General features: G+C 36.1%; 1 protein-coding gene across 2 annotated transcripts; it reads right to left on the bottom strand.

Annotated features, from left to right (window-relative positions):
• Positions 1-5,738: 5,738 nt before the first annotated feature.
• LOC145677073 (uncharacterized) lies at positions 5,739-28,591 on the bottom strand. 2 transcript variants are annotated; one of them, XM_081747752.1, is made up of 3 exons: positions 27,698-27,753; positions 9,376-19,095; positions 5,739-7,780 (listed from the first exon to the last, which is right to left on the bottom strand). In XM_081747752.1, the coding sequence occupies exons 1-2, from the start codon at positions 27,748-27,750 to the stop codon at positions 17,406-17,408; spliced, it is 1,743 nt and encodes a 580-aa protein (XP_081603878.1). In that variant the 5' UTR covers positions 27,751-27,753; the 3' UTR covers positions 5,739-7,780; positions 9,376-17,405. The 2 variants fall into 2 exon arrangements, with proteins under 2 accessions (XP_081603878.1, XP_081603876.1); XM_081747750.1 differs by lacking the exon at positions 27,698-27,753 and adding an exon at positions 27,803-28,591 and having other exon boundaries at positions 5,746-7,780.
• Between the last annotated feature and the right edge of the window lie 37,253 nt (positions 28,592-65,844).

Below are 65,844 nucleotides of genomic sequence, written 5' to 3'. Positions count from 1 at the left end.
GTCTCACTTTACCTGCTTTTAGTTTTGAATTATTAATCAAAGGACAAACGTATGCAAAATGTCCTTGCACCTTGCACTTGAAACAAGCTTTGTTTTCAGCCGGACACGTTGCGTTCCCATGACTCAATAAGCAAGAGGAACAGCGATTTGAACTGATGTACGACTTTTTAGAACAACGATAACATTCGTAAATTCGTGGTTTCAGCTGCAGAACAATTTCTTTCAGATAAGCAACATCTTTGACCAAGTATTGAATTAGCATATCTCTTTTAGCCAGTTCCGTCCTAAACCAAGCCTCAGCAGGGGTAACATGTGTTTTGTTAGTGCTTGGACTACTTTGAACTTCTGATTCTTTCTGACCGTTACAGTTCATCTTCAATCTGTTGGATTCATAAAAACTTGTTGTCATTGTTAGAACGTAAATTGGTTCACCACGACTGCGCCAATGTAAAATCTATCAAAAATACACAAAACTAAAATCTTCTCTTATCCTTTATTCTTAATCTGAACCTGGTCTATCTTATGCATCTCGTAAATCAGTATCTTTCATAAACTTCCGAACTTCACATATCTCATAATCTTAATCGTATTTCTTACATTTGTAATCTTCATCGTAATCATAAATCAAAATATCAGTCTATCTTCCACTGTATCTTCATAATATCTTCCCTTATATTCTATCCTTCTAAAAATCTCTCCTAATCATCATCTATATTTGCACAGAATATCTCTCAATACAACGCAACAGTTTGTGTCTTATTTGTGATTACTTTTTGCCCTTTTTATATCCTAACAATCATAATGCACATTTATACCAAATTCAGTGTTTCTGCCTTCATCCATTTATTGGGTTGTGCATATACTTTCGTTATTTATTCAGGGCGCCATACTGATCCACGATGGGAACTTTTCTACATTTGGTATTCTTCCCTTTACCTGCCCATTCTCATGAACATTTCTACCAAATTTAGTACCTTCGATTTTTATTATAGGAGGCCATTTTGGATTCAAGACAACGACTTTTTCACACTTTATTTATCATTTCGTGATCACATCTTGATAATCAATATGTGTATTTCATTTGGTATTTCTATCCCCAGCGATTGTGAAATACATTCTCATCCACCATATTGGATTCAAGATGGCGACTTCATGAACTTTTTAAAGAAAGTATTTTCGTAATACGCGTTTGGTGAAAGGTTTTTATATCAAATTTCGTATTTCTAATTTTCATTCTCATTCCCATTCATCATAATCAACATTTGTCTTTGATGTTTCTAGCTTTAGCCATTTGACCTAGAAATATAGATGAAGGTTCTGAAGTCCAGGGACTTTACCGTCCTTTAAAAATAGGACAAATTGCAAGAAAGGGTATTCGTCCTTTAAAAATAGGACAAATTGCAAGAAAGGGTATTTTTTGCGGGGATATGAAGATTCGGTGTAAGGAAGTTCGGTGCAGGCCCTGGACATAAGGTGGACGCTTCCAGACCCTGGACCTGTTGTATCAGCAATCCATCATTCCTAGCAATTCTTGTGCAGTTTAGAACATTTTAAAATGATATAATGCATTGAGGAAAAATAGTTTTTAAATATATATATATATATATATATATATATATATATATATATATATATATATATATATATATAATTTCATCATCATCATCATCATTTTCAACCTATGTCTATCCACTGCTGGATGAAGGTCTCTCCAACTCTTCTCCATAACCATCTTTCTTCTGCTGTTCTTTTCCATGCTATTTTACAGTGCTTTTTCATTTCGTCACTCCATCTTGTATTACGACGCTTTCCTGGGCGTTTCCTGTCTCTAGGTATCCAGTCGAGAACTGCCTTTGTCCATCTGCCATCAGTTCTTCTTACGATATGTCCCGCCCACTGCCACTTCAGTCCCTTTATTTTCGCAATAATATCCGTCACTCCTGTCATCTTCCTGATCCACATATTTCTTTTCCTATCTCTTCGGGTTATTCCGAGCATACATCTCTCCATGCTCCTTTGTGTAGTCTGCAGACTATGAATGTCTGATTTTGTTAGTGTCCATGTCTCAGCCCCGTATGTCAAAACAGGAAGAATACATTCATTGAAAACTTTTCGTTTCAGACACATCGGCAGTTTACTTTTTAATATGAGTATATATATATATATATATATATATATATATATATATATATATATATATATATATATATATATATGTATCACTGGCGTGACAGACCTTGCGGCCCTGAGCCTGCCCCAATATCATGTGCAATTATTTCCACCTGAGTGATGGCCGTGGGGTCAGCACTGCGCAAATTTGAACCAAATTATTTTAATACTAGTTGGCCAATGAAAATAAAGTTTTGGTCTAAAATGACAGTCTTTATTGAGGCAATGAAACTGTTGCAAATATTAAATTAAAATACTCTTCCTTAGTTATATATTTTTAATTTTTTAAATGTTGTTTTTTTCTATTCAACAGGTGGGGTGAATAGGAACACGCATTAATTTTTTGGTGTTACTTTCCTATTGCATTGCAACTGACATGAATTATCATCATTCCCTTACAGTAAGGCTTTGGCTGCGAGAGTTTCCTTTTTACCTGCCCAAAATGGAAATCGAACACATCTGGAACGTCGGGATAGCCACACACGAAATCGATATCTGAGATTTTTCGGAATGAAACGTTGAAGAAAACTTACGAGCAAATTATTTTTGAACTTTGGAAATGTTTTCCCTTATTTGTTAAGATATCTTTTGATCATCAGTGTTATGTCATACTCTTGTACGGAATAACCCTACTCTACACACTCCACAATTTTATCAATAATCATTTCTTCTGTATTTTTTTTTTTTTTTACAGTATTCGATCTTGAGACTTCACGTTATATTGGTTTACATGTCTCTGTAAAACTGTTTTGGGTATGTCATATTTTTTACTAACACATCTTTTACGTTAGTTTGTTAACCATAATGCCCTTTTAGCTTTTTCAATTAGGTCATTTGGGTATTTGCGATATTTTTTGGCACGGGGTTATGGTTTATTTAAAGATATTACGTACCTGTTCACCTGCCACTCTCAAAAATGCTGTTGTTAATTTATAAAAATGTCTTTAAATCAAATTATGAAATTTCAAAACTAGTTTTGCACATGAAACATCGAAGTGCAGTCAAAAACAAATTCTTTGAAGTTCCACAAGTCAAATTGCTTGGAGCGCCACCTTTGGAGTGAACAAAGTTAAACTAAGTTAATTAGTATTAAGATTCTTTGAACAGTAGACCTCGCGATAAATTTCTGAAAGTTTTACTTAGGTTCGTCAGTTCTCATTTTTGGATAATTCATTTTCATTTTCTGGCTACATCCTTATCTGATTTCACCACCCCTTCCACCTTCCTCCGAAACAAAATTAATTCTCCAAGCATATTTGTTCATTTCCTGTCAAAGTATCGTTTCGATTCATCAGTTTCCATTTTTGATCACCCCTGTTTCATTTTCTGGCTAGACCCTTAGCTATTTTACCCCCACCCCCTCCGTAATCCGCGAAGTACGTTTGCTCGTTTTCTGTGAAACCCACACAGCACATAATGTATAATATACGCATATTAAACGTCTAATACACGTTAGAATGTTTATTATACGTTTAATATACGTATATTATACATTGTGTGTTGCGTGGAAAGTTTTGTTTCGATTCGTCAGTTTTCATTTTTAGATCACCCCCTTTTCATTTTCTGGCTACACCGTATCCGATTTCATGCATCTCCGGAAACAAAGGTCGTGATATATGTTTGCTCATTTGCTGTGAAAGTTTCGTTTTGATTCGTCAGTTTTCAATTTTAGATCACCCCCGTTTTTGTATTCTTGCGATTTTATTCCTTATCCGATTTTACCCCGCTCCCTCCGAAACAATATGCCGTAATCCCCAAATATATTTGCTCATTTGCTGTGAAAGGTTTGTTTTGATTCGTCAGTTTTATTTTATTTTTTTTTGAGATCTTTCTTTTCCGTTTTCTGGCTACACCCTTATCCGACCCCCCCACACCTGCGAAGTAACAGGTAATGGCCGAAATATGTTTGGTCATTTCCTGTGGAAATTTCGTTTTGATTCGTCCGTTTTCATTTTTAAATAACCCTCTTTTCTACTTTCTGGCTACACCCTTATCCGATTTTTACCCCCTCCCCTTCCTCCGAATCAATAGCTCATAATTGCTTATTTATTAAGCTCTTATAACAGAGAGTAGTTCATCAAATTCGTTTTTAATTGTGGTTTTCTTCGTTTTTCTATATTTTCGCACTATTAAGAGGGAATTTCACCCCCTTCCCCTGGTCCGATTTTGTTTCCCAACGAACTCGACCTGTCATTTGAACCAATAAACACTCTGTGAAACGAACAATAGACCTCGTGATAAACCTGCGAAAATTTCATTCGTATTTGTCAATTTTCACTTTTAGATAACCCCCTTTTGTAATTTTCTAGCTACACCCTTGTCCGATTTACCCCCCACCTTTCCGAAGAAATACCTCCAGATCCTCGAAGTATATTTGCTGATTTATAAAGCTCTTGCAACAGAAAATAGACCATTAAATTCGTTTTTTTATTTTCTGTGTTTTTCTACATTTTTGCACTTTTAATGGGGTTCCACTCCCTCCCCTTGGTTCGATTTTGTTCTCCAACGAATGATCTGTAACTTGAACAAATAAACAATCTGTGAAAGTTTCTTTTGAATCGGTTCACGCGTTCGACTTTTATCGTGCGACATACACACAGACAGACAGACAGACAACACAATTGCCAAACTTTCGACTAGAAGACTTCGCAAGCTCGGTCAAAAATTGTCAACAGTAATGTAGCTAAAAATAGTTGCAGAGAAAAAATGTTAAAGCAAGTCGCCAATCCTATTATTGCATGCATAGCAAGATTAGAGTATGAAGAGTACCTCAAATAATTAATATAGGGTTTCTCTTGCATTTATAAAACCTAAGAGTGAACAAATTAAAAAAATGAAAGTTTTGTTTGTATTCACCCCACTTGAAGGTATAAAGCATTACCATAAGATCTGCAGGGCAGGGATTTTTCTATATTCCTCAAAACTCCCCCTAACATCCTTTCAAAATTATTGAGAAACTCATCCTTCTCACTTATAGCTAGGAAGTTTCGGCGCAGGAACCTTCAAGGCAAGAAATTATTATAATAATTGTATTTCCACAAAAAACTATGAGACATGCATGGTATAAATTATTTAAGTCCTGCAGTAGGCCTACTTTTTTTTTAAAAAAAAGGCATGTTTTGATATGTAATGACATATATTATCTCTTGCAGGTCCTATTTTACCCTATCATTAGTCTAGACATTATTATGAAGGTAGGATTCAAATGAATACATTTGCTTCTAAATCCATGAAGTATCTGGGTTGTATAAAATATTTTATGGATACAAAAAATAAAAAAAATATATATGGATGATGTAATGGAAAATAATATTATGGAAGCAACACATATAGACAGGGTTGGAAATGGAAATTTACAAGTTATGGAACGCTGTAGTCCGCTCCGGTCCGAGTCGAGCCCTGATTATAGGACAACCTACTTTCGTGCATGGCAAAGTATTTACATTTTAACCAATAAATATCAACATTTTTGATCTTCTTATTGGATCACACAAACTGTTGTAGATGATGAATCTAAATTTAGTATGAATATACACAGTGGCGGCGATTGGACGTTAAAAGTGGGGGGGGGGTCAAGATATGATCTGAATATGTGTATATCAATGTTAGTGTTTCTGGTTGTTTCTAACACTTTGAAGAAAGGTTGTATAACTAATAGGATACTATCTTTTTCAGTTAAAATGCCGTATATCGTGTTTCATATTTAATTAAATAAATTCACAAGAGCAACGCACACTGGTACTAACCCTTGATTCCTTACTCATGAACATCTTAAAATTCTGTCTGGAAAATTGTGTGATCAGATTATTTAACAACATATTTGTAAAACAAATAAATAGAAAGGATATTATTAATCAAACTAATGAATAATGAGGCTTGTTTTGTAGAAGTTATATTGAAACTGGGGATTAATGAACAACTTATATTTTTAATTCCACACTTGCCATTAAATGTATGTTATTACTCTTAGAAAATGAAAGACAGTAAATACAAGGATATGCTACGACACAATTATAATATTAATTCCTTTGAATTGCAATTAAAACGCAATTCCTGTAGCTGTCTTATATGGTACCATTTTTTTCTATGAACCAGTAATATATGCAAAAACTTTATATTTCCAAATGAAACTATATACCGTACATTAACCATTTTAAATTATGGCTTTTTAAAGGTAAATTATTGAATTTCAGTCAATCAGCTACAGCATCATCCCTATTTATCGTAGGATCATGTTTTGTACCTCATTCTCTTCAGAATAGAACAATCTTTCAAACTGTTTCATTTACGTTTTCCTATTATGTCCTCGTTGAACTTCTTCCCCCTCCCCCATTTTCAAATGATTTCGCACCCTGTTGAAGGGCATGTATGTATGAACTGGAAACGCCTTAACTGGTAGAGTTTGTTGGAACAGACATTTCAAATTGGGTCGTTGACGACAAGCCTGGACACATTCCTGGGGTGTCCAGGTTTGTCGCGGTCGATCCCGACAAGCCTGGACACATCTCATTTTGGGTCGTTGACGACAAGGTTGGACGACGAAGAGCCTGGACACATTCCTGGGGTGTCCAAGCTTGTCGTGGTCGATCCCGACAAGCCTGGACACATCTCATTTTGGATCGCTGACGACAAGGTTGGCCAACGACAAGCCTGGACACATTCCTGAAGGTGTCCAGGTTTGTCGGGATCGTCCCAGAGATGCTTTGGCATATCTTATTTTGGGTCGCTGACGACAAGGTTGGACAACGACAAGCCTGGACACAAAAAGTGTCCAGGCTTGTCGTCGTCCAACCTTGTCGTCGTCCAACCTTGGCGCGGTCCCGTCTGACTTAGGTAATTTAAACCCTATACAAAATTCCTCACAAAAAAGCCTTCGGAATCTGTCAGAACTAATGGACGTTGTCTGCTGAGATGCACACCACGGAATATACTTTGTCTCATATAGAGAATTTATCGTGAGATCGCAGTCCAGGTACTGCTTGTTCGCGTTTTGGCTCCGGCTGTAGTGACTGGCATATTTCGGTATGGATGTTATAAACTTCCTTGCAGATTCCAAACTGGCTTCTGTAAAAGCATTTGGCCGGTTGTGATGCCTACCCCTTCCATCACTTTTGGCTGTGATGTTTCCACCCTTGATTTGTTCCTGAAGTAGCTGTATTCGTTTTCTGCTGCGGTGAAGTCCATGAACTGCAAGAAAGGCCTTCTTGCACACACTAACATCTACACCATTAATTTTCAAATTATAAGAAAACGTGAATGATCTCCTCGAAGATTGTCCTTTTGTGTAGGAACGTTTCGTATTCTGAATTCTCATATTTTGCATGAGGTAGGTGTTTTGTGTTGCATAATCAGCCAAGTCCCAGAATGAATGAAAAATAAACTCTATGTCCCCTTTAATTTTTTTCCAGCAATTTTTTGGACATTTACATGGTTCACCCACTTTCCTGGCTGAAACAACATCCTTCGAATGACTGGAGGTATATTGCTCCCCTTTATTTCTTCTTCTCTTACGCTTCACTCTCTCCCAGTTATCCCTCTCACATCGTCTCTATCTGGCTGGAGGACGTTTGATTGGAGATCCCTCTGTCGTCCTTGTGATGTGAAGGTCATTCTGAAAAGGATAAGAGTACGATTTTAATAAATACACACTAGGTTCTTTACAACAGGAAATTAGAAATACCTAATGAAAATATTCTGGCCATAGTGCTATTGAATCTACTGTATTTCTAAACCGATATGACGTCTCAACCCCACTGCTATTCTGCGTGCGCGAAATTTAGCAAAAATCCTAGTCAGTAACAAAAATTATTTCCATTTGATGAAAATTGTTTCGTAAATAACTTCAGAATGTAAGGGAAATTTGAATACATTTTTAGCAAATTGAAAAGACTGTAATTTTCTGTACATTCCAGCCACACTAGCATTATTCCCAAAATAATTTTACGAAATGGAAAGAACTTTTGTCACTGACTGTACAATCCACTCGAAAATCATAAATATTCGAAACAAATTCATTATTGAAAATGACAAAACAATTCTGATCATTTATCGTGACACAGTGTTGTCACACTTGGTGCAATTGTACCAAATTCAGCACTTTGTCATTCAACGGCCCATTTTCATCCCCTTTTGTGAAAAAGTTGGTACAATTGTACCCAATTGTACCCAATGTAACAAATACTTCTCACATTTTCAAAAATGTCAATAAAATTTTTCCTACATTTTACAGTACTCATACTGTGTGTTGGACTCTTAAAAATGCTGTTGGACATTCATTCTTTGACGTTGCATCGCTTAACGCTAGAAACTATACCAGGAAATAAATGACGATACATTGGCGCATCCGAGCCCCGTATGAACTAGACGAGAAAGTAACAGTGTTGTGGAAATATATTCTTAAAATAATAATAATAATAATAATAATAATAATAATAACACACAAATACGTTGAACCAAGTGTTGAATATTCTGAAGAAAACCAGCCTATGCTCAAATAAGTCTATAATTTATGCGTCGTTGCAAAGATTTTACACCAAACGAAAATAGCACGAAAAATATATTGACATAATTCCTGCCTTACCGCGGTAAGTTGTTTCTAATTACGCCATATTGACGTATATAAAGATACCCGAACATTTCTCCGTTTTATAGATCTGTATCGACGCGTTGATTTGGACCCTTGAAAGAGGGGGGGGGGGAGGTCTAGAAATTTACTTATTTTAGTTTCGTGTTACAGAGTCATGTATTACACTGGAATAAATTCAACCCTTTTTGTTTCAATTTGGTACTATTTTTCAGCTCCCTTCAGACCTAGGACTGTGGCAACACTGTCCTGACATGATTGCTTTATTACCTTTCTCATTTCATAGCATTTACAGCACCGTTCTTGACGCTACATTGTCAGAATTTGTCATAATCAGAGAAAAATGTACATGTGTAATGTCGCTTTCTTTGTGGTTAATTATTTCAGCAATATGGCGCTAACCAACATTCATTATATTAGCAGCTGTTGTCATCAGAAAAAAGTTCAAGATTTTTCTGTACCAACTCGCTAGAGTCCTGACGAATGCATAGGGAATTGATTTGCGTATTAAGATGCACGTAAAAACTCACACTTAAAGACCGTTTTTTACAAGCCTATATCTGAGGCAATAAGGTGTTAACCAACATTTTAACAAAATAACAAAAATAAAACTCGTTTCTTACCTCAGAGTCGGTGCTGTTGTTGCTTGACACTCCAAACACATACTCTGGGTCATCAAAGCTGTTTTCACCGAGTAGGGGGCCATCTTCTTCATCAGAAACACTAATATGTGCGGAGGTGCTCTGCATAACATTCTCGATAACTGACATTTTCCTGTGGCTTAACACCTTGTTGCACACAACTTTCCGCTTGTACGTTTCTTCTCAAGAAGGATATCACGTGATTGCGCGCGATGACGACACAGCACAAGCACCATCTGTTGATGAATGAAGCAGACCTTCATGCCTAATGTAGTACACTGTTTATCTCAATTTTGACAAAAGTGAGGGTTAGCTCCTTATTGCACCGAGCCCTTCACATAATATTACGCAATTCTATCATACAGGGCATAGTGTTTCATTTCAGTATTCTCCCCATTAAATTGATCACTTGTGACTATAAATATCTATATATTAAAATGTTAGGTTTATATGTTTGTGTGCAAAGAAAAGTTTATATGTTTGTCTCCAATCGTTTTGACAATGAGATCTCGAAAACCACAAGTGCTAGAATCGTGCCATTTTTGCTGGTCGATTCCAAATTTTGTGTAGATTGGCCCAGTTCCAATTGAATATTTAAAAAACGTGGCCATTATTTCTTTAATACATATTTTAGGGTACACTGGAAGTGTTGACATTTTAAAAAATAACACATTCTATAATTTATACACTGCAACACAACATGTTTGTATACAGTGGTTGTATATTTCTCAGGCGTTTGTTTCATGATCAATTGATAATGGAAATCGAAGAAAACTATTTCTCGAGTGATGGAGAATCTTTAATATTTAGTATGTTTTGCTAATGAACACCAGATATCAGTGGCATTGTAATAAATTGTGTATGTAATGTATTTGGTTATTACATACTGCATGCAAGAAGAAAGAAAGCACTGATCATACATGAATTAGAAATTCCAACAAGAAGTAGGCCCAATCTTGCAAACAGTGCGAGATATTGAAAAAATAATCAAAAAATCTCTCCTTTGTGGTACCCCTTGCCGATTTTTATCAAGACGTCTTTCATTTGTGTCTATAAGGGGACATGTACAGATATTGTGAGGAATGACAAGAAGATTCATGCTCATATGTGAATGATGCACTGTGTAGAGTGTGCAGGTTAAGCTAGTCTAATTAAAATAAATCCAGGTTCTGAAAATCTATTGATAATAAAGAAGGTAATTGTATTCGAAACAACTAGAGATTTACAGAAGAGTGAATATTGAATCGAAGGAAAAACATGTTTTTAAGCGTAACTAATAATAATAATAATAATAATAATAAAGTACCGTTATAACAAAAATCCCAACTGGGTTTTGATGAAAGTTCAAACTGGATTTAAGTAGAAGCTCAAAGGTAGTTCTTGATGAAAACGGAAGCCAATTTTGATTGAAAACTAAGCCGATTTGAAGATCTAAGACATATGTAGATTCTCAAGAAACGAATACCGGATTCGGTAAACATCGCAATGGTTTTAGTAAAAACTAAAACTCAAAACTGTTCTGGAAAACACAAAAAACTATCTGTGGAAAGGAAATGGGTTCCGGAGAACAACGAAAAATATTCTGGTCAGAAATAGAACCAGTTTTGGAAAAACTGATACAGGTTTTGATGAAAAACTGAACCGGCTTTGTAGAAAACCGAAACCGGTTTCGGTCAACCGAAGCCGTTTTGAAGAAAACTGAAACCGGGTTCTGAAGAAAACCGATACCGTTTTTTTAAACCGGTTTTTTTGAAAATTTTGAAAAGAACGGTTTAGGTTTTTCTTGGAAACTTGAAACAGAAAAACCGGTTTCTGCGCCTACCACTAGTATATACTGTACGTGTGTGTCGTCTTTTTAAGCGTATGAGTAATTGTATGTTTATCTGTTTATTTATATATTTATTTATTTATGTGGATTTATATATATTTATAATATTATTTAATTATTTATGCCAATTATTTGTTAGTTTAGATTAGTTGTGCCAAGATCGTCCTTTTTAGGTGTGTGTGTAATTTACAAGAGATAGGAAGCCACGGTATAGGGAAATACGAATTAGAATACTTAAAATGGATTGGCTGCTGCGAGGAGCCAATCAGAAGCAAGATATCTCAGCTCTTGTGTGTATATAAGACTGCACGTTTCTCATGTATCTCATAGTGTCTGATGAAGCCAAAATGTTAGTTGGCGAAACTGTAACACGTATGTAATATTTTTATGTGAATATATTGTTTTGGTCAGCAAATATTTTGTTTGTGTTTAAGTATATATAAAGCAAAGCTTCTACTTATGGAAAATATTACATGTGTAAGGATAAAATAGTATTGTAACGCCGCTAGTAGCGCATCGAGCCGGAAGCTTCATATCGTGTGGAATGAGTTGATAGCCGGTAAATTTGCAATTAAGTTTGGGAGTGAGATGCGTTTTACTGATAAGTAATGTGTCAAATTGTTTCTCGTGTAATAGTTTTTAAAATATGAGTTTATGAGGTAAGTACAGGAGAATGTTGAGAAATAGAAATAAAAGTCATAGTCAAATAACTAGATACATGATCACTATGAAGTTAAATAGTTGTTTCGGGTGGAGATACATGAAAGTGCACGTACGAACCACTGTAAGTGTCATGAAAATCGAGGTGAAGAATGTTGCGAGCTGCGTGCTGAACGTGTTTTAATATTAATGGTTGTGCAAAAGACGAACGTTTTGAAGAGTGTGGGTGACAAATGCTAATAGTTTATGCATATAAAGACATTGATTAGTCTTTCGAAGTCTCACGTTTTCGATTTTGAACATAATGAGTCAATAGTGGTACTACAAGTTTCGGCCTGAATTCTTCTGGAGCAAGCCGAGACTTGCACTTGTAGTTGTATCTCGGAGGCGGGAATTGATACCAAGTGTTGCAGATTGGAACTTGTTGCAGATTCGGACAGTTTTCAAAGGAAAAGGAAAAGTGTGCACCTCTTTGTAGGATAAAAGGTTCATAGGTTGCACCTGTTAGTAGGATGTACTTTGTTTTCTTGACAGCGTTTACCTGGGAGAGGAATTGGTCGTAATAAGCAAGATTGTTCAAATCGGCATCTCTTCTTGAAAACTAAGATTTGTTTATGCAAAAGGTCGTTGATAGTATCCTGTGATGTTCTCAGAATTCGAACTATGTACGTTGGTCCCTGATTGTTGCGAATACGGATGCATTTTTAAAGGTCTATCCCACTTCAGGAAGTTTAGCCTATATATCAAGTGTTATAGATAGACGGACCCCTCGTACTACTATTGACATGGTATGTGGCTGAGGTTGCTAGTGTCGGATGTTGTTGAGAGAAGTTAAAGTCAGTTTTCCTGAACATTTCGAAACTGGATTGTCACGAATTATTTTGCGAAGTTGGCCGACTGTGATTTAATGATGAATCCATTTTTTGTTTCTACCATTTGCGAAATATCTTTGCGTTGCCAATACTGGAAAAGTTAAAGAAGTAAAACCTTCGAACTAAAGTACTTTGGATTGTAGTTTTGCTTTAGCAAGCTGTAGACAGGCTGCAGAGGAGGATAAGCTGGTTGGAGTCAAAGTCGGAGCTCGAGATGCTATGTGCATTTGTATGCTTCTTAAATGGTGGTGAACTCGTTGATGATGCTTGGTGGTTGCCACTGATCGGAGAACGAGAACTCTGGAAACTTGGTTCAGTGTATGCTGAGCATGAATGAAATTGTGGAATGATGAAAGTGGGAGGAAACTGGAGAACTCCGAGGAAACCCAAGGACACGGTGTTTGTCCACCACAAAGTTAACTTGGCGGGAGCAGGGTTTGGACCCGAGACCCCATGCATCAGAGGTGAACGCTTTACAACTGAGCCACCCCGGCAATTTTATCTTCAAAGGATGTATAAAAGACTTTCCATCGTCAATTATCATATGCGGTAAAATAACCGAACTGAAACAGTATTCAAAACTATGTGATGAGAACAGGATAAGAGTGAAAATGATCATAATGATGATTAAAAATTATACTACTTGTGTACTCCAGCCAAATTACGCTCGTGAAAACTCTCAATTTCTTGCAACCTGTCGCCTGTTAATGAATTAGCATCACTGTGCGCCCACATGAGTGCAATAAATAGAGTCTAGACTTGGCAGCTACGCCTCACTACATGTGCGCCAGCTGAGAAAGTATGTGAATGCACTACGTTTTTCCGGCAAATCAAAGTGACTAGCAACCTATGAAAAGGTTACGCCCTCTGTAACCTAAGTGATGGAAAAGAATTTATTTACAAAGTGTAAGTGGAGATCTGTGCTCTATCGAAATTTTACAATTATACGGTATAAAAACTAACAAAAAATCAAAAAGAAAAAGAAAAATGGGCGTATGGAACTTTGATTCTTAGCATTATTATGTAAGTAAACATATATAACAGAACTTAATATAGACAGATTGATTCAATATAAATACAATACAATTAGAGAAAATAAAAAATATGTAAAGGGATAACGAGGACGGAGAATGAGGGGAGGTGCGAAGCAGAAGTTAACACATGTGTATTGTTAATCAGAAAAATGAATGTGTCTTTTGCGTAGGGTCATCTCTATGTGATGATGGGAACCGGAGAAGCCAAACTGAGCAGAAAGTGATTACTGTGCAGGATAGGATGGATGAAAGAGTGGAAGATGCTAATGAATAACATAATCAGATATAACCTTGAGCCCCAGATAAGCCGCAATTCGTGACTTTTTTTGAATTATGTGTAAACAACTGCAACAACAGTTTTCTTAATTGGTATGTTAGCAACTTTGGGTGAGACACTTGTCGATTTCCGGGGAAGATGTGGATTTCGTATTTATATGCCTAAAAGACCTCCAAAATGTAGAATTAAAATTTTTATTCTTGTTGGTGAAACATTATACTACACAACAAATATAGAAGTTTTTGTGAGGACACAACCAGAAGGCCCGTTCCAGATAGATAACAAACCTGAAGAAGTAGTGAAGAGATTGTATCAACAGATTCATGGTTCATCTTGCAAAGAGACCTTTTTACAATAATCGGTTTGCAAGCTGCAATTTGGTTAAATAAATGGAATGAGACAGTAAGTTAAATATAATAGGGACAATTCGTAAAAACAAGAGAGTTGCCCCCGCGTTTGTGAATGCGAAACGGAGGAAAGAATACAGTAGTGTATTTGGTTTTAATTAGAACTGCACCATTGGTTCGTATGCATCTAAGAAATATCTGTGTTTAGTGCTGATCTCAAGTATGCACAATGACGTCAAATTAGATGAGAGTACCAGAGATAACAGGAAGCCAGAGATCGTCACATTTTACAACGATACTAAAGGTGGGATGGACATAGTAGACCAGATACCTACTGAATATGACGAAGAAAGAAATACTACACGATGGCAAATAACGTGGTTTTATCACTTCTAAAATGTAGAACCGACCAGTGGTAATGTTATACATTTAGCGAACACAGCAAGGTTTTGGATTAACTCTAGAAGATGCTTCTGTACCTAATCATGTAGGAAAGCGAGGACGATGTTACATGTATAAACACAGTAAGGCCAGATATTTTGCCAAAAGTGCTGTAAGTGGATTTGCCTAAGTCACGCAAAAATGATGTGTGGAGACTGCTGCAGAATTGAAACGTGAATATACCGCTATTAGGAGAAATCCTGGTTTACTTCTTTCTAGTTAATAAATATTTTATTTTCAGTACCGGTATTTAAGCAATAAAATAGTCACATAATTATCGAACTTAATTTTATCAAGAAAGGTATTGCCTCAATAAAAATGTATAGTTTCGCTTAAAGCGTATCCACTGTCTGGTGTTTGTATTTAATATTATAAATATAATACAAATTTAAATCCTAGTTCACATCTTATCAGACAAAAATGTTCCTGGGTCCAGGAGGCAAAATGTTACCATTCACAAAAATTTTTTTCACCTTACCACTATAAGGTTAAGAACAATGTATCTCACGAGGGTAAAGTGTACTGGCAGAGCGTAAACATTAGGGACAAGGAGTATGCTGATAGCGATTTGGTGTGGGTTCTAAAGTGAGGTAGTATATATCGCATGAATAAAGAGTGCTGAGTTTGGAAGCGTTTGTTGATATAGGTGATATTTACTTTTTCGATATATTAGTGTAATATGGACAAGTTATGCATTGGTATAGCTCCAGAGTGGGACTACGTAACCGGACAATGAAAGGTATGTGGAAAACTTTTGGTTAGAAGGTCAACAGTTTCTTTCATAGATTTTGAATAATGAAGTTATCCACACTCTAAATCTGTATGTTAAGTTTGGCAGTAACAAATTTTTTTTATGTACTTAGGATCGTCTATGCATAAAATATAAAAAGACGGCATCAAACCGCAGAAATTTAAAGTTCGAGCAACTACTTCGGGAAAAATATTTGTGCTATCTCTATGCTTTATCATTTCCATTGTGAACCCAGTAGTAAGGCAACGGCTAGAGTCTGCGTTTGACAGTTGGAGATGCAGTGAAATATCGTTATCATTTATTGGTAGAGAACACTCAATTAAAATAATTTACAATGTTCAACTCAGATGGCAAGAAAAGAGTGAGAGTGACTTGGGCAACGTGATCCCACGCTAGAGAAGTGTGCCAAATCAAATGTTTTATATTCTGCGTTTAATGTGGTGATGTACAGTAGAATGCTGCTCAAAAGTGCAGTGAACAGAAAACCACCTTTAAACTATACTACAAAAACGTACAAAGTGTTACGAACAATTTTACAGACTGTGCCGTAAATATGGCTGTTTAGTGGTGAGCGAAACATGTCTGAAAATATCAATAAGGAACAGTGGAATGTCGTTTCTCAACCAATTCTCTACATAGAAATAAGACCGCAAGACCATACAGGCGGATTCTTTGTAGTATTAAAATTAATGGGGCAGCAGAGCACAGAATGATCTCGTACGTGAGTGTGAAACTATTTGAGCAGAGGTAAGTCTGTCCAAAAACAGTCTTCGTCGGGTGTTTCAGCAGACCATATAGGAACAGTGCTCTAAGTTTACTTGAAAGATGCCACGAACATTTCCAGATGTTGTCAGAAGGTGACAAAGTTGCTCATTTTGGTGACTATAACTTGAGCTTAGATATGATCTACAATAAACATGGGATAACGTCAGACACAAATGACATCCCTTCGTCGACTATTCTACTCAAACATCAATTTAGGATAGTACAATTTTCATAGCACGCGTAGAAATAACAGCGTAGATTATATCATCTCTATTCCTCCAACAAAATGCGACATCTCATATAAACTCTCCGCACGTGTGAGATTTTTGTCCTTTGTGGATTTTCATTTACTTTGCAATATGTGAACCTTGAGTAAACGCCTTGCTAAGATCTTTGCATCTCTTTGGTGACTGACATGTGTTCAACTGCGTTTCAACGTTTGAGCGTAGACTATATCGTTTTTCACACCTTTCACGTGTGAGGTTTTGATATTGTGTGGCTGAACACGTATGAACGTTGAAAAAATTATATTCCAGGATTTTTGCAAAGTGAGATTTGGCTACTGTTTGGATTCACGTGTGTATAGCCAATTTCGAACGTAGATTAAATGCCTTACCACACTCTCGACATGTGTGATGTTTTTCTCCTGTGTGGGTTAACATTTCTCTAGCCAAACTTCAACGTTTATCAAATGACATACCACACTTAGGGCATATTAATATGTGTAGCCAGAGCTGAACTTCGATTAAACTTCTAACCACACTCTTAGCATACCTAACCTCTTTCTCCTGTATGGATTAACATGTGTGTAACCAAACTTAAACGATATTTAAATTCGCCGTCACACTCGTAACATGTGTGATATTTTGTTCCTCTGAGGATTAACATGTGTGCAGCCTAACTGGAACCTCGACAACCAAATATGAACGACGAGTAAATGCCGTACCACACTCTTGGCACGTGTGAGGTTTTCCTCCTGTGCGGACTAACATTTGTGTAGCCAAAGTCGAACGTCTATTAAATACCTCACTACACTCTTAGCACGTATGAGATTTTTCTCCTGTGTGGATTAACATGTGTCTAGCCAATTGTGAACGTCGATAAAATGCCTTACCACACTCTTGGCACGTGTGACGTTTTTCACCTGTCTGCATTAACATGTGTGAAGCCAAATTCGAACGATCATTAAATGCCTTACCACACTCATGGCACAAGAAAGGTTTTTCTCCTGTGTGGATTAACATGTGTGTAGCCAAATATGAACGTTGATTAAATGCCTTGCCACACTCCTGGCACGTGTGAGGTTTTTCTCCTGTGTGGATTAACTTGTGTCTAGCAAAATGTGAACGTTGATTAAATGCCTTGCCACACTCTTGGCACGTGTGAGGTTTTTCTCCTGTGTGGATTAACATGTGTGTAGCCAAAAGTGAACGTTGATTAAATGCCTTGCCACACTCTTGGCACGTGTGAGGTTTTTTACCTGTGTGCATTAACATGTGTGAATACAAATTCGAACGATCATTAAATGCCTTACCACACTCATGGCACAAGTAAGGTTTTTCTCCTGTGTGGATTAACATGTGTGTAGCCAAATATGAACGTTGATTAAATGCCTTACCACACTCCTGGCACGTGTGAGGTTTTTCTCCTGTGTGGATTAACATGTGTGTAGCCAAATATGAACGTTGATTAAATGCCTTGCCACACTCCTGGCACGTGTGAGGCTTTTCTCCTGTGTGGATTAACTTGTGTCTAGCAAAATGTGAACGTTGATTAAATGCCTTGCCACACTCTTGGCACGTGTGAGGTTTTTCTCCTGTGTGGATTAACATGTGTGTAGCCAAAAGTGAACGTTGATTAAATGCCTTACCACACTCTTGGCACGTGTGAGGTTTTTCTCCTGTGTGGATTAACATGTGTGTAGCCAAATGTGAACGATGAGTAAATTCCCTACCACAGTCTTGGCATGTGTGAGGCTTTTCTCCAGTGTGGATTAACATGTGTCTGGCCAAAGTCGAACATCGATTAAATGCCCTACCACACTCTTGGCACGTGTGAGGTTTTTCTCCTGTGTGGATTAACATGTGTCTAGCAAAATTTGAACGTTGATTAAATGCCTTGCCACACTCCTGGCACGTGTGAGGTTTTTCTCCTGTGTGGATTAACATGTGTGTAGACAATTCTGAACGTCGATAAAATGCCTTACCACACTCTTGGCACGTGTGAGGTTTTTCTCCTGTGTGGATTAACATGTGTTTAGCCAAAGTCGAACGATGATTAAATGCCTTACCACACTTTTGGCACATGTGAGGTTTGTCTCCTGTGTGGATTAACATGTGTCTAGCCAAATGTGAACGTTGATTATATGCCTTGCCACACTCTTGGCACGTGTGTAGTTTTCCTCCTGTATGAATCACCATGTGCGTAGCCAAACTTAAACATACTCTAAACTCCTTTCCACATACTCCACATATGTGAGATTTTTCACCTGAATGCACTAACTCACCACTTGACATAGTTGAACTTTGAGTAGAGCGTTTATCACTATTTTGGGACGTATGACTTTTTTCACTTTCCTGTGTCACCATATTCTTTGTCAAACGTGATCGATGAAATTCTTTGCCAAACTGCGTCGAAGTATCAGATTCATCATAAGAATGAGAAATGGATTTATTTAATGTAGTAAACGTATTCCCTTCTACGTGGAAAGCAAAGATGTTATCGCGCCTGTAACGAATTCAACAAACAATGAAATGTAAATAGAGATAATGATTAAGTAGCAAGAAAACATGTAATTATTCGCTATATTACATGTTTTATTACATTAAATATTGTAGAAATATGAAATGGAGTACCATATCACTATTGTCTCAAAATAAGTTGCTGTAGTTTGTTTCACTATATCAAATTAAACTATCATTTATATCGTGGCGGACATAAGTCTATGACCAGGTATTGTCGGCTGTCTTGACACAAATGCACAGTATGAGAATTAAATCTGTCTTATGTGTAGATTCGTGTGGAGAAAAAACCAACTTGAGATCCAAAGGTTTAAGAACAACTCAACGCATTAACAGAAACTGTACCGAAGGTAATTCACTTATATCATCATAAGAGGAACACGAAAGACGTTTTGAAACCAATTAAAAAATTACATACAACTTTCCAAGCTGAGGCAGAGAAACTTACAGTAACAAGACTAAAGACGAATCATTTACAGCGTTGTGATCGTGGTTCAGTGGTCTAGGGGCTTGACCAGTAATCTCGAAGTTCTTCGATCGAATACACGTCAAGCATTTTTTTTTTTTTACTTTAGGAATTTTGATGGAAATAGATCGGCGATAACACACGCTTCATTACATTCAAATATTTGAATAAACGTTTGTTTCAGCACTTATCTCGAAGAATATTTAAAAATTAAAAACTTATTATCGCTCAGGTCGTACCATTACAAGCAGAAACGTGACATTAGGCAAAAAAAATATTTCGGTTTTGTGTAATGTTGCCCATGAAAAGACGAATTTCTTATCTCGATTCTAAAACAAACCAAACAAAATCGGGATGAAACATTTTAATTCGAGACGGGACAAGGTTAACTCACACTATAGTCATGCTTTGGAGATGAGAATCGAGACGAGACCAAAACTATCGTATCTCATCTTATCTCGATTCTAGAAATAGTGTATGCCACTCTTTAAGCAACAATTGCTCTGTAGACTGAATCTTATACATCATTTTGATAAGATTTCAGAGCTCACTGAATTATGGTCTGGGTATATATTTTTGTAGCAAAGCTTTTTTAATTAAATCTGCAAACTTCACAAGTTAGTTTATTACAAGCTTTAGTTTTCAATTATATTCAGTTCTTTTTTTTAGTTTTTTTCCTGAAAACGTACAGGAGAATACATTCTACACGAAATATTAGCGGAAATCTTTCGTTTAAATTTGAGTAGCTGTAGAGATATCTCATGATGGTACGGAACCTCTTTCCCGAAACGCCTTCGACTTCTTCTGTAGCTTAGGCAGCATAACCATTAGTTAAAAACAACTGTAATTACGGCTCTTGTGAGTTGAGAATCTCTACTTTCTACACCAAAATTACCTCGAAACTTTCCGTTATAACATTTAACTTTCCTTGATAACATTTAGCTAGTTGTAGGGAAACTTTCCGTTATAACATGTAGCTAGTTGTAATAACGTATCGAGAGGGTATGTGCTGTTGGTCCTGATACTTGTCTCAAATCCCGACTATTTTGTAACTTATGGCTTACGCTACGGGTTATTTTACAGGCTTTAATACAATATGTCCTCATACGGAATTTGTTACCTATATTATTATTATTATTATTATTGTTACTGAATATTTGAGACCTCAATATTACGTCACACTGCCGTAGCAAAGCTGGGATAAATGCAATAAACAAGTGACAAATCTTGGGAAAAAGATTAAAATCAATGTGAAGGTTACGATTATATTTACAAGAATCTAACAACTACCAAAAAACACAATTTCAACCACATGGCGACCGTTTTCCGGATTAAATTATAGTAATCTTCCTACAACTGCTTTTACAATACCATTAGTTACACAGATAACGTGTTGAGTTTGGAGCTGATTAGCCTAGTGTCGACAGTCAATTTCTATCAGATCCTCGGCGAACGCAATTAATTAAAAATAAAGGGGAGTGATAGAAAAAAACAAGAACTGAGTAATGTAGATTTTTCAAGTAAGTTAAGTAAATATGTTTTGACCTTGAGAGCAACAGAGAGATTAATGTAGCTCATAAAATTTTTTCTTGTTGATTTTTAATTCTATGTAGATGTGAGTAGATAGCAAACAGCTGATTGAGTATACACACATACATACCTGTTTTACACTATGCACCTTCATTGCATTTATGAATAAGAGTAAATGTTTTAATACTAATACACAATAACACACTGAGCAAGGCTATGTGATAATGTGTAAAAAGAAAACAGTATCACGTGACAGTTTCAACACAATAACTGTGCAAACAAACAGAGAACATATAGAGAATGTTTCGGAAAGCAGGAATTAGGACGTACAGGAAAAGAGGAAGCAGAAGAATTGAACTAGTCAGAAGAAAAAATAGAAAAGCAATAGCGAACAAAGATCAAGGGGGATTAATATATAGAGTAGGATGCGAGGAGTGTAACAAAATTTTCATAGGATAAACAAAAAAAAAATTCAAAAAAAGGATTAAGCAGCACCTGGATGTTGTAAGACTGAAAATGGACAACAATGCGATATACAAGCATCAGAAAGAAACAAACCACAGGATAGGGTGGGAAGGAGCAGAGGTCATAGAAGTAGAGAACAGGTCTTTGGTGAGAAAATGGAAGGAAGCCAGAGAGATTATGAAAGCAGGACGCAAGGTGATGAACTGGAATGCAAGATTCTCGATAAATAAAGAGTGAGAGAAGTTTCTGCTTAAAGAAGAAGGAATAAAAAGGAAGAAGAAAGAAAGAGAAACAAAATAGCAAAGATAATTAGAGGACAGGACGCATCCAGCGGAAAAAAGTAAACCTTTAATTTGACACGTGTGCAGCTAAAAAGTGAAAGTGAAAACCAGACAAGTGTTATTTTTTAAAGAAGGGGCGGAACCTAATTAAAATTGATCTCCGGACAGTATATATAAGTGATGACCAACTCCCAGCAACCAGAAGGAGTGGAAGTCTGATGAAGACACAGTTGTTGTGTAGAAACTGTCACGTGATACTGTTTTTCAAATATTATCACATGGCCTTGCAGAATGTGTTATTGTGTATTAGTACAAAATGGAATCAAAGCCTGATAGAATAGTTATAGAAAATATTTTATATATGGTACTAGTTTATATCTGTGTTAATTTTATATTGAAGCACTTCGCAAAATGAAACCTGAGTTGTAAAAACAAGGATTGGTTGTTAATGATCGTAATATCAAAATTCTTAGTGTTTCATGTTTTAAGCGCATGTTTCTTATTTTCGTATTAAACTCAGACATTTATATTTTTGTACTTTGAATTAGTTGCTCGTACCTCATATCAATATGGAGGCTAGTTGTTTTAGAACAATTTCAAGCAATATTGACAGAAGAATTAGAGAAAAAAATAGAAACCATGGCTCAAAAATGGTAATGAATATTGGATGCCTAGGACAAAAAATACATGAATCAGTAGTTGATCTTCAAAAGCCTGTAACAGGAACGATTTGGGAGCGTAGGAAAGAGCGAATTAAATGCCAAAGCAGACAGCTTACGTATTAATATGAAAGTAGCCAATAATTCCTTAACTGAAGTACTCTCTGAATTAGTTAACGCGGCCAATCATGTTGATTCAGTAACTGCTGAGTTTAAAAAAAGTGTAGCGGAATGAAAGAAAGGTCTCACTGTGTTCTATGAATACATGCGAACGGCACAGATTGAGTGTAGGCAAACCAACAACAAAAAAAAAAGAGTGCAAGGCGGAAAAGAAACCGTCTTGAATTCGAGCCAGCCCAAGTTGTGAAAGACATGTGCCAAATAAACCAGAAAGTCGATTACAGTCAGAAAAAGGAAATATGCAGTGTAGAGATAGCAAAAAAGAAGAATCGTTACGCGTACCTGTAAAAAATTGTTTCTAATGAAATTGTTTTGCCGGCAAGGGATATTGATGTTTCACACGATAAGCGGTAGCGTTCAGGTTGCGCGTATCCGCCCTCTCGAAAAAGCCAGGGAAGGCTTGAGAGTTCAATTGATGATTTTGTGTGATAATGAAGTTACAGTGTTGTCTGTTTTGTGTCGCAGGCAAATGGTTTTGCGCGAATTAAAAAATTCAAATTTGTCTTTGTAACAGTGTATGTCTAACGTAAGTTGCATTTTAGTGCTGCAAATCCATTCCGACTTTATCAGCTTTGAGTATTGTAGAAGAAAAGGACTTCAAATTCACAATAGACCCGCCAAGCGAATTCTGTTTTACGTAGTGAAGGTCTCGTACATAATATATCGGTCGGAAATGTTTACCGTAAACAAGCGTAACACTTCCAATAAAGCACACGCAGTCGAAAGTATATTTCCGTTATAGAACCGAAATGTAACACCAAAGTTAAGAAGAAAAATAAGATGGCCAATGATACCCAGTTGAGTTTAAGTAATACATTATTAAGGTAAACTCGATTTCGAGGAGCATAATCAGTAGAATTAAAATGAGCAGACGTGATCATATCAGTACATCAGATGCAACATTTATTAATTTTCAGTTGCCGAAATGTTTGAATTTTCAAGCTAGTACTACACTATTGCGAAATTGTAAAAAGCGAAAGTTTAAGTGTAGTGCTACACAAAATGTAGACATGTTGATTGCTCATGATGAAAACAATGTGCGTCGACCTCCACGTACAGCGTATTCTCAGCACGCACAACCACACATTAGGCGTGCAGAAGGAAATAAGTTGAGAATAAAAGGAAAGTGCCTTGGTAAGCGTAATTCGGAACGCACTAAACTCGGTCAAAGACGAACTACATGCAAATTAAAGTCGAGCTGTAGGCGAGGTTACTTCGAGTCAAACATGCAGAAGAAGTATACATCGACTCCGAAGAGCACCAGAAAGCTTAAGCGAAAACACGTACGAACATTTTATAGTACACTACATGGCAAAATATAGTAATAGTAAGCGCAAACCTAAAAAGAAATTTATGACAGGTATCGCAATGCAGCGTAAATCTAAACGTCGTAAAGGAAGGCTTGTCATTACGTGGAAATTTAGTAAATACGCTGTAAAAAGGAGAAAAGTTCCGAAATTAAACAAACTAACTGGAAAAGTACACGTAACCGTGCTAAATTACAGCTTACAAGCGTAACCGGCACAGATGGAAAATTAAAATCTTAGCACAAAGAAAGCGTGAACTTCACCCCAACTCGGGTTAAACCCGGGAAGAGATGAGAAATTAGAAATACCGAATTTGAACTTTTAAACTTTTAGATTATGAAAAAAGGATTACTGTTTATTTATTTGATTATCTCCCCGAATTTCGAAGGTTACTTTTCAGAATCAAAGTGTGTGCCCACCGCCACTGACGCACCAGTCCAAGAAACCATCAATATCGCCCTACAATCAGATACGTTTACTTAGATGTCATATATTATGATTTCCTTACAGCATTTGGAGGTGAAAGATGAATGTGGAAAGGAGAGGAAAAACAGCATTGGAAATTTTAAACAGGTAATTGATTTAGAACGCGATTTCCGACTTTGAAATTGTAATAATACCTCACCACTTTTGAAAAGTATGGCTATCCCGTTTTGGATGCGGACTTTCAGTATCGAATTCTTATTAGGATGTTTAAGTTTTGTACTTTTTTTTTCAGGTCTTTCCAGTTTTGGGAACCATACTTCATAATAAAATTTTATTATTAAATTTTGCTTGAGTTTTTTATCATTCTCCTTTATGTTTATATTAACATTAACTGTCCCCATACAACCAAGCATTTAGAGACTTGTTAGGCAATTAGATATAATTACGAACATAATTTGTGAAGTACTAGTAATAACTACAATTAATCATAAATTTAAAATTTTGGGTAATTAAAAAATGTGCTCTTCAGATAGTGAAGTTTTTCATCTGATTGTGATTGTATAATAAAAAAATATACGAAATTTGTAATGTAAGATCAAGTCGCCGTCAAAATACTGTAAGTTAAACACAATTTAGTATAATATTGAAAGTAATTGACAATAACCTTGAATATGATAAAGTTGCTCGTTGATTTGTTCGTCGTTCAATATATACATGCAGTCTACTATGAAAAGTCAATGTGCATTCAATGTGACTTATGATAACTGAAGTTAATTGACTTCAGAGAAAGCGATATTATAAGTTAAGAAGAGTTGAAGGTTAAAATATAGTTCATCCCCTAGGGACATCTCTACTTTCGTTATAAAATTAAAGTGATGAAACCAGTCCGACGCCTGGTTGGGTCCCAGCTAATGTGCAAATTCGGCAATTGACTAAAATTTCTAAATTTTGTTCTAATTTTTAATGTTTGGCATAATTAGAGAAAAGTATAATGGTAATAAAATTGATGTTCGGATTTTAGATTTTGATATAATAATTAGTTTTGATTTGGATTTATAGAAAATAATTAGAGTTTTGATTTGCATTTAGAGAAAGTAAATTAAATGTTATTCTTTTTGATATTTGAAAATAACTCTTGTATTCTTGTGCCGGGAATCATAAACCGATCTCGAGAAAAAGAAAAAGGGAAGCCCGTTTACGATTCCACGTTACCCTTTACTACGATAAACACCGGATACTATGATGTATCGATAGTACGGAGTGCCTACGTCAGTTACGCAGTATATGGTAATACTAAGGTTTATGTTATGAGAACATATTAAGATTGCTACGTACGAGTAGGCCATGAACAACAATAATGTTTAATGAACAAGTTAATATTACTGTTATCTTGTGTTTCACTATTGTGACAAATGCTCTCGGATGTGACTTTATTCTCGATAAAGATAAGTGCAATTGCTAGTAAGCCACACATAAGTATTAGCTAGAGCTCTTTAAAAGGTTACATTTGTAAACCTACCAATTTTGTAGGTACGAGCGGGCCTGAAGTAATACTAATGATTAAAAAATTGATGAATTGAAATGTGAGGCTGTAGCATTAAATCTCCTCCCAGGATGTATTTCTTGTCGTCCTCTTCCTTATATTTATTTTCTTAAAATTCCTCCTCAAGGCCTGAATGTTGAAAGCCCAATTGGGGTTCGGACATTAACCCTGATTTGTCATGACTTGAATACCGAAGGCATGCAACTAGGGTGGTATGTAAGGTCTTAGGGTAGAAACGATTCATTCGAATCGTCAGGGACCCTGCAAGCTTCAACTGTAAGAGATTGTCAGAACTGTTGGTTTTAGGATCCAATTCATTAATCTGTATTTTTAATGAATGACTTACAACCTGTGTTGTCAAATAATTACGCACAGAATGGCGCTCCGTATGGCTTAACCGCCGTTTTACTAATTTATTTGTATTAAAATGTTCAAACGGTTATCAGTTACGTTGCATAATGCAAGTTACAATGTTTAATATAATGAAACTGACTTAACATTGACGGAAATTCTTTTAAAATTTGGCGGTCCTTACAGTGACTGTTTTCCACGCTACTACAACAACAAAGCCTCTCTGTAATTAGAACTGATGCTGACCCCAACATTAACACCAAAATAGAGTTACATGTTCTATCGTAGGGGGTAGTTGAAACTTCGTGTACCGTATACAGTTCATGGTTTTACCGACGGATGACTGTGAAACTCTCTTCATATTTTGGCGAAGTAATGCCCGATGTGCAAAGTAACCCCTTGTCAAGGTAGCTAGTAACCACTGTAAGCGAAATGAAGTATCAAAATTTAGTGTGGCAAATCATAACACGGAACTATGAAAATGCTTGGGAATGAAGGGATCCATATAATTAAGATGTTACGTCCCTAATATATTGTGTTACTTTGGAACACAAATATACAAGCAAAGAAAGCATTTCAGCATGTTACCTACAAAATACTTAGGAACGTACAAGAACACATTCAACACGTAAGACGTGTAAGTCATCCTAAATACAGAATTTTGCGCTATCTTTGTTTACCCACATTCTGCGTAATGCCCTAATCTGCATAGAACTCTTATTTTTACCGGCCATCTAGCACATGCTGATTAGCGTTGTTTTTACAATAATTCATATATTATGTACGTACACCAAGCCCCTAAAGTGATCCCATATTGAAAAATACAGGTCCATACCCTAAAAAAGATTCCTGGGAATGTAAAAAGTCGACTTCCTTGAAAAAATGAGTGAAGCTGTGAAATGGACTGATGTATGGACCTCTACAAATAATGAACATCCATTGTTGGTTAAAATATTCTTTATCTTGTATTTTACTTATGTCTTTCGAAGCCAGCCGGAAAAATCAAGCTACACCCATTTGAGCTAAATCAAAATAAAATCACAAACGTCCATAGTTTATGTTCGAATATAATACATTACAGGTTTACATTTGTAAAATTTTAGAATAATTACCATTCTTATTATTTGGTATTTTACATAAGTCTCTATATAAATAAAACAATATCGTCGAGCACCCATATTTTAAATATGTGAACAATTAGTGAGAAATATGTAACCAATAATAAAGAAATCATTATTTTATCGAGATATGAACTACATAAGAATTGTATGGATCGTATCAATCTTGTTATTACTTTTATTTGGTATACAGCTTGTCTATGTGTGCCATGTCATTTCCAAATTGTAGGCTACTAACTTACGTTCATGATATCTCCCATACCTAAATATTTCTCGTGAAGTATTGCTTTTAACCAACAAAATTTCCGAAACCATGTAACCGTATTATCAATCTGAGCCAATTAGTTAATGAAAAATTTAACATTACCTTTCTGGCCGAACTGAATTTAAACTTTTTGTTGTTAATTGTTGGGAGTCATTAGAATACGACGCGCAAGTCTCCTGAACCACAATTTTTCTTAGCGTTTCTATATTACTTTCAAATTCAGGATCTTCTTCTAGTGCTAATTCTGATTTCACCCTATCAACGTTTAGTTTCACATCCAAAGAGCACTTAGCTTTATCCTTGTTCACTGATACATCTCCTTCCGTTGTAGATAATATTAACTCTTTTTTGTCACTCATTAGTTCGTATGTCCACCCTCTCCCTTCGAGCGGATCATCACTAGGTAAGTCATAAGCAATTTCTTCTTTGCACATCAATTCCGACTTAACAGACGCCTTACCAGCCATTTTGAATTGAAATATAATAAGAATTTAATACTGTTCTTATACTCCCCTTATATTTTACGCTGCCAGTGTTAATGAAATGATTTACAAGTACGTTCACAAGAGTAACTTTGTATTTCCAATCTTCTTCTTCTTCCTCTTATTTTTCTTCATCAACCACTACTCCTCTCTCGGCAATTGATTGTTTGTTTGTAGTAAGCATTAAAAATTTTTTGCATAGTATCATTATCACTCTATTGAACAAGAATATCGGCAATTTAGAAAGGTAATTAAACGTGTAAAATGTAAATATTAGAATAGTTGAAAAATGATAAAAAAGTAACAAGATGTGTACAAAGTCATAAAACAGATAGAAAGTAGTAAGTATGATAAAGCGAAAATACGTGAAAAAAGAAGTGTCGCAATCGGGAAAAAGTCAAGTTTCAGGTTCAGGTTCAGGTTCAAGTTATTTTCCTTCCTTCTCTTCGGAAGTTTCGTTCCTGAAAGAAGAAAAAAAGAGAAATAAAGTACTGCCCTTTTTTCATTTAAAGTTTTCCATTTTCTTTTTCCATCAAAATTCAAGAAGTTCTTTTTTTTTTCTATTTCTTTCTCACTTAATTCCCTTCCATTTACATTAAAGCCTAGCCTCCAAGCTTATTTAACCAAATTTCCTTCCTTTTTCTTTTCATCGATCCATTTCCATTTTTCCCTGATCTTAAGGTTTCTACACATTTTAACAATAAGTGTTCTAATGTTTCGTCTTCTTTAAAACAAAATTGACATTTTTCGTTCACTTCTTTAAATTTTTTAATCTTACCCTTGTTTCAAGGCTCCCTGACCTGGCTTTGAAAAAAAAATGCTTCGCAAATCATTGTTCATATAATTTATTTTCTTATAACGCTTTTTATATGTTTATATTCCTTTCAAACTGCTCTTCTTGACACCTTCTTCATACCACTTTTCCTGCGCTTTCTCTTTAATTGTTTCTTCTGTGATTTTTTGGAGAGAAGTATGGTACAATAGGAAAAGATCAGAATAAGGAGAGAATTTCGAACACATAAAGGGGGCTGAAGGCCAAGTTCAACAGAACAAGAGGTAGAGAAAATTGAGGAGTGTAAAATGACTGGGAAAAAGTGTAGAAAAATGAGGGAATGTATGAACGTGTAAAGGAAAGAAAAAGTGTGTAAGTTCAGTAAATATGTATAGAAAACCCCACACAACTCTCGTCATCACAGGACACACAAAGCGCGATGCACTCGCCGTAACGGCCACTTTACTCGATATTTCATGGATACTCTCCCAGCAATTATAGACGCTACTTGCAATCAAATACACAATCAGGTTTTAATATGATACAGAATAATTGCTTATTGAAAAAATTAGTTCTTCTTCTTTACAAATATAAAGCCCGACCTGACATAGACCATTAGAAATTTATAATGTGTTTGAAACCACTGTTGTATACATGTTGAAGGCATGAGCTACCACTGACTTTATATATTAATAATAATAATAATAATAATAATAATAATAATAATAATAATAATAATAATAATAATAATAATAATAATAATAATAATAATAATAATATGCATAACAATAAACGAAAAGTGGTTGGTGTGTTTTCTTTGTACTTTTGTTTTGATATCATTATTGTTTTCCACCGTAAATTAACATTTTACAAATAGAATAAACGAAATAAATAACTAGTGCAATTTAACTTTTACCAATGTCAACTCATTCAAGAATAGTGATAGGCAGTGGGAATATTTACGGTGGAAAGGAAAATAAAAAACGGGAATATTCCCGGGTTGTTCTCTTGCATATCAATTTCCGGGAAGGAATTTATTTCCATTTCTTTATTTTATTTTCTAAATTATAAGAAAAGTATGACAAATTACTTTATTTTCATTTATTATGATATACTTCTAGGTTTTAAACAATTTGGAGGCTACAAAAATTAAAATTCGTTGACTGTATTTTATATAACTAGTCATATGATTTTTTTCTAACAAGGGACATATTTCGGTTAAAACGCGATGATCGGTATAAAGCTTGGTATACATATACAGGACTAAGTACTGAACACTGTATGATAAGTAATTCTTGTGTAAAACTCGTTTTCCGCCGACAACGCCAACTATCCTTCGAAACACTAGCAGTTAAATTCCTCGTTATAGGTGCTGAGTGATGATCAGTCTGGCGGCCAGTGTGTCGTAGTAAGCTCGAATTAGTGTTAGGTCAGTGTGGAAAAAATGGGACGGGCTGCTGGCATTAACCTCTTTCATGTAAGTGAATTGTCAAAAGACAAACTGAGGCGCATATTTAAGAATCAAATATCAGTTGGAGCAGGAGATGAGTGATTTGCAACACTTTGATGGAATTTAATTATCAATGAGTACGAAAATGAATTAGAAATGATCATACTCGTCAGAGATGATAAAGAAAACTGGGCCATATGCAGAGTCCTTCTGGCTTGTGATTAGTATCATACTAAAGCGTTCGACTTATATATGCTTCCTTCAGATATCGGGCGTTTAGCATGACGCTAATCATTTGTCAAAACGACTTTGCATAAGGCGGATTAAATTTCTAAATGTTATAAACAAATTAGGTTGGGTAACTGCCAGAACACAGATACCCCACCATTTTGTCAACACTTGCGTTTAACCCTTAGGAGATCTTGGCTTTTTGGGCTATTTTTGAAACTTTCAGTCAAGCAGCTACTGCATCGTCACTATTTATTCTAGGATCATGGTTCATACCTCATTCTCTTCAGAATAGAGCTGGCTTTCAAATGATACCACTTGCATGCTCATACCATATACCAGAAGCGGGAAAAAAATTGTCAAAGTGAAAATTTCGGAGGGAAAAAAATTCCTCGAACTTTGGCCCCCCTGGACCCCCCCTGTGTGATCGTAGCCATCTAAAAAAAATCTGATAGATTGTACTTGCTATTCTGAATGTATGTGCCAAATTTCAAGTTTCTATCTTGAACAGTAAGGGAGAGAGAATTTTTATCAAAAATTCCCACAATCCCACAAATCACCATAAAACACTATGATCTCAGGGAAAAAATTCCTGAGACATCCCTAATTACCCTAGGACTATAATCCGCCAATCATTCTCTTCAGAATAGAACTGTCTTTCAGGCGGTACCATTTACATGTCTCCATCATGTATCTAAGGCGGGAAATTTCTGGAAAATTTCCCTTTTCTCAACTTTTGCCCCTCTGGACCCCCCTGTTTTAAAGCAGAAATCAAAAAGAAAACCTTATATAAATACTACTCGGTGGACTGAATGTTTGTGCAAAATTTCAATCATCTACGTGAAAAAATAGGCCCGCCAGAAAAAATTTCAGTACCATGCCCCACTTTTACCCTATACAGAAGTATATTTGGATAAAAATTCACTGAGACGGCCCTAATTACCCTAGAATAATAATTCGACTGTCATTCTCTTCAGAATGGAACGGCCTTTCAGACGGTATGACTCACGTGGTCCTATCATGTAAATGAGGCGGGAAAATGACGACAAACGGAATTTTTGGGGTAAAAATATCCCTTTGTTTACTCCTTTGCCCCTCTGGTTCCCCCCTGTTTTAGCACTGACATCTAAACAAAAAATCTGGTAAATACTACTCGGTGGACTGAATGTTTGTGCAAAACTTCAATCTTCTACGTTCAAAAATAAGCCTGCCAAAAAATAATGAACATAGGCTTAAAAAGGGAAAAAATACATTTTAAGATTATGACGTCATCACCTCCCATGTCTGGACGCAGGACGGTCTGAAACCATACGTAATGCCTTCTACAATGTCTCTGGACTTGAAAAACAAAAAAAAACAACCGGACGAAAAAGCTCAAATAGAAGAGAAATAACGCAATGTACCATGAAAAACGCGTATGGTACAAAATGTACCATAAGATCCCCAAAGGGTTAAATATGTATGTTCACAATATTTGCATGTATTTCCTTTTTTTTTAAATTTTGCATGTAACATTGCCACACACGACTTTTCTTCCTACCTATTTCTCGAAATTCCATGCGTGAATTCACATGTAAGTTCGAGTACCTCTTCAGAAATTCGAGTCAGAGAGAGGAGACAGACTGACGTCTATTAAAAACGGCAAAATTTGATGCAAATATCTTAGAACTGTTATATATATACAGGGTGTCCGAGAAGTCCTTCCCTGATTTCAGAAATTGATAACTCAGGCTAGAAATAAGACAGAAATATGAAACTGGCGTAGAATTGTTTACAAACTATAAAAGTTTTGGTCACATCAGTACACTTCCACATGAGAACCCTTGGTAGCACGTAGCACATCTAGGCGATATTCAATTTCCATCCACACATTAGCCAACATCACTGGAGGGATCGATGCAACGACTATGGTTATTCGTTGCTGCAGGGTTTCAAGATCTGGTACACGTGTTCGGTAGACCTCATCCTTAACATAACCCCATAAAAAGAAGTCTAATGCGGTTATGTCAGGAGAGCGTGGAGGCCAAGCTGTTGGTCCATCACGACCAATCCATCGCCCAGGAAATATCCTATCGAGATAGGCACGGACGTCCAAACCCCAATGAGGTGGTGCAAAGTCTTGCTGAAAAACGACATCGGGGGAGGTACAGCATACAGCTGAACATATCCAGGTACACTGCAGATGTGATAGTATCCTCAGCGAAGAAGAATGGCCTGATAATTCGATCGTGCAATAACGCGCACCAAACATTCACCTTTGGACTGCTTCTGGTGAACTCCCTGACCTCCCTGGGGGGTTCTGAACCCCAAATGCGTATCGTCATCCGCAATAAAAGTTCGCATATACTGTAACTTCCACATTTTTATTAATAACTCGCTCTTCTGACTATATTATCGCTTCTTTGTGCTTTCCTTAACAAAGCAGTGTAATAATGCATAATTATTTATTATTTAGAGAAAAAATAAAGCAAAATAAGAAAATTATAAGCAAAAAACCTTTAATCTTATGAAACCTTAATGTGTCAAATAATTACACGAAGAATATCCCGTGGGAAAAAAGAGGGAAAATGACACAGGTATTAGGAAACACTCACTAACATGTGAAGCTATTGAACAGAAACATGAACTGAAGAGTCAACTACGTATTTCTGCGTTTAATATGCAATTCACACTTCATGCACAGTTCCAATATGCAAAATCAGTCAATATCTTCAGTTGAAATTACTGATATAGGGAGAAAATGACTATTTAAAACTTCAGGTGTGAACGTGCGCTTGGAGCGATATATGAGCATTATTACAACATACTTTTTCATGAATTGTCTCGGTGGTCAAGCGTGTTTAGTAGTGTTCTTGAAAGTCTAGCATCGGAGGATCGCAGTTCGAATCTGTCTTCCGGCAGTTTTGATTTTTCTCAACATATGGAAACATTTCTTTAAATATAAAGTTCTGCTTTGAAGTGCTTGAAAAAAAATCAGATGAACTATCACGTTTCAAAGCCTGTTACATTTGTTCTCCCTGTCATCATTTATATACGAAGACGCTAAAATGAAGAACGTTAACATTGTTATAATGGGAACAACTTTCTGATTTGAATACCAACCTTAAATCACACGTCCAAAATGAAAATTATTCATGTTCTGATACCTATTGTAATATACAGGTGTGTATATATAGAGAAAGAAAGAGAGAGAGAGAAAGTATGTGAGAGAGATAGAAAACAATATATGCTGTTATTTTAATTACAACGTAAAAAGTTATTGCAATTCATAATCTGGATTTTTACAAAGCGATTTCAACGCTTGAAGCGACTTAATATTCATAAAGCATCTTTTTCTTGAAGTGTCGCAAATAGTCCAATGCTTTGTAATATGTGCCAAACAAATAAATGCATGTTTTTAACAGGATAGTATCGTCTACCTTTTGCTTCAATTGATGGTATAAAATAATGTTGAGTTGGTTTTAACATCCCTTTCAGCATTGACGCTATATGAGACGTTTACCTACTGATTATCGTGAAATCCGAACCACATGAGCTCACACCGGGAATCGAACCGGGTCTCTTACGTCAAAGGTGCGTATGCTAACCGCTTAGCTACGAAGGAACTCGGTATGAAACTAGAATAGCACACATTACCCCATATTATTTCACCGAAAGATTTCTGTTTTATGATCAGTTAAAATGGTATTTCTGGACACCGTAGCGAAAAATGTATTTGCTTTTTCAAGTAGTGTACGAAAAATACAAAGAATAAACACAGTAGAAACGAAACCAAGAAATGAATTCAAAGTAAAGTGCTTTGCCTCTCTCGAATAAATCACTCAATGTATTACAAGTGCATATCTCGTGCATTTCCAGTAGAATTATTAAAACGCGCTGGCTTTATAACTTGGCTGTGTGGTCTAGTGGCTGGCATGTGTGTCTGTGGTGTACAGGGTACCGGGTTTGATTCCCGGTGGGAGAACTTTTGGAATTTTAAATGTTCTCGACGTGTCTGTGTTTGTGTCCCTATCATTCAAGGTTACTGTAAAACGTGTATAACCCAGTAGGAAATAAGCAGAAATTACTGATAAGGGGAAAGCAGACTTTGGTAAGTGAACTTCGGGGCCGCCTTTCGCGACGTAAATTAAGAAGAAAATAAGTGGGTTTAGCGAGGCGATTGAAATTACAGTAATGATTGACGGTTCGGTGCCCAGTCCGGTTTTCTTTCAATATAAGGATATTTTATTTTTTCTAAATACAACGTTACATTTTTAACATTTGAATTGGTTATAAAAACAAAATCAGATAAACTGTCAGCTTTCAAACCTCTGTCACTTTTATTCACCATCTGTTTGTATACGAAGATGACGCTATGGAAATGCTAGCACTACCAAAGTTCAAATAGATTTATAAGTTAATATCAAATTGAAAACACACGCCCAAAATGAGAATATATGTTTCTGCTTTATATGTATAGTTCAATTATACCAAACAAAATCCTCTATCCCCATTCCCTTTGGCGGTAGGGGTAACTTTAAAATTTTAAAGTGGGACCCCCATTTCTTATTGGACATTTCGATTCTCCAGAGAAAAGTGACTGATTTCACCCAGAATTGAAAACAATTCCTTCACGGATGGCACTTCAATCGATACGGGAAAAGGAGGGGTAGCAAAACGTTATCAAAATGTTTTTTGTCAGATCCGTGCTCTGTGGTCATACAGTTAGCATACTGGACTGCATAGTCAGAGATCCTGATTTCAATTCCTAGTAACCCTAGGGGAACACCAAATGAGTACATAACAAGTAGTGACTATTTTCATGAATATATGCATCATATAAAAATCGCTTAAAGTTTGATACTAAGATATTATTATTATTATTATTATTATTATTATTATTATTATTATTATTATTATTATTATTATTATTATTATTATTATGTTACATATTACTTGAGCTTATAATTAGGAAGATCTAGGCGCAGATGGGAGGACAATATTAAGATGGATCTCGCAGAAATAGGAATACAAAGTAGAAACTGGATCCAGTTAGCTAAGGATAGAAGTCAGTGGAGAGCTTTTGTGAATGCGGCATTGAACCTCCGGGTTCCATAGGCCATAGAATTAGTTAGTTAGTTAGGAGGGTAAGTGTGCCTAAAGTCAGCCGTCTCCAGTAGTCAGCCATTTTTTAGTAAAAAGCATATTAAATAAACATACAGTAGCTTGTTATCAAACAAATAATCAACTACAACTAAAATCAGAGCTCCAGTATTCAACCTCATTTGTTCTAGCCTGGTGTGACTTCTCGTGGTAGAAAAGAAAAATTATCATTTGAGGTCTGCTGATGCAAGTGAGCAAAGTGCGCATTTTGTTAATAAAAAAAATAAGGAAGAAGCTTTACTTGAAAGTTAAGTTAAAATTATATTATTGTAAAATAGTACGAGTTATTGCTTTCTTCTATGCATGAATGTATCGTAGCTTATTAAAAATTCGTGGTTTATGATACAAAACAAGATATTGCGTAGAAATAAGGGGGCTGACTACAAGTTGCATTTTTGATAACGTTTTTCGGTAGTCAGCCATTAGGGACGACTACTGGATACATATACTCCAGTAGTCATCCACTTATCATTCATTCAATTTAAATGACACATGACATACAACTAAGACACTTAACTAATACGTAGAAGACTTTTCTAACGATTTAATGAAAAAGTAACTGTTATGATGTCACTAATTGCATCATACAAGTATAATACAGTTATAAAGTACGGGACAAAATTAAACGATCGAAAATGCCATTAAAACTTATGACGATGTTGGTCGTTTATTTTTGTCCCGTACTTTAATATCAGTCTGGTATTGTAACCATTTCAATTCTTGTATTTTTCTAGAACTGAGGGAAAAAAGGTTAAGGATTTATGGCTGGTCTGAATTATTTCTCTAAAATTTAAAAAGGACAGGTAATGAGTATTTATTTTACCCTAATCAAGGGCGCCGATTTCCCTGTAAATTTGGGGGTCATTCGGATGCGGAAGGTTAGGATTTTAAGACAACTTGCATTCAAATTATGCCAAATATTGTATATTCATAAATACAATAGGGGGCCAACAAAAGCTTTGGGGGCGCGGGCCCCCCGGCCCTAGCAGGATCGACGCCCTTGACCCTGATCATAGCTTAGTCTTTTAATCTAAGGTAGCTATGAGGAAGTAAGGGTTATCAATATCTAATTGATTTATTTTTTTAAATTACTCCGCACAATGTCGCGTTTCTGCACGTTTTTAATTCCAAGGCTGCAATTGCTCTTCAACTATTATTATTATTATTATTATTATTATTATTATTATTATTATTATTATTATTATTATTATTATCTGTTCTTATCTGCTCTGTTCCTAGAGTTGCCTGATTGCCGAAACAATACAGAATAATCATAAATATTTACATTCTAACTCACTGTGAGCGTGAGGAAAATATGTCTAACAGTTTAAGAACGCGTGATTTAGCGTTTCTTTCAACCAGTCCAAAGACATCTACTGGAATAGACTCAGTGTCAGATGTTTTGCAATCAGGTGCGTTGAGGATACTCTATCCAAAGAGTCTTCTTATTCTACACTAATGAACACATATAAGGCTATTGTTCTGTCCGAAGAGGATCGATTTGCTATCAGTAGATACTTGCTAGTGAAATGTTCGATATCTTAGTCCTGGAACATACCAAATTTAGCAATTGGCCGTCTAGAGCCTACAAATATAGCTTCGATATCAGAAATAGACGTTACGTCTGACCCAAACCAGGTAAACAACATATAAGTTATGGCATCTTGTACTGAAGCGACGCAAGGTGAAAGGTCTGCTTCTGTTTCTACAGTCAGTAGAGCCAGAAATAAGTCCATATGATCTCAGAAAAAATTCAAAGAAAACCTTCGTAAAATACTTCCATATCATCTGGCTTTGATTATCATCTTTTCTGGCTAGCTCCAATCAAAAACAAAACTACCAAACATGTGCCCAGAGAAAAAGTTCAAAGTGCAGTATCCTCCCAAGCATGGAGAAATTATCAGATGGTAAAGAATGAAAAGAAAAGAAAACTAGAAGAGGAACGTCTAAAATGAAAAAGGGAGAGAATACAAAAGAAAGGAAAAATTTTAAGTCAAACAAAAAGAAAAGGACTGTCAAGCCAAGTAGCACTAGTAGTTAAAAAGACGAGACGCAAGAAGTGGTTGAAATGCCGTCTAAGGCCTGAAGAAGAATTCATAAGTGATATTGAGAACGAAACACTTAAATATTTAGGGTGTCACTTTTGTGATCAGTGGTATCACTTAAAATGCACGTGCCTCAGTGAATTATCGTACGAGGAACCTGCTAAACAAGTGCTTATGTGTCCTGAATGTGCTTAATGAACTTCATATTAAAGGGTTAATGTCATAGCTAAATATAAATATCAATGTAAATATAAATAGGCCTATATATTAGTTTTAAATAGGCTAGTCTAGGCCGAGGCACATTTTTCTTAGTTTATGGTAAATATCATACAAGAAGTCTTTTTTCCTGTATCGCAATATATTTTCCACCAGGCCTGCTTCTAGCCACAGAGGTTTGGGGGGGCATAGATATGTTAGGGGGGGCAAGTCATTAAAAATCTCTTACACATATCTAAATTGTGTTTTTTGTGTTGAGGTCTGGAGGGGCCACGAAAAGTTTAGGAGGGCCAGGCCCCCTAGCTCCCTCTAGTTGTGGGCCTGTTTTCCACGTAGTTTTTCTTTGTAGGAACTCTGAGTGCAATATATTTGTACCTTAATTTGCTACTGAGGAATTGATCTCTAAAATTCCATTAAAAAAGTCAATTCTATAGTGTGGCTGAGTACTGGTTAAAGTAATGGCTGACCTTTGGTTTTCATAGGCCGACTACTGTTTTTTTTCAGGGTTTCTGGTATTTTCTTTTTCCTGTATAATTATTTATAAAAGATTTCCTATGCGAGCTACACAAACGTAAAATTTAAACACTGTTCTTTCTAATGACATATGCAGTAAAAGTTATTAGTTAAAAATGATTTTTTTATACTTTAACAAAGTTGAAAATCTCCTTAAATGGTCGACTACTGGCACATTTACCCAATTACTTGAGATGCAAACTATAGTTGCAATTTTTTGAAGGAACGTTGCCTAACTGGAAAGTAGAACTTTACATATGGTTTTGTCTGTGAAACATATGCTTGTTTAGTTTTATTTGAAAGTGTTAATTTTGCCAAAAATATTGAACGTTGGAAAACCGCAATAGCATTTCCTTATAGGGCTAAAAAAGAGAGCTGATATTTCTAAAGGAGGCAATCGTAATAAAAACGGATAGGAGATAAACATAAATCGAAAATGTTATGTTGAAAACATTTTCATTGATTTTGTCTTCTGCCTCAGGCACTGACAAGGTCAGACAAATATTGTCTATTACCTTTAAAATTGCCTAAAGGAAAGTTGAGCAGAATACCACAGATCTTATCATTCAGTAATCAGTTGTGAAGTGCTCCCTTGTAGTCAAACAAGCATGTCCAGAAGGCTCCAGGCAGTCATCGATGTAGAAGGTCATTGGACCTCCTATTAGACACATATATAAACAGCCCTTTTCAGGGCTACGTATTCCCTTCCATTCTTTTTTTTTTTTTTTTTTTGAATGCCAATGAAAATGTATTACGTCACTTTCACCGTCACTTTCAATGAAAATGAAAAAAAAACAACATAATAGCAGTGGACAAGACTCGATCGTGCGAACTTGTGTATTGTAATCTCTCACTTATCCCCTGAGCTACGAAGTAACACGTAGATTTTTTTTTTTGAAAAAGATATTAGTAGTTCATAACAACACACTCTCTTTTTATGTAATTCATGTGCTCATTGCTGTTATCGATGGCGTGAAGACAAAATGCTACACATTACCCCATATCATTTCACCAGTAGATTGCTGTTTTCTGATCAGTTAAAACAGGATTCCTGGATATCTAAGCGAAAAAATGTATTTCTTTTTCATGCATTCTACGAAAAACCTAAAGAGTAAACAAAATCGAGACAAGCAACTTTCTCGAACAAACCACTCAATGTATCAGTGTCATTGCAAACAACGTCTCGCTGATGTAATGAATAACAACATGTAGTAAAGATCATGGGGTCTTCAGATCAAATACAGCTTGTCATATGGTTTTGTTTTCTTCAGCGCAATAGATTTTTTTAAAAAAATATCCAGTCATGTGAGAAAAACAAATTTTGCAGAAATACAACATTTCGTTTTGAGAGGCGTATTAACACAAAGAAATAGTTTTATTTCTTGCAATCCAAACCGTGAAGAATGAGCTAATGAATAGCGTTTATGGGTCTTTCGATAAGCACGATCCAGTGTGTTGTCGTCGGCAACGTTACGTTTTTTCTTTTCTTTTTTTCTCGTTTTCGCGCATCACATTCTGTTTTCAATGACTTCTAATGCTAAATTTTAATCCGCTGTTACTTCGTTCGTCGTTTTCACTTCCACCTACAATATTAGATTTAGGCATAGCTGACTATCCTCTAATTTGTATCGAAGTTTTGTCAAGTTTATAGTGAACGTCAGCTAACCATTTTCTTCCAAGTACTAAATGTATTCAAATATTTATTTCAAACGGCTGATTTGATTTCCCGTGATGATCGGACAGACAAACACGACGTCACTTTTACATATTGACCGCCTTATTTGAAACTTGCCCCATTTCCCCCTCAAAAGTGGATTTTTAAGGACAACGGAAAAAATGAAAATGAAATCTTTCAGTTTTACGTCCCGCGATTATGCTAAAGGAGACGGTGATGATGAGTGAAATGAATAAAGTGGGAGGAAACGGGAGAACCCCGAGAAAACCCACGAGCACGGTGTTTGTCCACCACAAAGTTCACTTGGCGGGGGCTGGGATCGAATCCGGGACCCCAAGCACCACAGGTGAACGCTCTACCACTGAGCCACCGCGGGGCAGACGATACTATCCCGAAAAAATGCATTTATTCCTTTGGCCCGCATTGCAAAGAATCGGACAATTTGCAACATCAATTACAAAAGCTTGAAGAGAAAGAATCTTTATGGACAATAAGTTTCTTACATACAATATTCAATTATAAAATGCCTACTACTTATCTTTCTTATTTAATTTATGGGGCGCGATGGTTCACTGGTAGAGCGCTTACCTTTGGTGCATGCGGTCTTTGGTTTTATTCCGTCCAAGTAAGCTTGTGGTGAACAACATTATGTCCGTGACTTTTCTCAAAGCATTTCCTTTTCCTTCCACTTTCTCATTCCACCAATTCTTATATCATTTTTCTTACTTTAATTATCTTCTCCCTTAGCCTAAAATAACAGGATTCTAGAACACTGGTCCGTATACCAATTGAGTGGTGATGAAGAAAGCAATCAACCTGGTTAACCTGCCTTCACTCGCTATCGCTTGCTCGACATTACTACTATATGAATTGTGTATTGAGATTTGATAAAGGAAAGAACCAAACTGGGTACTAATCCAAATTCTCCTCTATGTGAGGACCAGCAATCTAGAACCTTCCCGCCTAAAGGGCGTAATAGTGGGATGTTAAATATTTCATTTCATTTTCTAATTTAATTTAGCTCTTCCACATATTATTTTATCTAATGTAATAACAAAATATTATCAAGTGCTCGCAAAGCTGGGAGCGATCTCGGACTCTACCGTAATGTGCGGTAATCTTATTAAATATGTTTCACTACTAGATCAGTTGTTGAATGTTTCATAATGCTATACTAAATTCCATAAGCATTCAAGCGAAATAAGTAAAATTGATGAGATTGACAATTTAAACCGCACAGTATTGCAAAGCTGGCGGTGCAAATATTTACTCCATTACGCAAACTCTGTTTCAAATACAACCATTATTATACAGTTCATTTTCATAAACTTGTTCTTATAGCAACTATATCATTTCCTATTTAAATTCAATTTATAGATAATTTTGTGTTACATATCAGCTGATACTCATGCTATAAACTATACAATAAGTTAACATTCGATGTAAATAAATAAGAAATGTACAATGTTACAGATTCTGGAATTGCAATTTAATTCAATTTTAAACTGTATACATTTTCTATATGATTGTTTAATTTACTTTATAAAAATCCAGATTATGATTTACACTAACTGTTTTAATTAAAAATACAAGCTTATACAGGGTGCGGGGAAAGTCCCGGAACGGTCCAATATCTCGCGAAATATACAGATCAGCAAAACAAAAATAACACGTGTTAAACAGTTTTGAAAAATCTATCCAATGATACCAAACGCAACCCTCCATTCCCACACGGGGAGTAACTTTAAAATTTTAAATGGAAATCCCCATATTTTGTTGCACATTTGGATTCTTCAGAATAAGTAACAGTGATTTGACCAAAATTAAAAACAGTGCCTTCACGGATAGCACTTGAATCGACACATAAAAAATGGATGAGGTAAATCTTTATGAAAATGTGGCCTCTCAGTGTCGAGCTCTGGGCCATGCGGTTAGCGTAGGGGACTCCGGCATGAAAGGTCGTGAGTTCGATTCCACGCAGAGTAAAACTTTTATGTGATTTTTTTACCCACATAACGAATTCATACATTTTAACTTCCATAAAATAATGCATTTGTCCATATTTATTAATTTGCAAGAAAATAAAAATGGTGACAAAAAGGGCTTATTTTTGTTGTAAATAACCCTACTACTAAGAACTACTTCATAAAGCTACTTTGCAAAACAATTATCGATATTGTATTCCATGTAACTTCATCTTCGCACACACTGTTTTCAATTTTTGATCAAATCACTATCACTTTTTCTGGAGAATCCACATATGAAATAAGAAATAGGGGTTCCCATTTAAAATTTTAAAGTTATCCCCCGTAGTCCCCAAGGAGGTAGGGATAGGTGATTGCGTTTTCTATCATTGGATAGCTTCTTTAAAACTATTTAACATGTGTTATTTTTGTTTGGTGATATTTATACTTCGCGAGATATTGGACCGTTCCGGGAATTTTTCCGCACCCTGTATACAGTATTTTATCTCTCTCTTTCGCACTCTCACTCTCTATATTACAACTGAGTGTTGCAATAGGTATCAAGAACATGAATAATTTTCATTTTGGACTTATGGTTTAAGGTTGGTATTCAGATCACAAATCTGTTCTCATTATAACGGATGTGGTATTAACGTTAATAAGGATCGTTAACGTTCCACATTTTAGTGTCTTCGTATATAGCCTAATTGATGAACATAGTGAATAAATGTGACTGAGCTTTGAAAAGTGATTGTTCATCTGGTCTTGTGTTTTTAAGCACTTCAAACTAGACATTTATATTTTTAAAAAAATATTTCACTATGTTGAAAAAAAAAGCGTTCCGCACTCAGGCTCGAACTGCCACCCTTCGGTTCTAGAATTTCAACAGCATTGTTAAACCCGCTTGGCCACGCAGGCATGCTACGAAATAACGCGTTCTGATATTAGAAATAGACTCGCTCCAAGCGCAGGTTTACACTTGGAGTTTTAAATAGCCATTTTCTGTTTTTTTTTTCAGTAATTTCAACTGAAGATATTGATTGATTTCCCATATTGGAACTTCACGTGAAGTGTGAATTGTATGTTCATCTCAAAAATACATTATTTTCTGTTCCTTCAATTTTACGTATTTGTGAGTGCTCCTAATACCTGTGCACTGTATGGAGTGAATTTCCCTCGGGATATTCTCCGCGTAATTATCTGACAGACTAAAGTTTCATAACAATCACAGTTTTTTTGCTTATAATTTTCTTATTTTGCTTTATTTTTTCACAAAAATCATAAATAATTATTCATTACTACATTGCTTTGTTAAGGAAAGCACAAAGAAGCGATAATATATTAAGAAAACTGAGTTATTAATGAAAATGTGGAAGTTACAGTATATGCGAACTTTTTTTTGCGGATGACGATACATTATGGCGATTCACTACTCCACTGACAAAGAATGTCGCTTCGTCGGAAAAGGCAATTCGTCTGAGATAACCATTATCGTCCTCAATACGTGATAGCATTTCGACCGCAAAGTCATATCGACGTGTACCGTCGTCGGGCAACAAGGCCTGAACGAGTTGCACTTTGTAAGCACGAAACAATAAACGTTTGTGTAAAATGTCATGGATAGAGCTTTTTGGCATCTGTAATTCACGTGAGGCCCTGCGCACCGATTTCTTAGGACTTCTCAGAAAAGACTGCTGCACAACCTCCACCGTGTCTGCTGAGATTCTTGGTCGACAAGACCTCGGAAGGTCAGCAACCGACCCTGTGTTCTTGAACTTCTCATACCAGGCTTTAATGCTCTTGACATCAGGTGGAGTCCTCCCAAATGTTGTCTGGAACTGTCTCTGCACCGTGGTTGGGGATCGTGTCTCATGGTACCACAGGACACACTGTGCCTTCTCCTGGTTGGTTGGCATGGCTTCTTGGGCTTCTTACTTACGTACTACAAACCTAAAACAAAAAAAAAATTGAGACTTGGTAAAACAGAACAAACCTAAGACAGACAAAAACTTTTATAGTTTGTAAACAATCCAACACCAGTTTCATATTTCTCTCTTATTTCTAGCCTGAGTTATCAATTTCTGTAATCAGGGAAGGACTTCTCGGACACCCTGTATATATATATATATATATATATATATATATATATATATATATATATATATTACTAGCGTGCTATTCACCAACTCGTGTGTGTCCATAGAGAAGAGGCACGTTAGCTGTGGTGGGTATACGCGTGCAAGATGTCGAAAAATACTAATTTGTTAAAGGTGGCCACTACAAGCTAGTTTTGATTACAATTTGAAGCAGTGAACCGTTTCTATGGTTACAAGTGACCTATATAATTTCTCTTAATATTGCTGTTCCTTTCTAGCTTGACACGTTTCAGGTTGTAAGCCTGTAACAGCACCTCCGAAAAGAATGAAAAGCACTTCATCGTTGACAGTCCACAATTGCTCCTTCTGTGAAGATTACTTTGTAAATAGTGTTCGTATTTGCTGTGTCAGTTCTTCACTATTACTTTTCAGCTATGTCTCCTGAGTGAAGTAACTATTCTGCATACTCTTTTGCTGTGACGTGACTGATTTCACCTGGAAATGTCCAAATACTGGACCCCTTCTTCATTTTAAGCATGTGGCATCTGATATCGTAAAAACGGTTTTATGCAGTGCGATCCATTCCTACGCGATTGTGACTCAAAGCTACTTGTTGAGACCGCCTACCCCAGGGTATGGGTGTGTTTCTCAAACTCTTGTTATTTTCCACATAAGCCTATCATTCTCATCTCGCCTACTTCTAGTATTACACCCGAGCTCAGTTCCTCAAATTCCCTTTGCTTTAAATTGAACTAGATATAATAATAATAATAATAAAACACTTCTGGGCATCTTGCAGTCGTGTACGTGATTTTCTCTCTCTTGACGTCTTCATGATATATAGCTAAGTGCATAAGCATGCATATTGTACATTTGCACACAATAGATGCACAATACTCAAAAATATAAGAGAGCAGAATATATCAGAAGATAATCAGTGAACTTTCTGGTACCATCATTTAACTTTTGTTATAGACATGCGCTAACCAAAACAAATCATTATGACAATAATTCGTGAACAAATAAATTTATTGGTTTTTGGTGATCTCTTACGAATATCATGAGGCTTTCAGAGCATAACGGAATCAAGTCTTCAGAAAGCTGAGAAAGTGAGAAACCTGTTTGTAGGTACTTTTATGTATTATCTGTCAGGAAAGTAAATGTACACCTATTGTTCGAGTCTGGCATTCCTGTACTCCATCCGTGGAGAGTATGAGAATTAAATCAATCAAATGTTTACTGAGGGGCAAAAAGAAAAGTTCAATCTGAATAAGACACTGCAGAGGGGCACAAGCTGTGAATACGAATAGTGCATAGTGAAAATAAAGGACGACACCGAAAGAGAAAGCCAGAAACAGCTGTTAAACTTAGAAAAAAGAGTACAAATTGTCGAAGTGGGAACATAAAACATAAATACAACAAATATGCCGACAACTAAAAGTTCACCACACCGTGATCTTGGTGTAGTGGTTAAGGTGCTGGCTTACAAATGCAAAGGTCGCCAGTTCGAATCTTCGGTGGGGACCTTTTTAAAAATTTTTGTTAATAATACATGCAGCTTCTGAGAGATGGTAAAAGAGGTCGTATTTAGTTTTTCGTAGCAATTATTATTGGTAATGTTTAGTACTGATAATACTTTTTGTCTTTGCGTATTGCTTTTATTCTTGTCTTAATTTTGAAAGAGAAGAAAATCCGAACAAATGCCACCAAAATTCCTTATATTTTGAATGTAAAGGCCATTTGCAATCAGTAAAGAATAAAATTTGAACGTTCCGATGTAGCTGCAAAAAAGTAAAAAGAAAAACATGAAAGTGGAGTGTTCGAATCCATACTCATGGTTATTAAAAATACAATTTCTACATGCCTTACATCTCCCGACCACGTTTCTACGTTAGCAAGTAAGAGGTTTCTGTTTAGGTTAGGCTGCTCAAAAAGTTTTGGAAAGGGGCCCGGTTTAGCTATGACGCACCACAGGTGCGAGAAGGGAGCAAAACACTTTTTCTCTCTTCCTCTGTGTGTCTATTTATCTATCTATCTGTATATATATAACGCTATTTGTGAATGCATTAACCACCCTAATTTTCAGCGGATTGAGACGAAACTTGGCACAAACATTAATTGTTGAAATATCTTGATGAGTTCGTTAACCAGAATAATCAGATGAAAATGTTCATAATGGTGCCCCTTCAAACTTTTAAAAACTTCCAAGGGAACCAAATTTCACCCATAAATTGGTATTCAGAAAGCTTTTAACACCCTTTCGCTACGGTAGGCTTTTTTGTTGTTTTTCTTTTTGGGCAGGAGGAGGGGTATTTTCCTTTCGGAACAAGATGATTATTAGTGATGATATGGAATTACACATTGAGAGTGAAGTAACTTGTGAAACGTGTTATTTGAAAGAATAATATAATAAATGTGCTTTACTCTAACACAGAGAACTGTAAATCATGTATTTCGAGTTCGGGAGCCTGAATGGCGAGGAGTGTTATTTGATTTGCTTTTTAGTAACATATTGCATTGCAAATAAAGGTAGGCAACATTAGTTGTAAGTAAAACAACAACAACAACAACAATAATAATAATAATAATAATAATAATAATAATAATAATAATAATAATAATAATAATAATAATAATAGGTGTTGTTTGCGGCAAGGGAATATCTTTTTCAACTCTGCTTCAAACGAAAGGATTGTAACGCCATATCTCCCTTACAAACAAAATATTAGCAATTTATATCGAGAGAACGGGAAACTGTAGAGTGATGGGAGCAACGTTGGACAGTATGCACTCATATTACTTAGAAAAATAAGCGATTTCAATGCAAAAGAATGAAGAGTCATTGTCATGGGTAGTCATGGGGCCACGGCAGAGTCCTCTTTAGGCAAAATGTCAATAACTTATATCGAGAGGACAGGAGGTGATAGTGAGGTTTGAACAACGTTGGACACCGTGGACCCATAAGGCGCATCGAAAAAAATTAGGGGGCGGGCGCAAGCCAACCTTACTTACTTCCACATAATAGTATAAAATTATATTGTCGAAATACACACACGAGTTATCTAGTAATATTTCATATTAATATTATTATCAACAGCGTCTTTTCATTACGTGTGCATGTTTGACATGAAGCCAAAGAGAAGATCCATCATTCGTAGAAAAAATAAGAATAGTCAGTTACTTTAACTGTGAACGACGGAGAAAAATACGAAAAGAGTGGCTACCTGTAGCGAAAACAAACAATACTTTCTCTGAAATGGATAAAAATTCAAGCCGAGATAGATTTGAACTCGCATGGACGGCGCAAAAAGCCAGTGCTTTGTCCACTTTTTTTTAACTGACTCACCGAACGTGTTTCAGTAACTTACTTATTGCTAATTTTACTTGCTTCACTCGTTTAACTTGCTTTTTCTAATAACTTACAACGACAGGGACACGAACACAGAAACATCGAGGACAGTTAAAAAATCAGAGATGCTCTCCCGCCGGGAATCGAACCCGGGACACCATACATTCGGCGGACGTGCTAGCCACTTTTTAAACAACTTTTTTATTAACTAATAAAGCTGGATACATACGATCATTAACACAACTGCAGAACAATATAAATATATACAGCTAATAATGCACAATATAACTCAAGGAATGAGAAAAAACTGCTTATGGAGCATAGATACAAGTTGTACATTTTGTGCGTCCTTTTTTTTAAAGAACGTATGTAGCATATACACAAGTTTTACAAATTACTAAAAACTCATTGGAATAACAAAGGAGTAGAAGTTAATTACGCATATATGGTAATGTCGAGAAAACGAGCAAAAGTACAAGTTTTCATAAGGGAGCTCATTTTTTCATAATTAGATTGAAGGTATTCAATATAAAACGAAGAATTACCTGCAGTTTCCACTGAGAGTACATACGTAATTGTTTGTGCTATAAGCCAGGTAACAGCATTGTGTTTCGTTTTGGGATACAGAGAATATTCCGGTCGCAACAGGAGATTGACCTCGATTGAGCGAGGAGGTTGGCGCATAATAAGACCCAAAAATCGCTGCAATTGGTACCAGATTTGTTTACTGTTCACACATGTTGTTAATCTATGACTCAAGGAATCAGCAACACCACAGAAAGAACATATTATATCGGCACTAAACCCACATTTATTTCGTTTTACTTTCGTATCTACAATTCCATTCACTACTATGTACCAAAAGGATTTATTTTCTGCTGTTAAATATTTTGAGTGTATATTACGAAATATTATATGCCAATTGTATTCTGGTTCTCTTTCTATTAATTTGCATGGTGATAACTGTTGTAGGTGGTGCATGTACCATTATTTACTTGTTAAAGTCAAAACATCGGGAGTTCGATGACATTGATAGATATAGGCACACGGAACATCTGTTAAGTAAGAGCAACTTGAGGGGAGGGAAGTGATCGCCAACGGCAGTGTTGGATCGATCGTATCCAATAAGTATCGCAGCAAGTGTCTAGTGGGAGAAGGTACATCTTCAACTAAGGCAGTCAAGTTACGTCGTATAAACAAACTTTCAGCCTTGAACTGCACGTGAGTCATGTTAATGCCTCCGTTCGCTACCGATAAACAGATGTCATTATAGCGAACACGAAACACACAATTGTTCCACAGAAACCAACCACAAACACTTTGTAGCTTTTGCCTGCTGTAGAAGGCAGGGCAAAGACGTTAGCAACATACCACAGTTTACTCAAAATATAAACGTTGAGAAGTCGAGCACGAGACAACAAACATAGTGACCTACATTTATGCAAGAAACTTAAATGCCTGATTTTATTAATGACAAGGTCATAATTATATCTTACTGTTTCAACAAGATTACTCATAAATGATATTCCTAGTATTTTAATCCTAGATTGAAATGCAATGTCCTGAATTTTACTAAACTCCTCAGAATTATATATTATAAGACCGGTTGATTTTTTTCTATTCAATAGAGCTCCAGACACTTGTTGATATTTAGCAACACTTTGCATCAAAAGGTTATAGTCATGAACAGAATGCAGGAAAACATTGACATCATCAGCATATCCACAAACACGTAGAGGACATGTAATAACATCAAAACCCTGAATCTTGCGGTTTACATCATACAAGAAGGGTGCAATAGCCAAGGTAAATAATTGTAAGCTTATAGGATCTCCTTGTCGAATACTACGAACTACTTTGATGGGAAGGGTAAGATGACCATTAATATTTAATTTAGTCGCAGCGTCTTTATAGAAGAATTTAAACCATTGTATAATGCGAGCATTAAAACCAAAACCAGTCAAAACTCTCCACAAATAGGAATGCTCAATGTTATCAAATGCATTCTGAAAATCTAAATTAACAATAGCTGCGGTAATCTCACAATCTTGACATATTGTAATACAATCTCTAACGTTCATTAAAATCTGATATATAGTCTTACCCTTAACTGCAGCATATTGCAAATCACCCAGCAACTTATTCATATATGGAGCTAATCTAGAAGCCAAACAACGACTAATAATTTTAACATCAATATTTAAAAGGGAAATAGGTCTGAAATGTGCAACCATTGTTGGTTGAGGCACTTTGGGTATAAAAATAGTGACAGCAGGATTGGGTCGACAGATATGTTCGGAAGCAAAAAACCAAGCATTGACCACATCAGTAAGTGTCTGACCTATGACGGGCCAAAGTTTCTGATACAATATACCCGATATTCCATCTTGTCCGGGTGATTTTCCTGGCTTTGCAGCAAATGTTGCCAACTTTACTTCTTCAAGTGTAAAAGGCTCCGTCAAAGACATATTATCATCATCTGTTATGACGTTAGGAATAACTTCAAAAATAAAATTCTCAAGATCCAGTCCTCGCGATTCACCAAAAAGTTTTAAACAATGATCATAAAATACCTTCTGAATTGCAAAAACATTCTTGCAGCGATCTCCATCCGAAGTAAGAACCGTCTTGATCAGGCGGCGCTTGCCACGCCGGTTTTCTTGCAAAACATGAGTAAGAGAACACTGTTCAGTTTCATCAAACATAAGAGCCTTACTCCTAATTTTTACACCTTGAACTTGAGTCCTATGAAAATCTAAGAGTTTTGCTTTATATTTATTAACAAGTGGCAACAATGTTCTATCGGAAAGAGCATCTCGTTGAGCCTCTAATAAACATCCGTAATAAAAATTATACAATTTCAGGCGATCACGAGAGCGTTCACCAGAACCAGCGTACCATTTACAGAAGCGTATTAGGTTAGGTTTACAATAGGTAGTCCACCATATGAGAATATTTGGATACCGTTTTGCTTGCTGTCTCCAATAGTCCCATTTACTCTGAAACAATGTAAGAAATCCCTCATCTGTTAATAGTGTTTCATTCATATGATAGTAACCACGTCCACGCACAATTTTATCATGTGGAATCTTAACTTTCATCACTAAAGACAGATGATCACTAAAACAAACAGGATAACGGTATATATCAAAAAGCCGAGATTTAAGAGATTCCGTCAAATTGAATCTATCGATTCTCGAGGCACTATTCTGGCGAATCAGGGTGTACCCCAACAGATCACTGTTCCTTAGTTGCCATGCATCATACAAGGGATAATGAGAGATGAGTTCATCAAGAGAAGCACAATAATTAAACCCTGGTTCCATATCTGCTCTATTCAATACACAATTCATATCACCCCCCAAAATGACATGGTCTGAGGCACAACTAAACGATGTCGCAACATCAGTCGCAAAAAAAGGTGTTGCGCGCACCACGATTATGACTTCCAGATGGCGAATACACATTGATCATAGTCATACAGAACAAATCACCTCGTATAATTCTACCACTGGGGTGACATTGTACATTCGTAAACGGTAACCCATCTTTAACCAATATCGCAGTACCAAGACGATTATACGTTGAATTGTTATAAACGTGATATGAATCATGTACATTCACCACTTCCGGACCTACCTCTTGCAGAAAAGCCACCTCAATTTCAGATTTTAACAAAAAGTCAGACAGAGCGTGATACTGTGTGGGTGAAGATATTCCATTTAGATTAATACTAGCAATGGTAAGAACAATTGCCATGAAGAGGTAGAGAAGGAGACAGACTTGATAGAACATGATGAGATGACGTAGGTACGAAGTGGGAGGACTAACTCGGAAACACACTAGAAAACATATCATGGCACACACACAAGAATCACTAGGTGACAGTTACACCAGAAAGTGGAGACTCTACAGATACAGAAGCACTGTCTTCTACCGAAGTTGTTACAGCAAGCTGCAATTGTTTGGTAACATTAGCACTAGTTATCCTGTACAAAGCATCACTAGCTGGTTTATCAGGTTTTCGAACAGATGAAGAAATTGTACAGTCTTTCACCGTTTTCCGTCTCTTCTTACCTTGAGAGGAGCGCTCTTTAGAACTACTTTGCGAGGGAACTGAAGCTAAAAGGAAGGTATGATTATAAGATGAAATGGATTTCTCACTCTCAGATGGACCACTGTCAATAGTAATAGGAACATCTGCCACATCACTTATATCGTCAGGAACACAGTCAGCAGCGTCAGCAATAGAAACCGCTGGAGGTATCGAGTCGGATACACTAATTATAACTGGAGATGAAACAGAACCTGTTGCGGGAGGTAAAGAAACCTCGACAGGTGGCTGAATATCCGGAGTATGCTTAAGTACTGGATTAGATCTGCATTCAGAAGTAGCCGAAGCTACCGATGGAACAGTAGCAGTGTCAGCGTTCACTATCTCCGCACAAGAAGGTAACACAGCTTTATCACTGTCACTAGTTAATGGGGGAAAATCCTTGTCACTAAAAGACGAAGGTAATGAAACAACAGGTTGTACACCCGTAACCGAATTAGGTGTCCGGACTAGGTTAACTTCGGTTGAAGGTTGCACTCTAGGTTTTGAGTTTACATTACGTCTATCACATTGGTCATATCGATGATTAGGGCTATTGCAAGCAAAACAGGTACGTTCCTGACCAAAATAAGATACTAAGTATCGTTGACCTTGGATTTCAATAGACGATGGAATTGCCTTATCTAACTGTATGTACACCAATTTCCGCCCAGTACGCACTCGGTATCGATGACTATTATCATAAAACTCGTCCTTGATATTTTTGACACTACCATATGGGGTCAACACTTTTAGTATTTCTTCATCGTCCAATTCACTTGGCACTAAAGATAATTTAACTAAAGTAACAGGCTTATCTGCAACTTCCACACTCACATCATACACTCCATTTTCATCAGTATAACGTAATCCAGTACTATTATCTCGAATTATCTGTTCACACAAAAGCTGGGATATTAACTTAACAAACACACAACGTCGGTAATTGTCTAATTCAATACTCACAACTTGGTCATTGCTTAACTTGAAATTGTCAAATATGAATTCATGTATTCTATAAGTAACTGGACGAGTAGGTACATTACTAAAGTTTACACGCGAAGTATTAACTCGTTTCACCACCATTTAGACGATCAGAAGAATTCAAACTTCAAGTATAAAGGTATGCCGTATAAACAAGCAACAGCGCATTCCGCAGGTCTGCTCGCCACCGCTGCTACAACACGACTGCCACTAGACCAGCGGGGACGACACTGCTTACTTCCTGTGTCGTTAGGGATTACGACCACTGTATTGCCAGCTATCACTTCTGTGGGTTGTATACTATGATCACATGTTTCTTCTTTGCTGGAAGAGTTAAACCTACATTCTATGTAATACATGAAGTATTTAGGCCTACATGCTCTTCATATAATGTAATAAAAGGGTCATGCTGGGAATAAGGTAAAGAACATTCCTTGGACAAAACTGAAACTATCGGCATCAGAAATATTTATCTACGAGGCATACGCAGTAGTATATTTCAGAATAGTTACTGTTTATTTCAGTAAACAAAGAAAGAGGTAAAAAAAAATCAAATATGTCGCGTCAACGAGATTGACCACAGTTGACAGAGGCGGAAGGAAATGTGTAGTAATACAACAACTTGGTTAAATTGATAATTGGTTCTTTATTCTGTAGTAGATCGTATCACAACTTTACGGGAGAGCAGAGAAAGACTTACTAACGCTGTCATATAGTAAGCTTTAGTAACACGATCATACAGACACAAATGGATGTAACTGTGAGTGCTACAACTTGGATTTAACGAAAGCTGTTTACATATTCGGTGGTCTGCAGGGTTGTATAAGACACAAAAAGATAAGACACAATTCAATTCTTCATACCTCAGCTTCCAGTAACTAGATAAATGTAATTTCTGGTTATATACTGAAACTGCTGTCGGATTTTAATACATGACGTATTGCAGGATACAAAATGCTTTGCATTACTTGTTTGTTTGTAGACAGCTACTAGCTTAGTGTTCTGAAAGGTTGTGTATAAACTAGAGATAGCCAATTCTGGAATTATTACTTTCCGGACTCCCAAAGGTAAAAGCGGGCAAATTTCGGAATTCGGAAAATTCCGATTTTGGAATAATTCCGGAATTCGGAAAAATCCGGAATTTAGAAATTTCTGATTTCGTTAACATTCCGGAATTCGGAACAATCCGGATCTTTTTCGAAATCCTGAGTTTTTCTCAATTCCGGAATTTTCTAAATTCCGGAATTCTTCTGAATTATGGAGTTTAACTTAATTCCATAATTTTCCGAAATCCGGAAAGTGAAAGTTCCGCTTCCGAAAAATGATTTTATTTTTATTAATATGAATCGTGGCGGAAATAAGTCTTTGACTAGGTAATGGCGACTGCTTTGAAAGAAATGGGGTGTATTCAATTCAAGTCAATCTGTCATATTTGTAGTTTCGTGTGGAGAAAAACAAACTTGTGAACCAACGGTTTAAGAAAAACTCAAGTTATTAATGTACATTTTTCCGACATCATAAAAGAAATACGAAAGACATTTTGAATTGAAGAAATATAACATACAAATTTGCAAGCGGAGACAAAGAAATCTAACATAACCAGACTAAAGACGAGTCGTTTACCGCGTAGCGATCAAGGTCAAGCTGTTTTTGAGGGCGAGTTTCGAGTTGAGTCGAGTTTGATAATGGCTCGCTCGCTCGTTCAGCTCGTTTTAACTCGTTTTGAAATAATGGTCTGATTATACTGGAAAGCGAAAGCCATGAGAAATGTAAGCAGTAATGTGGAGTACTTTTAGTGTTGCTCACGACAGGGCTGCGTCTCGTCTCGTAATTTTAGTGCATCTCGTGGGTCAATTTTAGTGTATCTCGTCTCGTCTAGATAACGAGAAGACAAGAGATTTTCTACTTATTATTATTACGAGACAGCTTCAAATGTCGTAGTCACCAATGTAAGTATATACGGTAGTTCTTAAAATCAAGGTTGAGACCTTCACTGTCGAATTCTTGAGCCCAAGCAGAAGACCAACTCGGGTAGTGATATCAACCGGCTCGGCTCGTATAAACTGAGCGAACAGCTCGAGTCGGCTCGGTTCGGATGAGCCGATGACCCGAGCCGGCTCAGTTGGAGCGAGCCATCGACTCAGCTCAATTGAGCCAATGGCTCGAGCTTTCTCGGTGGGGATGGGTCCTCTACTCGGCTCATGTGAACCGGTTCAAGCCAGCTAAGTTGAAACTAGTCCATCGACACGTTTCGATTCAGCTCAACTAAGCCGATGGCTCAAATCGGCTCGGTTGGGTGAGCGGTTGGCTCGGTTCACTTCTCGGTTCTGTTCGAAGTTAATGAGCTGTAAGCCGTGCCGCTCGAGCCGATGAGAAGCCTAAACCCGGTCCCAGCTATTTTGAACATGTTTGGCTGAAGCCTATAACTTTTAACAATTTTTGGTTCGAGCCCGAACACTTGCCCCTTCGGAACTCAAACCCAGAGCGTGACCGCTGTCCTTCCCTCCTGAAGACTTCTCGACGACCGACATCGACAGTCAATTAGTGTTTATTATTCAGATACAAACCGTATATCTTTTAAAGATTATACACGGTGTTGATATAATAATAATAATAATAATAATAATAATATTAATAATAATAATAATAATAATAATAATAAAAGTTTTAAACTTGCCGTTGAAATTTGGCAAATCTTACTTAAAAGTAGAGATTTCGGGGAAAGGGTTCCGTACCTTCAAGACACACCTCTGCAACTACCAACATTTTAAACTGCAATGTTCCATTGAAGTTTCATGTAAAAAGTATTCTACTGTATGTTTTAAAGAAATAACTGTAATAAATATAACTGAATATCAAGCAACAGTACGGCATATAATAAACTAATTTTTAGGATATGCAGAGGTAAATATAAAAGCTTTGCTACATAATACCTACACAGAGCATAATTCAATGAGCTCTGAAATATAATGTAACGAAGTAGCCTATGAGATTCAGTCTACAGAGCAATTGTTACTTCAAGAATGGACATACACTATTTCGAGAATCGAGACAAGACGGGAAATGTTTACCATACTTTTCGCCTCATCTCGATTCTCATCTCCAAAGACAGACGAAAATTTTGAGTTAGCCTTGACCCGTCTCGAATGTAAAATGTTAATTCTCATGTTATTTTATTTGTTTTAGAAACGAGATGAGAAACTCCTCTTCTCGTGTGCAACATTAAACCAAACCAAAATATTCTTTCCAAATGTCACGTTTCTGCTTGTAATGGTATGACCTGAGCGATAATTAGCTCCTAGCTTTTAATCTTCTACGAGATAACAATAATTATTATTAGTTTATTATTATTACTATTATTATTGCTGAAGATTTGATAGTTCAAGTATTGAAACATCCGAGTATTCAAATAGCTGAATATAATAAAACATATGTTATCGCCGATCAATCGCCATCAAAAATCCTAAAGTAAAAAAAATATACAATGTGCATTTGCACAAGCACCATGACCACTGAACCGCGATCGCTATGCGGTAAAAATTCGTTTTTAGCCTGGTTACGTTAGGTTTCTTTGTCTCCGCTTGCAAACTTGTATGTTATATTTCTTTGATTCAAAATGTCTTTCGTATTTCTTTATGAACTCGGAAACGTTTACATTAATAACTTGAGTTGTTCTAAACCGCTGGTTCACAAGTTTTCTTTTTCTCCACACGAAACTACAAATATGACAGATTGAATTCTCATACACCCCATTTCTTTCATATTCGTCGCCATTACCTGGTCAAAGATTTATTCCCGCCACCATTCATACTAACCAAAATAAATCCATTTTTCGGAAGCGGGACTTTCACTTTCCGGATTTCGGAAAATCATGGAATTCAGAAAATTCCGGAATTGAGAAAACTCCGGATTTCGAAAAAATCGGATCTTTCCGAATTCCGGAATATTAACAAAATCAGAAATTTCTAAATGCCGGATTTTTCTGAATTCCGGAATTATTCCAAAATCGGAATTTTCCGAATTCCGGAATTTGTTCGGTTTGACCTTCGGAAGTCCGGAAATTAATAATTCCGGAATTGGCTATCCCTAGTTTATACACAAGATTAAACTTTTCAGAACACTAAGCTTGTAGCTGTCTACAAACAAACAAGTAATGCAAAGCATTTTGTATTCTGCAACACGTCATGTATTAAAATCCGACCGCAGTTTCAGTATCTATCCAGAAATTGCACGTATCTAGCTACTGGAACTGAGGTATGAATAATTGTATTGTCTTATCCTTTTGTGTATTATACAACCCTGCAAACCACCGAATATCTAAACGGCTTTCGTTAAATCCAAGTTGTAGTACTCACAGTTACATCCATTTGTGTCTATATGATAGTGTTACTAAAGCTTTCTATGACAGCGTTAGTAAGTCTTTCTCTGCTCTCCCGTAAAGTTGTAATACGATCTACTACAGAATAAAGAACCAATTATCAATTTAAAAAAGTTGTTGTATTACTACACATCTGCTTCCGCCTCTGTCAATTTCGATTTCGTTGGTCGATTTCGTTGACGCGACATATTTGCATTTTTATACCCCTATATTCTTTTACTGAACTAAACAGTAACTATTCTGAAATATACTACTGTGCATTTCTCCAAGATAAATATTTCTGATGCCAATAGTTTCCGTTTTTTCCAAGGAAAGTTCTTTTTCTTATTCCCAGCATGACCCTTTTATTACATTATATAAAGAGCATGTAGGTCTAAATTAGGGATGGTACCTAGTATCGGTCTCGTCTCGGTCTCGTCTCGATAATTCGAGACGAAACCGAGACCGAGACGGAGTTTTGTATACCGAGACGAGACCGAGATCGAGACGGACTTTTACATACCGTGACGAGACCGAGACGGAGACAGACCTCTATGAATCGAGACAAGATCGAGACGATACCTTGGTCAGTCTTGAAAGTCTCGGTCTCGTCTCGAATTATGACAGCTATTTTGCCTTTACTCAAAATTTGTTTCGCTGCTGTGTGAGATAATATGTGAACGGTTGACTGATGTACAGTGGCGTATTTAGGGGTAGGTGTCGGGCTGAAGCCCCTCCCGAAATGAATTTGTGATCACTTTTTCGCATTGCACGTACAACACAAATGTTTCTTACCCGTTCCTCATGCTTCTCTCGAAACAAAATCCACTGCTGTTGTATATAATCTTCTATATACATATACATATACATATATATAAATATATATATATATATATATATATATATATATATATATATACATATATATACAGGAGCGGATCCAGGATATGATCAAGGGAGGGGTTAAACCATACTTTGCCTCTTTATCCAGTGTGAAGCAGGGTTGAAGTTCATTTTATTCCGTGTATACCTGAGCGTTAAGGGAGGATATGGCCCCTATAGCTCTTCCCTTGGATCCACGCCTATATATATATATATATATAATACTGAAAATTTGTACGATGTTGTGTGAAATGTTGAAGGGGAAATTATTTTAGATGCTCTGCAATACCACTAGATAAACAAGCAGTGTTGGTAACGCAAAATAAAGTTGTATTTTCTCAAATTGCACTATGTACCTACTGCTAATTTAGATATTAAATAAAACCACAATATCACATACATTATTCATTGTAACAAAGTGCAATACAGTATCACCAACATCAACATTTTGGAGATCTCTAATAACTCAAATGGCATAGACGGTGCAATGTGCATCATTTGTATCTTAGCGTCAAATACTGTGATCATGGTATAATGTATTTCGAATGAATGAAGGATCAAAGTTACAAGGAATGAAAAAATTAACTTTTTCTAAAGACTTGACTTCGAAAACGTGCTGACATATCACGTCTCATCATGTAGATGCTTCCAAAAGACTTAAGTGATCATAATGTCATTTACAACAATTGTTATTTCAAACCATTTCAGAGATACCAAACACATGGATAGTGATTGTTGTACTGCTTAAAATAACGTATTTGTGTTAAATTTTTATAATGATTGTTGCTTTAGTTTGCTTCTATAACATTACAACAATAGTTTATAGTGGTTTTAATTACAAGTCGCAGTTCCATTATTTTAAGTAGTGTTGCCAATATTATTTTAAATATATATTTCTAGTGCAAATAACGTAGCTAAACTGCAAAATATTTTTAAATTACTTGTAATTTATTTTATGGTGCAAGAATGTTTTCGAAAGACGATGTTTTTCGTAGTCTTTATAATGTTAATGTTAATGTCAAAGTTTTGGTTCCAGCAATACACCTAAATGCAAATTGTAACTGAAATTAAATGTAACTGATAATTTTTTAGTAACCCTGATTGTTTCCCTAAGCCTTAATAGTGATATACACAAAACCATGGGTAATTAAAAGTTATAATTCCACCCTAGTTACATTATACTTGTTTTAGTTTGACCACCGACAACCTCAAACTCGATCCATACCATAGCTGTATGCAGTTATTCAAGGACTTAGAGTTAGTAACACATTGTGTTGATTTTTGGTTTGGTTTGTTTTAGTCTCACGATTGTGCTAGGGCGTCTAAAGGAGACGTGGAGCTAATGATAATAATGGAATCCGAACCACTTCGGTCGTTCAACTGTACTCCCACCGAAAATCGAATTCGGGACCACGCGAACCGAAGTCAAGCGTGCTAGCCATTAGACCAAATGGAGTCCTCACATTGTGTTGACTTTAAGCATTGAGTCAGTGTTGTCAGATTCGAAGATCAAAAACTAGCGTGTCTGTGCTCCAAAAGTAGCGGATTTGAACTATTTGTAGGACAAATATATACAGTAGAATGAATTATTTGGCAACTAATGACTAGTACTAATGAAATGATTTTTAATATGGGCTGGAAAATGTGCTGGACATATTGGAAGAAATTATGATCAATGAACATAAACAATTCTAGACAGGATACCACAAGCTATAAACAGCCTAGAAAACGTTCTTGTATAAGAAGGTTTGACGAAATCAAGGACAACTGGGGAGTAACCTGAGAGAGAAAGAATTGCTCAAGATAAATATTTGTAGAGAAGACTTGGAAAGACCTTCATCTAGGAGTGGGTTGATAATGTTTGATTAAGATTTTATTATATCTGTACCTCAGAGTTAGACTAAACCAAGTCATAATTTCGTAATTTTACAATTGAAGCGAAAAACCAGTTCCTTAAGTAAGACCTATAGTACTGTTTTTCAAACTATACTAAGTAGATACAAAGTAATAGGATGCTTTTAGACTTATATTATTACACCACTAGAAAGAACATAATCTATTAAAAAGTATTATTAAATCTGTTTCGACCAAAAAGTGACTTAGCATAGTCTACCTCTAAAATTCATATATATAAATTTTTACTGGGTAAGGTAGGGTAAAAAGCGATCCAAAAATTAACGAAATTCGTACAGCGATAAAAAAATATATACATTGTTGACTCTTCATATTGCAGCAAAACTACGAAAATTAATAGAAAAGAAAACTAGAAAGTTAAGAATCACTCGTATTGCCGGAACAGTGAAAATAGATACATATAGCTCGAATTACCTATACACTTATATAATATGTATGTTCATGTTTCGAAAGTAATTTTCAATCAATATAAAATTTCAACATAATGAACGCACGATTAGTTTTCTCGAATAAAGATCACATGCACCGCTGAGAGTTCAGGAATAAGCTTAATCTATGTTACGGCACTGGATATATGCTTATGTAATACATTACGACCTTATTTACTTGTATAAGAAACAGAATGTACTTAAAGTGAGACGCGAACTATACGAAACATCGGACTTTGAATGTAACTTGTTTGGTGATCCAACCCGAGACCACAGATAGAGAGAATGAGTGCCATAGCTCCCACCACAAGGTTAAGGAAGTTTCTGTTTTAAAGTGTCAATTAAACACTGAGATGTGAAACGGTAATAAAGCATTTGATCAATTTGAAACAAAATATATTGTAGTAATAATTTACTCTATTTGTTAAGATAATGAATATTATATCTGTTTTTGAAATGGCAGCCGAAGCAGAATGTATTGAATAATAACGGAGAAATTGTAAAATTTCAATTTCGGTACGATTAAATGCATTCGTGCTGCTATGTGTTGCGTTATCCGTTAGGAGGTATTGAACAATTCTGATTCAAAGGAAGGAAATTAACTACTGTATAGTACTGGGGTTAATTTAATAGATTTTAATTGTATAGGCAGTACTAAAACTATTTGAGACAAAGTCTATTGCTGAAAGTGAAATATGAGTTACTATTAGGGTTTCATCCCGGGTATGTTATATCCACTGATGATTGAACCTGGAACACACACATGGAAAGCATTAGCGCTAGCAAATTAGCTACGAAGAGATACACCATACCATAATTCTAAGTCTAGAATGAAGGCAAAAAATAAGAAGCGGAAACGACAGACTTACAATAATAATACTTTCACACTTTTAATTTCACACTATATATTTCGAGACTTTCGAGACGACACCCGAGACGAGACCGAGACTTGGCCTTCGAGACCGAGACCGAGATCGAGACACGCATCTGTTAACCGAGACGAGACCGAGACCGAGACGGCGATTTTTGACTCGAGACGAGATCGAGACCGAGACCGCTACTTATCAACCGAGACGACACCGAGACTGTATAAAGTCTCGTCTCGTCACGTCTCGTCTCGATACCATCCCTAGTCTAAATACCTCATGTATTACATAGAATGTAGGTTTAACTCTTCCAGCAAAGAAGAAACATGTGATCATAGTATACAACCCACAGAAGTGATAGCTGGCAATACAGTGGTCGTAATCCCTAACGACACAGAGAGTGAGCAGTGCCCTCCTCGCTGGTCTAGTGGCTAGCACGTGCGCCGGATGTATGGTGTATGGTGTCCCGGGTTCCATTCCCGGCGGGAGAGCATCTATGATTTTTAACTGTCCTTGGTGTTTCTGTGTTCGTGTCCCTGTCGTTATAAGTTATTAGAACAACCAAGTTAAACGAGTGAAGCAAGTAAAATTAGCAATAAGTAAGTTACTGAAACAGGTACGGTGAGTCAGCTAAAAAAAAAACTGGACAAAGCACTGACATTTCGCGTCGTCCATGCGAGTTCGAACCTATCTCGGCTTGATTTTTTTTTCTATTTGAGAGAAAGTATTGTTTGTTTTCGCTACAGGCAGCCACTCTTTTCGTATTTTTCTCCGTCGTTCACAGTTAAAGTAACTGACTATTCTTACTTTTTCTACGAATGATGGATCTTCTCTTTGGCTTCATGTCAAACATGCACACGTAATGAAAAGACGCTGTTAATAATAATAATAATATGAAATATTACTAGCTAACTCGTGTGTGTATTTCGACAATATAACTTTATATTATTATGTGGAAATAAGTAATGCTGGCTCCCCACCTATTTTTTTCGATGCGCCTTATGGGTCCACGATGTCCAACGTTGGTCCCATCTTACTAACGCCTCCTGTTCTCTCGATATAAGTTCATGACAATGACTCTTCCTTCATTTTGTAATGAAATCGGTTATTTTTCTGAGTACTATGAGTGCATACTGTCCAACGAGTGCATACTTCCATCACTCTACAATTTCCCGTTCTCTCGATATAAATTGCTAATATTTTGTTTGTAAGGGAGATATGGCGTTACAATCATTTCGTTTGAAGAAGAATTGAAAAAGATATTGCCTTGCCACAAACAACACCTATTATTATTATTGTTATTATTATTATTATTATTATTATTATTGTTATTATTATTATTATTATTATTATTATTATTATTATTATTATTATTATTTTACTTACCACTAATATTGCCTACCTTTATTTGCAATGCAATGTGCTAGTAAAAAGCAAATCCAATAATACTCCTCGCTGTCCACGCTCCCGAACTCGAAATACATGATTTACAGTTCTCTGTGTTAGGGGAAAGCACATTTATTATATTATTCTTTCAAATAACACGTTTAACAAGTTACTTCACTTTCAATGTGTAATTTCATATCATCACTGACAATCATTTTGTTCCGATACGAAAATAACCCCCTCCTACAAACAAAAGCCTGACCGTAGCGAAAGGGCGTGAACCTTCTTTATGCGATTAATCGGGTCCAATATTTCAATAAGTCTCTGCACACAAATATTTCCGTAAAAAAGGAAAAGTTATTCAAACTTTCTGAATACCTATTTATGGGCAAAATTTGGTTCCCTTTGAAGTTTTTAAGAGTTTGAAGGGCCGCCATTTTGAACATTTTCTTCTGGTTAACGAACTCAAGATATATCAAGAATTAATGTTTGTGCCAAGTTTCGTCTCAATCCGCTGAAAATTAGGGTGATTAATGCATTCACAAATAGCGTTATATATATATATACAGATAAGTAGATAAATAGACACACAGAGGAAGAGAGAAAAAAGTATTTTCCTCCCTTCTCGCATCTGTGGTGCGTCAGAGCTAAACCGGGCCCCTTTGCAAAGCTTATTGAGCAGCCTAACCTAAACAGAAACCTCTTACTTGCTAACGTAGAAACGTGGTCGGGAGGTGTAAGGCATGTAGAAATTGTATTTTTAATAACCATGAGTATGGATTCGAACACTCCACTTCCATGTTTTTCTTTTTACTTTTTGCAGCTACATCGGAACGTTCAAATTTTATTCTTTACTAATTGCAAATGGCCTTTACATTCAAAATATAAGGAATTTTGGTGGCATTTGTTCGGATTTTCTTCTCTTTCAAAATTAAGACAAGAATAAAAGCAATACGCAAAGACAAAAAGTATTATCAGTACTAAACATTACCAATAATAATTGCTACGAAAAACTAAATACGACCTCTTTTACCATCTCTCAGGAGCTGCATGTATTATTAACAAAAATTTTTTAAAAGGTCCCCACCGAAGATTCGAACTGGCGACCTTTGCATTTGTAAGCCAGCACCTTAACCACTACACCAAGATCACGGTGTGGTGAACTTTTAGTTGTCGGCATATTTGTTGTATTTATGTTTTATGTTCCCACTTCGACAATTTTTACTCTTTTTTCTAAGTTTAACAGCTGTTTCTGGCTTTCTCTTTCGGTGTCGTCCTTTATTTACACTATGCACTATTCGTATTCACAGCTTGTGCCCCTCTGCAGTGTCTTATTCAGATTGAACTTTTCTTTTTGCCCCTCAGTAAACATTTGATTGATTTAATTCTCATACTCTCCACGGATGGAGCGAAGGAATGCCAGACTCGAAAAAATGTGTACAATTACTTTCCTGACAGAAAATACATGGTTAGAACCAAAACTTTTTTATTCAAAAGGTATTTACAATATCTTCATATGAATCTATAAACAATGAAAGGAACTTCAATTAAATATCTCAAACATGAATTGCATCTAAAAGGAACAAAAACCAAAGTACTTGATTCTTTTGTGCTCTCAATGCACCATATATGACATACAACCAAAACTCAAAATATTTATATGAAAAAACCTATATTGATATCTATATGGACAATTCCAGAGAGTTCTGTATGTAGTTAATAATAGCCTGTGATATATATTTAGAATTTCACTCTCCTAAGAGTAGTGTGAATAAAATAAAGCCGTCAAACATGTTAAAGCTAGCTAAAGCAACTGCAGGATAGAATATGCATATCATGTAATACCTCTGAACATTTATTTCACATTATATCCGATCGTCTTACTTAGCCGACGGGATAGAAGAATAGAATGAGAATACTAAAAATGCAATACAATCAAATAAAATAATGCCATTTAAAAGGTCAAACTTCGAAGATTCAAAATAACATTTACATACATTTCGATAGACTAATTTTTTTATTTCTTTTTTACTTTACAATCCAAACATATTTCACATAAAACGTTCAATTTCTATGGCTTCATCATTATCATCACCACTACCAAGTTGTAATTAATGTACAATAATATATTTTGCTATGAAGCCAAGAGTGCGAATCTGTTACAGGTTAATATTCTTTCAATAAGCGTATTGTTTTACTCTGCGACTAGTTTAAATCAATTTCAGTCTATAAAGTTAGTACAATGTAAAACTTTACAATTACTGTTTCTACTAATACAGACAACTCCTTCTTAAAACACGAAGATTTACTTTTCACATTCCAAATAATCGCATAGCTACATTTGTTGTCCTCTTGTGAATAATTATTTATATCTCCACTAAGCCTGTCTCTCTCTGACTTAACGATGGGCGTGAGTGTTCTACACGGATACTCATAGTTACAGAGTAGAGGACACCGCATCCAATCTTCTTCCAACTTTCTTTTAAAGTACTCTTTTAGAAAACTGCTTTCACGCATGTTATTGAGATACATGCAATACTGTCCATGGTATCCATTCCGAAATTCCCCACTGCCTGAAAGGAATGAAAAAGATATAATTCACATTTTGAGTACAAAAGTAATATGATACATAGAATTTCATATTTTCAAAAAATTAAGTATTAGAAAATTGAATCTACTTTGCATTACATCACTTGAGATTTATTAAGCAATGTACTTCAGGCACTCCTGGAGCCATATATCAATGTTTATTCTACTACTACATTGATCACTAGAACATGGCTATGAGGGACAGGAAAACACAGCGGTAGAGCACTTACCTCTGGTGCATAGAGTCCTTGGTTCCATCCCCAACCAAGTAACCTTGTCGTGGAAAACATCCTGTCCGTTTGTTTTCTATGGGTACTCCCATTTCCTTCTATAAAAAACGTTTTAGTGAGCGGTATAGTAGTGGAAAATGCATTGATAAAGGGCCAAGAGAAGACCTAAAATAATTTGCTGTTATGAATCTCAAGTCCTAAGATGCAACGTTGGCACTTTTTCACTATCAGGTAGTTCAAAAGTAGTGAGCCTTTTGCAGAAAAGATGGTGTGAGTATCCCTAATCTCAGATTATATGAGTCTCAGCGAGTAAGGCTTAACATCATTCGTTAGCCGACGGTTGAAGCAAGTATATGGAAAATGTATCGAAATTCTCGCATTCAGACGTAAGATATGTCGTGAAAATATGTGTGCTTTCGGCAAAGCTGCATTATATCTTACGATTTTATTGCGATAAAGATATAAATGCTGCAAAGGTCTGCA

Source organism: Thermobia domestica, unplaced genomic scaffold (genome assembly GCF_964235325.1).
Source record: "Thermobia domestica unplaced genomic scaffold, izTheDome1.hap1.1 HAP1_SCAFFOLD_598, whole genome shotgun sequence".
In the NCBI taxonomy this organism is placed as follows: domain Eukaryota; kingdom Metazoa; phylum Arthropoda; class Insecta; order Zygentoma; family Lepismatidae; genus Thermobia; species Thermobia domestica.
Note: the sequence above shows the minus strand (reverse complement) of the source record. Positions and strands in the feature narration are given on the sequence as shown.

Bases quoted from the DNA above. Each gene is read 5' to 3' on its own strand.
- LOC145677073 (XM_081747750.1), bottom strand. From the start codon at position 28,167: ATGGCTGGTAAGGCGTCTGTTAAGTCGGAATTGATGTGCAAAGAAGAA. The intron at 19,096-27,802 runs GTAATGTTAAAT...AATTCGTTACAG, and splicing joins AATTCAGTTCGGCCAGAAAG to GCGCGATAACATCTTTGCTT.